This window comes from Chiloscyllium punctatum, chromosome 13, assembly GCF_047496795.1.
Source record: "Chiloscyllium punctatum isolate Juve2018m chromosome 13, sChiPun1.3, whole genome shotgun sequence".
Taxonomy (NCBI): Eukaryota; Metazoa; Chordata; class Chondrichthyes; order Orectolobiformes; family Hemiscylliidae; genus Chiloscyllium; species Chiloscyllium punctatum.
In genome coordinates, this window is record NC_092751.1 from 61,078,801 (window position 1) to 61,150,104 (window position 71,304).

A 71,304-nucleotide genomic window follows, 5' to 3' on the forward strand; every position below is an offset into this window, starting at 1 on the left:
CACACACGCATTCTCTCTCACAGACTCATTCTCTCACACACACATTCTCTCTCTCGCACACACACATTCTCTCTCACACACATGCATTCTCTCCCTCTCACACACACACGCATTCTCTCTCACACACTCATTCTCTCACACACACATTCTCCCTCTCACACACACACATTCTCTCTCTCTCACACACATGCATTCTCTCTCTCTGTGTCCCCCACTCTCTCTCTCCCCCCACTCTCTCTGTGTCCCTCTCTCTCTCTGTGCCCCTCTCTCTCTCTGTGAATCCCTCTCTCTCTCTGTGTCCCTCTCTCTCTCTCTGTGTTCCTCTCTCTCTCTGTCCCTCTCTCTGTATCCCTCACTCTCTCTTTCTCTGTCCGTCCCTCGGTCTCTCTGTCACACTCTCTCCCTGTGTCCCACTCTCTCTCCCTGTGTCCCTCTCTCTCTCCCTGTGTCCCACTCTCTCTCCCTGTGTCCCTCACTCTCTCTCTGTGTCCCTCTCTCTCCCTGTCCCTCTCTCTCTCTCCCTGTCCCTCTCTCTCTCTCCCTGTCCCTCTCTATCCCTGTACCTCTCTCTCTCTCTCTCTCACTGTCTCTCTCTCTCTCTCTCTCTGTGTGTCTCTCTCTCTCTCTGTCCCTGTCCCCCTCACTCTCTCCCTGTCCCTCTCTCTCTCTCTCTCTCTCACTGTCCCTCTCTCTCTCTCTCTGTGTCTCTCTCTCTCTCTGTCCCTGTCCCCCTCACTCTCTCCCTGTCCCTCTCTCTCTCTCTCTCTCACTCTCCCTCTCTCTCTCTGTCCGTCTCCCCCTCATTCTCCCTGTCCCTCTCTCTCTCTGTCTGTGTCTCTCTCGGAGCGAATGCATGAGTGAGAGAGAAAATGTGTGTGTGAGAGAGAGAGAGAATGCGTGTATGAGAGAGAGAATAAGTGTGTGAGAGAGAATGCGTGCGTGAGAGAGAGAATGAGTGTGAAAGAGAATGTGTCTGTGAGAGAGCGAATGTGTGTGAAAGAGAATGTGTCTGTGAGAGAGAATGCGCGCGTGAGAGAGAGAATGAGTATGGGAGAGAGAGAGAGCGAATGTGTGTGTGTGAGAGAATGAGTGTGCGAGAGAGAGAATGAGTGTGTGAGAGAGAGAATGAGTGTGTGAGAGAATGCTTGTGTGAGAGAGAATGAGTGTCTCTCTCTCTCAGATAGCGCAGAGTGAGGTACAGCCTGGAATCTAATTGCGGAGGTCAGAGTGGTTTAGATACAGAATAACAGATAGCCCAGAGTGAGTTACAGCCTGGAATCTAATTGAGGGGTTCAGAGTGGTATATATACATAATAACAGATAGCCCAGGGTTAGTTACACCCTGGAATCTAATTGAGGGGTTCAGGCCTGTTTATATACAGAATAACAGATAGCCCGGGGTGAGTTACAGCCTGGAATCTAATCAAGGGGTTCAGGGTAGTTTATATACAGAATAACAGATATCCTAGAGTGAGTTACAGCCTGGAATCGAATCGCGGGGTTCAGGGTGATTTATATACAGAATAACAGATAGCCCAGAGTGAGTTACAGCCTGGAATCGAATCGCGGGGTTCAGGGTGATTTATATACAGAATAACAGATAGCCCGGGGTGAGTTACAGCCTGGAATCTAATCACGGGGTTCAGCGTAGTTTTTATACAGAATAACAGATAGCCTGGAGTGAGTTACAGCCTGGAATCGAATCGCGGGTATCAGGGTGATTTATATACAGAATAACAGATAGCCCAGAGTGAGTTACAGCCTGGAATCTAATCACGGGGTTCAGGGTGATTTGTATACAGAATAACAGATAGCCTGGAGTGAGTTGCAGATTGCATTCAAATTGAGGGTATTGGGTGATTTATCGACAGAGCAACGGGATACGAGTGGAGTGAAAGCAGAGGAGAAATTACCCACCATGGACCAACTCAACAATGAGCTGAGCCAGACAGGATTCAACTGCTTTATGTGGAGGTTTCCATGTGTTCTGAAAGATGGGAGAGAAACAGGCAGAAACCCACACTTTCTCTGATGTTGCAGTCAAATATCTGAAAACAGGGAATCCCTCAGCAGAGACGCAGAGTTAAACTCAGTTTAAACTCTCTCCATCACACACACACCCCCACACATAGAAACTGAATATAATGTGGAGAAATGTCCAGGTGCAGCACAGATTTCCAAACTAACTCAGTGACAGACAAAAACCCCGTTCTCTGCCCAGTCCCCACTTCCAGACCCAGGGAGACTTTATCCCTGACCCAGGGCATGTTTCTGACTGGATATTGTTACATTGGAACATGAAGGTACTGAGTGTAACAGTTTGCTACATCCTATCATATCATCTATTTTGCTGTCAGTGTTTTGTGAATTGTATTGAAAACATTGGCAGGTGCAAGAGAATATTCTGGAAGGTGATTTGCAGTAAGAATAGAAAAAGCTGAATGTTTCTGTGTAAAACGATGAGATATTCTGAAGCAGTATTGTTCAGATGCTACAGCTGATCATGTACGTAAACATCAGTAAGTTAACATGATGGTAGTGCCAGCGGATAGGAGGACCAGTGATACATTGATCATTATTGAGATTAGATTGTGTTGGGAACATGAGCTTAACATGACAGGAAGTGGAATCAAATCAATGGGTTCAGAGTGGTTTATATACAGAATAACAGATAGCCCAGAGTGAGTTACAGCCTGGATTCGAATTGAGGGGTTCAGGCTTGTTTATTTACAGAATACCAGATAGCCCTGAGTGAGCAAAGGCCTGGAACCTAATCGAGGAGTTCAGAGTGATTTATATACAGAATAACAGATAGCCCGGTGTGAGTTACAGCCTGGAATCTAATCGAGGAGTTCAGAGTGATTTATATATAGAATAACAGATAGAGCAGCGTGAGCTCCAGCCTGGAATCTAATTGAGGGGTTCAGAGTGGTTTATATACAGAAAAACAGATATCCCGGAGTGAGTTAAAGCCTGGAATTTAATTGCGGGGATCTGGGTGGTTTATATACAGAAAACAGATACCCTGGAGTGAGTTAAGGCATGGAATCTAATTGAGGGGTTCAGGCCTGTTTATATACAGAATAACAGATAGCCCGGGGTGAGTTACAGCCTGGAAACTAATCAAGGGGTTCAGTGTGGTTTATTGACAGAATGTCGTGAGTCACAAAATCGCGGAGTCATACACTCCTAGGGATGTACAGCATGGAAATAGACCCTTTGGTCCAACCCGTCTATGCCGACCAGATATCCTAACCTACTCTAGTCTCTTTTTCAAGCACTTGGCACATCTCCCTCCAAAACCTTCCCATTCACATACCCATCGAGCCTAATTTTAAATGTTGCAATTGAACTACCCTCCACCACTTCCTCTGACAGTTCATTCCATTCATGGACCACCATCTGAGTGAACAAGTTGCCCCGTAGGTCTCTTCCATATCTTTGCCCTCTCACACTAAACCTCTGCCCTCTAGTTCTGGAATCCACTACAGCGAGGAAAAGAATTTGTCTATTTTTCCTATCCATGCCCGTCATGATTTTATAAACCTCGATAAAGTCACCCCTCAGCCTCTGATGCTCCAGGGAAAACAGCCTCAGCTTATTCAGCCTCTCCCCGTGGCTCAAATCCTCTGGTTTATGTTACAGAATAACAGATATCCCGGAGTGAGTTACAGTCTGGAATCTATTTGAGGGGTTCAGGGGGGTTTATATACAGAATAACAAATATCCCGAAGTGGGTTACAGCCTGGAATCAAATTGAGGGGTTCAGAGTGGATAATATACAGAATAACAGATATCCCGGAGTGGGTTACTCCCTGGAATCTAATTGAGAGGTTCAGAGTGGTTTATATACAGAATAACAGATAGCCCGGAGTGAGTTACAGCCTGGAATCTAATTGAGGGGTTCAGAGTGGTTTATATACAGAATAACAGATTGCCCGGAGTGAGTTACAGCCTGGAATCTAATTGAGTGGTTCAGAGTGGTTTATATACAGAATAACAGATAGCCCGGAGTGAGTTACTGTCTGGAATCTAATTGAGGGGTTCAGAGTGGTTTATATACAGAATAACAGATTGCCCGGAGTGAGTTACATCCTGGAATCTAATTGAGTGGTTCAGAGTGGTTTATATACAGAATAACAGATAGCCCGGAGTGAGTTACAGTCTGGAAACTAATTGAGGGGATCAGAGTGGTTTATGTACAGCATTACAGGTATCCCGGAGTGAGTTACAGCCTGGAAACTAATTAAGGGTTCAGAGTTTTTTATATACAGAATAACAGATCGCCCAGAGTGAGTTACAGCCTGGAATCTAATTGAGGGGTTCTAAATCGTTAATATACAGAATAAATGATAGCCCACAGTGAGTAAAAGCCTGGAATCTATTGAGGGGTTCAAAGTGGTTTCTATACAGAATAACAGATAGCCCACAGTGAGTAACTGCCTGGAATCTAATTGAGGGGTTTAGAGTGGTTTATAAACAGAATAACAGTTAGCCCAGGGTGAGTTACAGCCTGAAATCTAATTGAGGGTTTCAGAGTGGTTTATATACAGAATTACAGATAGCCCGGGGTGGGTTACAGCCTGGAATGTAATTGAGGGGTTCAGAGCGGTTTATGTACAGAATAACAGACATCCCAGAGTGAGTTACAGCCTGGAATCTAATTGAGGGGTTCAAAGTGTTTTATATAGAGATTGACATATAGCCCAGGGCGAGTTACAGCCTGGAATCTAATTGAGGGGTTCAGGGTGATTTATATAGAATAACAGATAGCCCAGAGTGAGTTACAGCCTGGAATCTAATTATGGGTTCTGAATCGTTAATATACAGAATAACAGATCGCCCAGAGTGTGTAACTGCCTGGAATCTAATTGAGGGGTTCAGAGTGGTTTATATACAGAATAACAGATAACCCAGGGTGAGTTACAGACTGGAATCTAATTGAGGGGTTCAGAGTGGTTTATATACAGAATAACAGATAGCCCAGTGTGTGTTACAGCCTGGAATCTAATTGAGGGGTTCTGGATCGTTAATATGCAGAATAACTGAAGCCCACAGTGAGTAACTGCCTGGAATCTATTGAGGGGTTCAGAGTGGTTTATATAGAGAATGACATGTGGCCCAGGGTGAGTTACTGCCTGGAATCTAATTGAGGGGTTCAGAGGGGATTATATACAGAATAACAGCTGGCCCAGAGTGAGTTACATCCTGGAATCTAATTGAGGCCTTCAGAGTGGTTTATATACAGAATTACAGATAGCCCAGAGTGAGTGACAGCGGGAATCAAATTGAGGGGTTCAGAGTGGTTTATATACAGAATAACAGATATCCCGGAATGTGTTACAGCCTGGAATCAAATTGAGGGGTTCAGAGTGGTTTATATACAGAATTCCAGATAGCCCGGAGTGAGTTACAGCCTGGAATCAAATTGAGGGGTTCAGTGCGGTTTATATACAGAATAACAGATATCCCGGAGTGAGTTCCAGCCTGGAATCTAATTGAGGGGTTCAGAGTGGTTTATACACAGAATAACAGATAGCCCGGAGTGGGTTACAGCCTGGAATCTAATTGAGGGCTTCAGAGTGGTTTATAAACAGAATAACAGATTCCCCGGAGTGAGTTACAGCCTGGAATCTAATTGAGGGGTTCAGAGTGTTTTATATACAGAATAACAGATCGCCCAGAGTGAGTTACAGCCTGGAATCTAATTGAGGGGTTCTCAATCGTTAATATACAGAATAACTGATAGCCCACAGTGAGAAACTGCCTGGAATCTATTGAGGGGTTCAGAGTGGTTTATATACAGAATAACAGATAGCCCACAGTGAGTTACTGCCTGGAATCTAATTGAGGGGTGTAAAGTGGTTTATATATAGAATAACAGATAGCCCAGGGTGAGTTACAGCCTGGAATCTAATTGAGGGTTTCAGAGCGGTTTATATACAGAATAAGAGATATCCCAGAGTGAGTTACGGCCTGGAATCTAATTGAGCGTTTCAGAGTGGTTTATATAGAGAATGACATATAGCCCAGGGTGAGTTACAGCCTGGAATCTAATTGAGGCGTTCAGAGTGGATTATATACAAAACAACAGATATCCCGGAGTGAGTTACAGCCTGGAATCTAATTGAAGGGTTCAGGGTGGTTTATATACAGAATAACAGATAGTCCAGAGTGCGTCACATCCTGGAATCTAATCAAGGGGTTCAGTGTGGTTTATGGACAGAATAAAACGATAGCCCGGAGTGATTTACAGCCTTGAATCTAGTCAATGGGTTCCCAATTTGAACCCACAGAAGGTCAGTGTGGGATTTGAGAAACCCTTCAATTTCGGATAACGCCTCTCTAGGCATTATTCTGATCCAATGCTCCAAATCTACAATTCAGTGGCTGAGCTCTTTCAGGTTTTGTATATTATGTTTCTCTCATATATTAGGAGCTTGGAAAGTCAGGCAGACCTTACTGGAATGTCACATTGTCTCTCCGCATTCACTGTAAAAAGGTTCTGGGATTTACATTTTAACCACCTTCAAAGAGCTGTCTCCATTTCCTATATCTGCTGGCATCAATGAATGGAAATGGCTTTTGACACATTGCCCCCTCTCCCTTGCTGAAAGTATTCCTGACACATATCAGTCAGGCAGACATTTTAGATTTATCCACAGCCACCATTTTATATCAGCAAAATGATGACATTGAGTTTATAAATAAGGAAAAGCAAGAGAGACTGGCAACATCAATACAGTTTAAAAATATATAAAACATTGGACATGCACACAGAATCACAGACACACAGAATCACACACACAGGGATACAGACACCTTCCAGAAGCTGTCTCTATTTCCTATCTTGCAAGAGAATTCATGTTATGATGATGCATTCATGCAGGACAGTAAACAGCTTTTGAGACTTTCCCCATTGTGACAGAAATTCAGCCCCAATCTGAAACTTGGAGATATGTAACAGGACAGAAATGAACCAGCAGCTTTCTGTGTTCCTGCTCCCAATGTAACATTTGACCATTTAGTTTATCTTGTCTTCGGTCTAACATCCAACAAGGATCACTACACATATCCAATAACAGATCCCCAGAAGTGATTTCCAGACTGGAATCTAATTGAGGTGTTTCGGGTTTACATACAGCATATGAGGTACCCAGGAGTGAGGGACAGACTGGAATCTAATCGAGGGGTACGGGGTGGTTTATATACGGAATAACAGAAAGGCCGGAAAGAGTTACAGCCTGCAATCTAATTGCTAATTTCAGGGTGAATTATGTACAAAATAACAGGTAACCCGGAGTGAGTTATATCCTGGAATCTAATTGAGGGGTTTAGGGTGGTTCATGTACAGAATAACAGGTAGCCCACAGTGCGTTACAACCTGGAATCTAATTGAGGGGTTCAGGGTTGTTTATATACAGAATAACAGGTAGGCCAGAATGAGTTACAGGTTGGATCTAATTGAGGCCTTCAGAGTGGTTAATATACAGAATAACAGATAGTCCAGAGCAAGTTACACCATTGGAATCTAATTGAGGGGTTCAGAGTGGTTTATATAGAGAATAACAGATATCCTGGAGTGAGTTACAGCCTGGAATCTAATTGAGGCATTCAGAGTGGTTTATATACAGAATAACAGATAGCCCGGAGTGAGTTACAGCCTGGAATCTAATTAAGGGGTTCAGAGTGGTTTATATACAGAATAACAGATATCCTGGAGTGAGTTACCGTCTGGATCTAATTGAGGCCTTCAGAGTGGTTTATATACAGAATAACAGATATCCCGGAGTGAGTTACAGCCTGGAATCTAATTGAGGTGTTCAGAGTGGTTTATTTACAGAATAACAGATAGTCCAGAGTGAGTTACAGCCTGGAATCTAATTGAGGGGTTCAGAGTGGTTTATATACAGAATAACAGATAGCCTGGACTGAGTTACAGCCTGGAATCTAATTGAGAGGTTCAGAGTGGTTTATATACAGAATAACAAATAGCCCGGAGTGAGTTACAGCCTGGAATCTAATTGAGGCCTTCAGAGTGGTTTATATACAGAATAACAGATAGCCCGGAGTGAGTTACAGCCTGGAATCTAATTGAGGGGTTCGGAGTGGTTTATATACAGAATAACAGATATCCTGGAGTGAGTTACAGTCTGGATCTAATTGAGGCCTTCAGAGTGGTTTATATAGACAATAACAGATAGCCCGGAGTGAGTTACAGCCTGGAATCTAATTGAGGGGTTCAGAGTGGTTTATATACAGAATAACAGATATCCTGGAGTGAGTTACAGCCTGGAATCTAATTGAGGCCTTCAGAGTGGTTTATATACAGAATAACAGATAGCCCGGAGTGAGTTACAGCCTGGAATCTAATTAAGGGTTTCAGAGTGGTTTATATACAGAATAACAGATATCCTGGAGTGAGTTTCAGTCTGGATCTAATTGAGGCCTTCAGAGTGGTTTATATACAGAATAACTGATATCCCGGAGTGAGTTACAGCCTGGAATCTAATTGAGGTGTTCAGAGTGGTTTATTTACAGAATAACAGATAGTCCAGAGTGAGTTACAGCCTGGAATCTAATTGAGGGGTTCAGAGTGGTTTATATACAGAATAACAGATAGCCTGGACTGAGTTACAGCCTGGAATCTAATTGAGAGGTTCAGAGTGGTTTATATACAGAATAACAAATAGCCCGGAGTGAGTTACAGCCTGGAATCTAATTGAGGCCTTCAGAGTGGTTTATATACAGAATAACAGATAGCCTGGACTGAGTTACAGCCTGGAATCTAATTGAGGGGTTCAGAGTGGTTTATATACAGAATAACAGATATCCTGGAGTGAGTTACAGTCTGGATCTAATTGAGGCCTTCAAAGTGGTTTATATACAGAATAACAGATAGCCCGGAGTGAGTTACAGCCTGGAATCTAATTGAGGGGTTCAGAGTGGTTTATATACAGAATAACAGATATCCCGGAGTGAGTTACAGTCTGGATCTAATTGAGGGGTTCAGAGTGGTTTATATACAGAATAACAGATAGCGCAGTGAGTTACAGCCTGAAATCTAATCAAGGGGTTCAGGCTGGTTTATGTTACAGAATAACAGATATCCCGGAGTCATTTAAAGTCTGGAATGTAATCGAGGGGTTTGGGGTGGTTCATATACAGAAAACTGATACCCTGGAGTGAGTTAAGGCATGGAATCTAATTGAGGGGTTCAGGCTTGTTTATATACAGAATAACAGATAGCCCTGAGTGAGCTAATTCCTTGAACCTAATTGAGGAGTTCACAGTGATTTTTATACAGAATAACAGATGCCACAGAATGAGATATAGCCTGGAATCCAATAGAGGGGTTCAGGGTGGTTTATATTCAGAATAACAGATGGCTCGGAGTTAGTTACAGCCTGGAATCGAATCGCGGGGTTCAGCGTGATTTATATACAGAATAACAAATAGCCCAGGGTGAGTTACAGCCTGGAATGTAATCACGGGGTTCAGGTGTCGTTTATATACAGAATAACAGATAGCCTGGAGTGAGTTACAGCTCGTAATCGAATCGATGTGTTCAGGTGGGTTCCATACAGAATAACAGATAGCCTGGAGTGAGTTACAGCCTGGAATCTAATCACGGGGTTCAGGTGGTTTATATGCAGAATAACAGACAGCCCGGAGTGAGTTACAGCTTGGAATTGAATTGAGGTGTTCAGGGTGGGTTATGTACAGAATAACAGATAGACTGGAGTGAGTTACAGCTTGGAATTGAATTGAGGTGTTCAGGTTGGGTTGCATATAGAATAACAGATATACTGGAGTGAGTTGCAGCTTGGAATCGAATCGAGGTGTTCAGGGTGGGTTATATACAGAATAACCGATAGCCTGGAGAGAGTTGCAGCTTGGAATCAAATCGAGGTGTTCAGGGTGGGTTCCATACACAATAACAGATAGACTGGAGTGAGTTGCAGATTGCATTCAAATTGAGGGTATTGGGTGATTTATCGACAGAGCAACAGGATACGAGAGGAGAGAAAGCAGAGGAGAAATTACCCACCATGGACGAACTCAACAATGAGCTGAGCCAGACAGGATTCAAATGCTTTATGTGGAGGTTTCCATGTGTTCTGAAAGATGGGAGAGAAACAGGCAGAAACCCACACTTTCTATGATGTTGCAGTCAAATATCTGAAAACAGGGAATGCCTCAGCAGAGACGCAGAGTTAAACTCAGTTTAAACTCTCTCCATCACACACACACACCCACACATAGAAACTGAATATAATGGGGAGAAATGTCCATGTGCAGCACAGATTTCCAAACTAACTCAGTGACAGACAAAAACCCCGTTCTCTGCCCAGTCCCCACTTCCAGACCCAGGGAGACGTTATCCCTGACCCAGGGCATGTTTCTGACTGGATATTATTACATTGTAACATGAAGGTACTGAGTGTAACAGTTTGCTACATCCTATCATATCATCTATTTTGCTGTCAGTGTTTTGTGAATTATATTGAAAACATTGGCAGGTGCAAGAGAATATTCTGGAAGGTGATTGGCAGTAAGAATAGAAAAAGCTGAATGTTTCTTTGTAAAATGATGAGAAATTCTGAAGCAGTATTGTTCAGATGCTACAGCTGATCATGTACGTAAACATCAGTAAGTTAACATGATGGTAGTGCCAGCAGATAGGAGGACCAGTGATACATTGATCATTATTGAGATTAGATTGTGTTGGGAACATGAGCTTAACATGACAGGAAGTGGAATCAAATCAATGGGTTCAGGGTGGTTAAAATACAGAATAACAGATAGCCCAGAGTGAGTTACAGCCTGGAATCAAATCGAGGTGTTCAGGGTGGGTTACATACAGAATAACAAATAACAAGTAGTGAGTCACAAAATCGCGGAGTCATACAGTCCTAGAGATGTACAGCATGGAAACAGACCCTTTGATCCAACCCGTCTATGCCGACCAGATATCCTAACCTACTCCAGTATCTTTTTCAAGCACTTGGCACATCTCCCTCCAAAACTTTCCCTTTCATAAACCCACCGAGCTGAATTTTAAATGTTGCAATTGTACTACCCTCCACCACTTCCTCTGACAGTTCATTCCATTCATGGACCACCCTCTGAGTGAACAAGTTGCCCCATCGGTCTCTTCCATATCTTTCCCCTCTCACACTAAACCTCTGCCCTCTAGTTCTGGACTCCCCGACACCGAGGAAAAGACTTTGTCTATTTTTCCTATCCATGCCCGTCATGATTTTATAAACTTCGATAAAGTCACCCATCAGCCTCTGATGCTCCAGGGAAAACAGCCTCAGCCTATTCAGACTCTCCCCGTAGCTCAAATACTCTGGTTTATGTTACAGAATAACAGATATCCCGGAGTGAGTTACAGCCTGGAATCTAATTGAGGGGTTCAGAGTGGTTTATATACAGAATAACAGATATCCTGGAGTGAGTTACAGTCTGGATCTAATTGAGGCCTTCAGAGTGGTTTATATAGACAATAACAGATAGCCCGGAGTGAGTTACAGCCTGGAATCTAATTGAGGGGTTCGGATTGGTTTCTATACAGAATAACAGATATCCTGGAGTGAGTTACAGTCTGGATCTAATTGAGGCCTTCAGAGTGGTTAATATACAGAATAACAGATAGCCCGGAGTAAGTTACAGCCTGGAATCTAATTGAGGGGTTCAGAGTGGTTTATATACAGAATAACAGATATCCCAGAGTGAGTTACAGTCTGGATCTAATTGAGGCCTTCAGAGTGGTTTATATACAGAATAACAGATAGCGCAGAGTGAGTTACAGCCTGGAACCTAATTGAGGGGTTCAGAGTGGTTTATATACAGAATAACAGATAGCCCGGAGTGAGTTACAGCCTGGAATCTAATTGAGGGGTTCAGAGTGGTTTATATCCAGAATAACAGATATCCCGGGGTGAGTTACAGCCTGAAATCTAATCAAGGGTTTCAGGCTGGTTTATGTTACAGAATAACAGATATCCCGGAGTCATTTAAAGCCTGGAATGTAATCGAGGGGTTTGGGGTGGTTTATATACAGAAAACTGATACCCTGGAGTGAGTTAAGGCATGGAATCTAATTGAGGGGTTCAGGCTAGTTTATATACAGAATAACAGATAGCCCTGAGTGAGCTAAAGCCTTGAACCTAATTGAGGAGTTCACAGTGATTTATATACAGAATAACAGATGCCACAGAATGAGATATAGCCCGGAATCCAATAGAGGGGTTCAGGGTGGTTTATATTCAGAATAACAGATGGCTCGGAGTTAGTTACAGCCTGGAATCGAATCGCGGGGTTCAGCGTGATTTATATACAGAATAACAAATAGCCCAGGGTGAGTTACAGCCTGGAATCTAATCACGGGGTTCAGGGTAGTTTATATACAGAATAATAGATAGCCTGGAGTGAGTTACAGCTTGTAATTGAATCGATGTGTTCCGGTGGGTTCCATACAGATTAACAGATAGCCTGGAGTGAGTTACAGCCTGGAGTTGAATCGAGGTGTTCAAGGTGGGTTATATACAAAATAACAGATAGCCCAGAGTGAGTAACAGCTTGGAATTGAATTGAGGTGTTCAGGGTGGGTTATGTACAGAATAACAGATAGACTGGAGTGAGTTACAGCTTGGAATCGAATCGAGGTGTTCAGGTTGGGTTGCATATAGAATAACAGATATACTGGAGTGAGTTGCAGCTTGGAATCGAATCGAGGTTTTCAGGGTGGGTTATGTACAGAATAATCGATAGCCTGGAGTGAGTTACAGCTTGGAATCAAATCGAGGTGTTCAGGGTGGGTTATGTACAGAATAATCGATAGCCTGGAGTGAGTTACAGCTTGGAATCGAATCGAGGTGTTCAGGGTGGGTTATATACAGAATAACAGATAGACTGGAGTGAGTTGCAGATTGCATTCAAATTGTGGGTATTGGGTGATTTATCGACAGAGCAACAGGGTACGAGAGGAGAGAAAGCAGAGGAGAAATTACCCACCATGGACCAACTCAACAATGAGCTGAGCCAGACAGGATTCAACTGCTTTATGTGGAGGTTTCCATGTGTTCTGAAAGATGGGAGAGAAACAGGCAGAAACCCACACTTTCTCTGATGTTGCAGTCAAATATCTGAAAGACAGGGAATCCCTAAGCAGAGACGCAGAGTTAACCTCAGTTTAAACTCTCTCCATCACACACACACACCCACACATAGAAACTGTATATAATGTGGAGAAATGTCCAGGTGCAGCACAGATTTCCAAACTAACTCAGTGACAGACAAAAAACCCGTTCTCTGCCCAGTCCCCACTTCCAGACCCAGGGAGGTTTTGTCCCAGACCCAGGGCATGTTTCTGACTGGATATTATTACATTGTAACATGAAGGTACTGAGTGTAACAGTTTGCTCCATCCTATCATGTCATCTATTTTGCTGTCAGTGTTTTGTGAATTATATTGAAAACATTGGCAGGTGCAAGAGAATATTCTGGTAGGTGATTTGCAGTAAGAATAGAAAAAGCTGAATGTTTCTGTGTAAAACGATGAGATATTCTGAAGCAGTATTGTTCAGATGCTACAGCTGATCATGTACGTAAACATCAGTAAGTTAACATGATGGTAGTGCCAGCAGATAGGAGGACCAGTGATACATTGATCATTATTGAGATTAGATTGTGTTGGGAACATGAGCTTAACATGACAGGAAGTGGAATCAAATCAATGGGTTCAGGGTGGTTAAAATACAGAATAACAGATAGCCCAGAGTGAGTTACAGCCTGGAATCAAATCGAGGTGTTCAGGGTGGGTTACATACACAATAACAAATAACAAGTAGTGAGTCACAAAATCGCGGAGTCATACAGTCCTGGAGATGTACAGCATGGAAACAGACCCTTTGGTCCAACCCGTCTATGCCGACCAGATATCCTAACCTACTCCAGTATCTTTTTCAAGCACTTGGCACATCTCCCTCCAAAACTTTCCCTTTCATAAACCATACCGAGCTGAATTTTAAATGTTGCAATTGTACTACCCTCCACCACTTCCTCTGACAGTTCATTCCATTCATGGACCACCCTCTGAGTGAACAAGTTGCCCCATCGGTCTCTTCCATATCTTTCCCCTCTCACACTAAACCTCTGCCCTCTAGTTCTGGACTCCCCGACACCGAGGAAAAGACTTTGTCTATTTTTCCTATCCATGCCCGTCATGATTTTATAAACTTCGATAAAGTCACCCATCAGCCTCTGATGCTCCAGGGAAAAAAGCCTCAGCCTATTCAGACTCTCCCCGTAGCTCAAATACTCTGGTTTATGTTACAGAATAACAGATATCCCGGAGTGAGTTACAGCCTGGAATCTAATTGAGGTGTTCAGAGTGGTTTATATACAGAATAACAGATATCCTGGAGTGAGTTTCAGTCTGGATCTAATTGAGGCCTTCAGAGTGGTTTATATAGACAATAACAGATAGCCCGGAGTGAGTTACAGCCTGGAATCTAATTGAGGGGTTCGGATTGGTTTCTATACAGAATAACAGATATCCTGGAGTGAGTTACAGTCTGGATCTAATTGAGGCCTTCAGAGTGGTTAATATACAGAATAACAGATAGCCCGGAGTGAGTTACAGCCTGGAATCTAATTGAGGGGTTCAGAGTGGTTTATATACAGAATAACAGATATCCCAGAGTGAGTTACAGTCTGGATCTAATTGAGGCCTTCAGAGTGGTTTATATACAGAATAACAGATAGCGCAGAGTGAGTTACAGCCTGGAACCTAATTGAGGGGTTCAGAGTGGTTTATATACAGAATAACAGATAGCCCGGAGTGAGTTACAGCCTGGAATCTAATTGAGGGGTTCAGAGTGGTTTATATCCAGAATAACAGATATCCCGGGGTGAGTTACAGCCTGAAATCTAATCAAGGGTTTCAGGCTGGTTTATGTTACAGAATAACAGATATCCCGGAGTCATTTAAAGCCTGGAATGTAATCGAGGGGTTTGGGGTGGTTTATATACAGAAAACTGATACCCTGGAGTGAGTTAAGGCATGGAATCTAATTGAGGGGTTCAGGCTAGTTTATATACAGAATAACAGATAGCCCTGAGTGAGCTAAAGCCTTGAACCTAATTGAGGAGTTCACAGTGATTTATATACAGAATAACAGATGCCACAGAATGAGATATAGCCTGGAATCCAATAGAGGGGTTCAGGGTGGTTTATATTCAGAATAACAGATGGCTCGGAGTTAGTTACAGCCTGGAATCGAATCGCGGGGTTCAGCGTGATTTATATACAGAATAACAAATAGCCCAGGGTGAGTTACAGCCTGGAATCTAATCACGGGGTTCAGGGTAGTTTATATACAGAATAACAGATAGCCTGGAGTGAGTTACAGCTTGTAATTGAATCGATGTGTTCCGGTGGGTTCCATACAGATTAACAGATAGCCTGGAGTGAGTTACAGCCTGGAGTTGAATCGAGGTGTTCAAGGTGGGTTATATACAAAATAACAGATAGCCCAGAGTGAGTAACAGCTTGGAATTGAATTGAGGTGTTCAGGGTGGGTTATGTACAGAATAACAGATAGACTGGAGTGAGTTACAGCTTGGAATCGAATCGAGGTGTTCAGGTTGGGTTGCATATAGAATAACAGATATACTGGAGTGAGTTGCAGCTTGGAATCGAATCGAGGTTTTCAGGGTGGGTTATGTACAGAATAATCGATAGCCTGGAGTGAGTTACAGCTTGGAATCAAATCGAGGTGTTCAGGGTGGGTTATGTACAGAATAATCGATAGCCTGGAGTGAGTTACAGCTTGGAATCGAATCGAGGTGTTCAGGGTGGGTTATATACAGAATAACAGATAGACTGGAGTGAGTTGCAGATTGCATTCAAATTGTGGGTATTGGGTGATTTATCGACAGAGCAACAGGGTACGAGAGGAGAGAAAGCAGAGGAGAAATTACCCACCATGGACCAACTCAACAATGAGCTGAACCAGACAGGATTCAACTGCTTTATGTGGAGGTTTCCATGTGTTCTGAAAGATGGGAGAGAAACAGGCAGAAACCCACACTTTCTCTGATGTTGCAGTCAAATATCTGAAAGACAGGGAATCCCTAAGCAGAGACGCAGAGTTAACCTCAGTTTAAACTCTCTCCATCACACACACACACCCACACATAGAAACTGTATATAATGTGGAGAAATGTCCAGGTGCAGCACAGATTTCCAAACTAACTCAGTGACAGACAAAAAACCCGTTCTCTGCCCAGTCCCCACTTCCAGACCCAGGGAGGTTTTGTCCCAGACCCAGGGCATGTTTCTGACTGGATATTATTACATTGTAACATGAAGGTACTGAGTGTAACAGTTTGCTCCATCCTATCATGTCATCTATTTTGCTGTCAGTGTTTTGTGAATTATATTGAAAACATTGGCAGGTGCAAGAGAATATTCTGGTAGGTGATTTGCAGTAAGAATAGAAAAAGCTGAATGTTTCTGTGTAAAACGATGAGATATTCTGAAGCAGTATTGTTCAGATGCTACAGCTGATCATGTACGTAAACATCAGTAAGTTAACATGATGGTAGTGCCAGCAGATAGGAGGACCAGTGATACATTGATCATTATTGAGATTAGATTGTGTTGGGAACATGAGCTTAACATGACAGGAAGTGGAATCAAATCAATGGGTTCAGGGTGGTTAAAATACAGAATAACAGATAGCCCAGAGTGAGTTACAGCCTGGAATCAAATCGAGGTGTTCAGGGTGGGTTACATACACAATAACAAATAACAAGTAGTGAGTCACAAAATCGCGGAGTCATACAGTCCTGGAGATGTACAGCATGGAAACAGACCCTTTGGTCCAACCCGTCTATGCCGACCAGATATCCTAACCTACTCCAGTATCTTTTTCAAGCACTTGGCACATCTCCCTCCAAAACCTTCCCATTCATAAACCCACCGAGCTGAATTTTAAATGTTGCAATTGTACTACCCTCCACCACTTCCTCTGACAGTTCATTCCATTCATGGACCACCCTCTGAGTGAACAAGTTGCCCCATCGGTCTCTTCCATATCTTTCCCCTCTCACACTAAACCTCTGCCCTCTAGTTCTGGACACCCCGACACCGAGGAAAAGACTTTGTCTATTTTTCCTATCCATGCCCGTCATGATTTTATAAACTTCGATAAAGTCACCCATCAGCCTCTGATGCTCCAGGGAAAACAGCCTCAGCCTATTCAGAATCTAGCCGTAGCTCAAATACTCTGGTTTATGTTACAGAATAACAGATATCCCGGAGTGAGTTACAGCCTGGAATCTAATTGAGGTGTTCAGAGTGGTTTATATACAGAATAACAGATATCCTGGAGTGAGTTACAGTCTGGATCTAATTGAGGCCTTCAGAGTGGTTTATATAGACAATAACAGATAGCCCGGAGTGAGTTACAGCCTGGAATCTAATTGAGGGGTTCGGATTGGTTTCTATACAGAATAACAGATATCCTGGAGTGAGTTACAGTCTGGATCTAATTGAGGCCTTCAGAGTGGTTAATATACAGAATAACAGATAACCCGGAGTGAGTTACAGCCTGGAATCTAATTGAGGGGTTCAGAGTGGTTTATATACAGAATAACAGATATCCCAGAGTGAGTTACAGTCTGGATCTAATTGAGGCCTTCAGAGTGGTTTATATACAGAATAACAGATAGCGCAGAGTGAGTTACAGCCTGGAACCTAATTGAGGGGTTCAGAGTGGTTTATATACAGAATAACAGATAGCCCGGAGTGAGTTACAGCCTGGAATCTAATTGAGGGGTTCAGAGTGGTTTATATCCAGAATAACAGATATCCCGGGGTGAGTTACAGCCTGAAATCTAATCAAGGGTTTCAGGCTGGTTTATGTTACAGAATAACAGATATCCCGGAGTCATTTAAAGCCTGGAATGTAATCGAGGGGTTTGGGGTGGTTTATATACAGAAAACTGATACCCTGGAGTGAGTTAAGGCATGGAATCTAATTGAGGGGTTCAGGCTAGTTTATATACAGAATAACAGATAGCCCTGAGTGAGCTAAAGCCTTGAACCTAATTGAGGAGTTCACAGTGATTTATATACAGAATAACAGATGCCACAGAATGAGATATAGCCTGGAATCCAATAGAGGGGTTCAGGGTGGTTTATATTCAGAATAACAGATGGCTCGGAGTTAGTTACAGCCTGGAATCGAATCGCGGGGTTCAGCGTGATTTATATACAGAATAACAAATAGCCCAGGGTGAGTTACAGCCTGGAATCTAATCACGGGGTTCAGGGTAGTTTATATACAGAATAACAGATAGCCTGGAGTGAGTTACAGCTTGTAATTGAATCGATGTTTTCCGGTGGGTTCCATACAGATTAACAGATAGCCTGGAGTGAGTTACAGCCTGGAGTTGAATCGAGGTGTTCAAGGTGGGTTATATACAAAATAACAGATAGCCCAGAGTGAGTAACAGCTTGGAATTGAATTGAGGTGTTCAGGGTGGGTTATGTACAGAATAACAGATAGACTGGAGTGAGTTACAGCTTGGAATCGAATCGAGGTGTTCAGGTTGGGTTGCATATAGAATAACAGATATACTGGAGTGAGTTGCAGCTTGGAATCGAATCGAGGTTTTCAGGGTGGGTTATGTACAGAATAATCGATAGCCTGGAGTGAGTTACAGCTTGGAATCAAATCGAGGTGTTCAGGGTGGGTTATGTACAGAATAATCGATAGCCTGGAGTGAGTTACAGCTTGGAATCAAATCGAGGTGTTCAGGGTGGGTTATGTACAGAATAATCGATAGCCTGGAGTGAGTTACAGCTTGGAATCAAATCGAGGTGTTCAGGGTGGGTTATGTACAGAATAATCGATAGCCTGGAGTGAGTTACAGCTTGGAATCGAATCGAGGTGTTCAGGGTGGGTTATATACAGAATAACAGATCGACTGGAGTGAGTTGCAGATTGCATTCAAATTGAGGGTATTGGGTGATTTATCGACAGAGCAACAGGGTACGAGAGGAGAGAAAGCAGAGGAGAAATTACCCACCATGGACCAACTCAACAATGAGCTGAGCCAGACAGGATTCAACTGCTTTATGTGGAGGTTTCCATGTGTTCTGAAAGATGGGAGAGAAACAGGCAGAAACCCACACTTTCTCTGATGTTGCAGTCAAATATCTGAAAGACAGGGAATCCCTAAGCAGAGACGCAGAGTTAACCTCAGTTTAAACTCTCTCCATCACACACACACACCCACACATAGAAACTGTATATAATGTGGAGAAATGTCCAGGTGCAGCACAGATTTCCAAACTAACTCAGTGACAGACAAAAAACCCGTTCTCTGCCCAGTCCCCACTTCCAGACCCAGGGAGGTTTTGTCCCAGACCCAGGGCATGTTTCTGACTGGATATTATTACATTGTAACATGAAGGTACTGAGTGTAACAGTTTGCTCCATCCTATCATGTCATCTATTTTGCTGTCAGTGTTTTGTGAATTATATTGAAAACATTGGCAGGTGCAAGAGAATATTCTGGTAGGTGATTTGCAGTAAGAATAGAAAAAGCTGAATGTTTCTGTGTAAAACGATGAGATATTCTGAAGCAGTATTGTTGAGATGCTACAGCTGATCATGTACGTAAACATCAGTAAGTTAACATGATGGTAGTGCCAGCAGATAGGAGGACCAGTGATACATTGATCATTATTGAGATTAGATTGTGTTGGGAACATGAGCTTAACATGACAGGAAGTGGAATCAAATCAATGGGTTCAGGGTGGTTAAAATACAGAATAACAGATAGCCCAGAGTGAGTTACAGCCTGGAATCAAATCGAGGTGTTCAGGGTGGGTTACATACAGAATAACAGATAACAAGTAGTAAGTCACAAAATCGCGGAGTCATACAGTCCTAGAGATGTACAGCATGGAAACAGACCCTTTGGTCCAACCCGTCTATGCCGACCAGATATCCTAACCTACTCCAGTATCTTTTTCAAGCACTTTCCCATTCATAAACCCACCGAGCTGAATTTTAAATATTGCAATTGTACTACCCTCCACCACTTCCTCTGATAGTTCATTCCATTCATGGACCACTCTCTGAGTGAACAAGTTGCCCCATCGGTCTCTTCCATATCTTTCCCCTCTCACACTAAACCTCTGCCCTCTAGTTCTGGACTCCCCGACACCGAGGAAAAGACTTTGTCTATTTTTCCTATCCATGCCCGTCATGATTTTATAAACTTCGATAAAGTCACCCCTCAGCCTCTGTTGCTCCAGGGAAAACAGCCTCAGCCTATTCAGACTCTCCCCGTAGCTCAAATCCTCTGGTTTATGTTACAGAATAACAGATATCCCGGAGTGAGTTACAGCCTGGAATCTAATTGAGGGGTTCAGAGTGGTTAAAATACAGAATAACAGATATCCTGGAGTGAGTTACAGTCTGGATATAATTGAGGCCTTCAGAGTTGTTTATATAGACAATAACAGATAGCCCGGAGTGAGTTACAGCTTGGAATCTAATTGAGGGGTTCAGAGTGGTTTATATACAGAATAACAGATATCCTGGAGTGAGTTACAGTCTGGATCTAATTGAGGCCTTCAGAGTGGTTAATATACAGAATAACAGATAGTCCAGAGCGAGTTACACCATTGGAATCTAATTGAGGGGTTCAGAGTGGTTTATATACAGAATAACAGATAGCCTGGACTGAGTTACAGCCTGGAATCTAATTGAGAGGTTCAGAGTGGTGTATATACAGAATAACAAATAGCCCGGAGTGAGTTACAGCCTGGAATCTAATTGAGGCCTTCAGAGTGGTTTATATACAGAATAACAGATATCCCGGGGTGAGTTACAGCCTGGAATCTAATTGAGAGGTTCAGAGTGGTTTATATACAGAATAACAGATAGCCCGGAGTGAGTTAAAGCCTGGAATTTAATCGAGGGGATCGGGGTGGTTTATGTACAGAAAACAGATACCCTGGAGTGAGTTAAGGCATGGAATCTAATTGAGGGGTTCAGGCCTGTTTATATACAGAATAACAGATATCCCGGAGTGAGTTACAGCCTGGAATCTAATTGACGGGTTCAGAGTGGTTTATATACAAAATACAAGAAAGCCCAGGTTGGGTTACAGCCTGGAATCTAATTGAGGGGTTCAGGGTGGTTTATATACAGAATAACAGATAGCCTGGACTGAGTTACAGCCTGGAATCTAATTGAGTGGTTCAGGCCTGTTTATATACAGAATAACAGATACCCCGGAGTGAGTTACAGCCTGGAATCTAATTGAGGGGTTCAGAGTAGTTTATATACAGAATAATAGATATCCCGGAGTGAGGTACAGCCTGGAATCTAAATGAGGGGTTCAGAGTGGTTTATATACAGAATAACAGATAGCCCGGAGTGAGTTACAGCCTGGAATCTAATTGAGGGGTTCAGAGTGGTTTATATACAGAATAACAGATAGCACGGAGTGAGTTACCACCTGGAATCTAATTGAGGGGTTCAGGTTTGTTTATATACGGAATAACAGGTAGCCCAGAGTGAGTTACAGCCTGGAATCTAATTGAGGGGTTCATGGTTTATTATATACAGAAAAACAGGTAGCCCGGGGTGAGTTAGAACATGGAACATAGAACATAGAAGGATACAGCGCAGTACAGGCCCTTCGGCCCTCGATGTTGCACCGATCAAAGCCCACCTAACCTACACTAACCCACTATCCTCCATATACCTATCCAGTGCCCGCTTAAATACCCATAAAGAGGGAGAGTCCACTACTGCTACTGGCAGGGCATTCCATGAACTTACGACTCGCTGAGTGAAGAACCTACCCCTAACATCAGTCCTATATCTACACCACCCCCGCCCGTAATTTAAAGCTATGCCCCCTTGTAATAGCTGACTCCATACGTGGAAAAAGGTTCTCACTGTCAACCCTATCTAACCCCCTAATCATCATGTACACCTGGAATCTAATTGAGAGGTTCAGGATGGTTTATATTCAGAAGAACAGATGGCCCGGGGTAAGTTACAGCCTGAAATCTAATTGAGGGGTTCAGAGTGGTTTATATACAGAATAACAGATAGCCCAGGTTGAGTTACAGCCTGGAATCTAATTGAGGGGTTCAGGGTGGTTTATATACAGAATAACAGATAGCCCGGAGTGAGTTCCAGCCTGGAACCTAATTGAGGGGTTCCGGGTGGTTTATATACAGAATAACAGTTCGCACGGAGTGAGTTAAAGCCTGGAATTTAATCGAGGGGATCGGGGTGGTTTATATACAGAAAACAGATACCCTGGAGTGAGTTAAGGTATGGAATCTAATTGAGGGGTTCATGCCTGATTATATACCGAATAACAGATAGCCCGGGGTCAGTTACAGCCTGGAATCTAATGAAGGGGTCTAGTGTGGTTTATGGACAGAATGTCGTGAGTCACAAAATCGCGGAGTCATTCACTCCTAGGGATGTACAGCATGGAAATAGACCCTTTGGTCCAACCCGTCTATGCCGACCAGATATCCTAACCTACTCTAGTCTCTTTTTCAAGCACTTGGCACATCTCCCTCCAAAACTTTCCCATTCACATACCCATCGAGCTGAATTTTAAATGTTGCAATTGTACTACCCTCCACCTCTTCATCTGACAGTTCATTCCATTCATGGACCACCCTCTGAGTGAACAAGTTGCCCCTTAGGTCTCTTCCATATCTTTCCACTCTCACACTAAACCTCTGCCCTCTAGTTCTGGACTCCCCGACACCGAGGAAAAGACTTTGTCTATTTTTTTATCCATGCCCCTCTTGATTTTGTAAACCTCGATAAAGTCACCCCTCAGCCTCTGATGCTCCAGGGAAAAGAGCCTCAGCTTATTCAGCCTCTCCCCGTAGCTCAAATACTCTGGTTTATGATACAGAATAACAGATATCCCGGAGTGAGTTCCAGCCTGGAATCTAATTGAGGGGTTCAGAGTGGTTTATATACAGAATAACAGATATCCTGGAGTGAGTTACAGTCTGGAATCTAATTGAGGCGTTCAGAGTGGTTTATATACAGAATAACAGATATCCCGGAGTGAGTTACATTCTGGAATCTAATTGCGGGGTTCAGAGTGGTTTATATACAGAATAACAGGTATCCCGGAGTGAGTTACATTCTGGAATCTATATGAGGGGTTCAGGGTGGTTTATATACAGAATAACAAATATCCCGAAGTGGGTTACAGCCTGGAATCTAATTGAGGGGTTCAGAGTGGTTTATATACAGAATAACAGATAGCCCAGAGTGAGTTACAGATTGGAATCTAATTGAGGTTTTCAGAGTGGTTTATATAAAGAATAACTGATATCCCAGAGAGAGTTACAGACTGGAATCTAATTGAGGGGTTCTGAATCGGTAATATACAGAATAACTGATAGCCCACAGTGAGTAACTGCCTGGAATCTATTGAGGGGTTCAGGGTGGTTTATATAAGAATAACAGATAGCCCGGAGTGAGTTACAGCCTGGAATTTAATTGAGGGGTTCATAGTGGTTTATATACAGAATAACAAACAGCCTGGAGTGAGTTACAGCCTGGAATCTAATTGAGGGTTTCAGAGTGTTTTTTCTTTACAAAATAACAGATACCCCGGAGTGAGTTACTGCCTGGAATCTCATTGAGGCGTACAGAGTAGTTTATATACAGAATAACAGATAGCCTGGAGTGAGTTAAAGCCTGGAATGTAATCGAGGGGTTCGGGGTGGTTTACATACAGAAAACAGATAGCCCAGGGTGAGTTACAGCCTGGAATCTAATCAAGGGGTTCGGGCTGGTTTATGTTACAGAATAACAGATATCCCGGAGTGAGTTAAAGCCTGGAATGTAATCGAGGGGTTCGGGGTGGTTTAGGTACAGAAAACAGGTAGCCCGGAGTGATTTACAGCCTTGAATCGAGTCAATGGGTTCCCAATTTGAACCCACAGAAGGTCAGTGTGGGATTTGCGAAACCCTTCAATTTCGGATAACGCCTCTCTAGGCATTATTCTGATCCAATGCTCCAAATCTAGAATTCAGTGGCTGAGCTCTTTCAGGTTTTGTATATTATGTTTCTCTCATATATTAGGAGCTTGGAAAGTCAGGCAGACCTTACTGGAATGTCACATTGTCTCTCCGCATTCACTGTAAAAAGGTTCTGGGATTTACATTTTAACCACCTTCAAAGAGCTGTCTCCATTTCCTATCTCTGCCGGCATCAATGAATGGAAATGGCTTTTGACACATTGCCCCCTCTCCCTTGCTGAAAGTATTCCTGACACAAATCAGTCAGGCAGACATTTTAGATTTGTCCACAGCCACCATTTTATATCAGCAAAACGATGACATTGAGTTTATAAATAAGGAAAAGCAAGAGAGACTGGCAACATCAATACAGTTTGAAAATATATAAAACATTGGACATGCACACAGAATCACAGACACACCGAATCACACACACAGGGATACAGACATCTTCCAGAAGCTGTCTCTATTTCCTATCTTGCAAGAGAATTCATGTCATGATGTTGCATTCATGCAGGACAGTAAACAGCTTTTGAGACTTTCCCCATTGTGACAGAAATTCAGCCCCAATCTGAAACTTGGAGATATGTAACAGGACAGAAATGAACCAGCAGCATTCTGTGTTCCTGCTCCCAATGTAACATTTGACCATTTAGTTTATCTTGTCTTCGGTCTAACATCCAACAAGGATCACGACACAGATCCAATAACAGATCCCCAGCAGTGATTTCCAGACTGGAATCTAATTGAGGGGTTTCGGGTTTACATACAGCATATGAGGTACCCAGGAGTGAGGGACAGACTGGAATCTAATCGAGGGGTTCGGGGTTGTTTATATACAGAATAACAGAAAGTCCGGAAAGAGTTACAGCCTGGATTCTAATTGCTGATTTCGGGGTGAATTATGTACAAAATAACAGGTAGCCCGGAGTGAGTTATATCCTGGAATCAAATTGAGGGGTTCAGGGTTGTTTATATACAGAATAACAGGTAGCCCAGAGTGAGTTACAGCCTGGAATCTAATTGAGGGGTTCATGGTTTATTGTATACAGAAAAAAAGGTAGCCCGGGGTGAGTTAGAACATAGAACATAGAAGGATACAGCGCAGTTCAGGCCCTTCGGCCCTCGATGTTGCGCCGATCAAAGCCCACCTAACCTACACTAACCCACTATCCTCCATATACCTATCCAATGCCCGCTTAAATACCCATAAAGAGGGAGAGTCCATTACTGCTACTGGCAGGGCATTCCATGAACTTACGACTCGCTGAGTGAAGAACCTACCCCTAACATCAGTCCTATATCTACCCCCCCTTAATTTAAAGCTATGCCCCCTTGTAATAGCTGACTCCATACGTGGAAAAAGGTTCTCACTGTCAACCCTATCTAACCCCCTAATCATCTTGTACACCTGGAAGCTAATTGAGGGGTTCAGGATGGTTTATATTCAGAAGAAAAGATAGCCCGGGGTAAGTTACAGCCTGGAATCTAATTGAGGGGTACAGAGTGGTTTATATACAGAATAACAGATAGCCGGGAGTGAGTTACAGCCTGGAATCTAATTGAGGGTTCAGGGTGGTTTATATACAGAATAACAGATAGCCCGGAGTGAGTTACAGCCTGGAATCTAATTGAGGGGTTCGGGGTGGTTTATATACAGAATAACAGATAGCCCGGAGTGAGTTACAGCCTGGAATCTAATTGAGGGGTTCAGGGTGGTTTATATGCAGAATAACAGATAGCCCAGGTTGAGTTACAGCCTGGAACATAATTGAGGGTTTCAGTGTGTTTTATATACAGAATAACAGATAGCCCGGTGTGAGTTACAGCCTGGAATCTAATCAAGGGGTTCAGGCTGGTTTATGTTACAGAATAACAGATATCCCGGAGTCAGTTAAAGCCTGGAATGTAATCGAGGGGTTTGGGGTGGTTTATATACAGAAAACAGATACCCTGGAGTGAGTTAAGGCATGGAATCTAATTGAGGGATTCAGGCTTGTTTATATACAGAATAACAGATAGCACGGAATGAGTTAAAGCCTGGAATGTAATCGAGGGGTTCGGGGTGGTTTATATACATAAAACAGATACCCTGGAGTGAGTTAATGCATGGAATCTAATTGAGGGGTTCAGGCTTGTTTATATACAGAATAACAGATAGCCCTGAGTGAGTTAATGCCTTGAGCCTAATTGAGGAGTTCACAGAGATTTCTATACAGAATAACAGATGCCACAGAATGAGATATAGCCTGGAATCTAATCGAGGGGTTCAGGGTGGGTTCTATCCAGAATAACAGATATACTGGAGTGAGTTGCAGCTTGGAATCGAATCGAGGTGTTCAGGGTGGGTTATGTGCAGAATAATCGATAGCCTGGAGTGAGTTACAGCTTGGAATCGAATCGAGGTGTTCAGGGTGGGTTATATACAGAATAACCGATAGACTGGAGTGAGTTGCAGATTGCATTAAAATTGAGGGTATTGGGTGATTTATCGACAGAGCAACAGGATACGAGAGGAGAGAAAGCAGAGGAGAAATTACCCACCATGGACCAACTCAACAATGAGCTGAGCCAGATAGGATTCAACTGCTTTATGTGGAGGTTTCCATGTGTTCTGAAAGATGGGAGAGAAACAGGCAGAAACCCACACTTTCTGTGATGTTGCAGTCAAATATCTCAAAGACAGGGAATCCCTAAGCAGAGACGCAGAGTTAAACTCAGTTTAAACTCTCTCCATCACACACACACCCCCACACATAGAAACTGAATATAATGTGGAGAAATGTCCATGTGCAGCACAGATTTCCAAACTAACTCAGTGACAGACAAAACCCCCGTTCTCTGCCCAGTCCCCACTTCCAGACCCAGGGAGGCTTTATCCCTGACCCAGGGCATGTTTCTGACTGGATATTATTACATTGTAACATGAAGGTACTGAGTGTAACAGTTTGCTACATCCTATCATGACATCTACTTTGCTGTCAGTGTTTTGTGAATTATATTGAAAACATTGGCAGGTGCAAGAGAATATTCTGGAAGGTGATTTGCAGTAAGAATAGAAAAAGCTGAATATTTCTGTATAAAATGATGAGAAATTCTGAAGCAGTATTGTTCAGATGTTACAGCTGATCATGTACGTAAACATCAGTAAGTTAACATGATGGTAGTGCCAGCAGATAGGAGGACCAGTGATACATTGATCATTATTGAGATTAGATTGTGTTGGGAACATGAGCTTAACATGACAGGAAGTGGAATCAAATCAATGGGTTCAGGATGGTTCATATACAGAATAACAGATAGACCAGCATGTGTTACAGCCTGGAATCTATTTGAGGGGTTCAGGGTGGTTTCTATACAGAATAACAGATATCCCGGAGTGAGTTACAGCCTGGAATCTAATTGAGGGGTTCAGGGTGGTTTATATACAGAATAAAAGATATCCCGAAGTGAGTTAAAGCTTGGAATGTAATGGAGGGGTTTGGGGTGGTTTATATACAGAAAACAGATGCCCTGGAGTGAGTTACAGCCTGGAATCTAATTGATGGGTTCAGGCTTGTTTATATACAGAATAACAGATATCCCGGAGTGAGCTAATGCCCGGAACCTAATCGAGGAGTTCAGAATCATTTATATACAAAATAACAGATGCCACAGAATGAGATACAGACAGGAATCCAATCGAGGGGTTCAGGGTGGGTTACATACAGAATAACAGATAGTCTGGAGTGAGTTACAGCCTGGATTCAAATCGAAGTGTTCAGGGTGGGCTATATACACAATAACAGATAGCCCAGAGTGAGTTACAGCCTGGAATCTAATCGCGTGGTTCAGGGGGTTAAAATACAGAATAACAGATAGCCTGGAGTGAGTTACAGATTGGAATCAAATCGAGGTGTTCAGGGTGGTTTATATACAGAATAACAGAAAGGCCGGAAAGAGTTACAGCCTGGAATCTAATTGCTGATTTCGGGGTGGATTATGTACAAAATAACATGTTACCCGGAGTGAGTTATATCCTGGAATCTAATTGAGGGATTCAGAGTGGTTTATATACAGAATAACAGGTAGCCCAGAGTGCGTTACAGCCTGGAATCTAATTGAGGGGTTCAGAGTGGTTTATTTTCAGAATAACAGATATCCCGGAGTGGGTTACAGCCTGGAATCTAATTGAGGGGTTCAGAGTGGTTTATATACAGAATAACAGATATCCCGGAGTGAGTTCCAGCCTGGAATCTAATCAGAAGAATAACCCATCCAGACCCATTTCCCCACATTTACCCCTGACTAATGCACCTCACCTACCCATCCCTGAATACCATGGGCAATTTTAACAAGGTTTGGATTGGATGGTTAATATACAGACTAACAGATGCCCAGGAGTGTGATACAGACTGGAATCTAATCAAGGGTTTCAGGGTGGTTTATATACAGACTTCCAGGTAGCCCGGAGTGAGTTATAGAGTTACAGATTCATTGAGATGTACAGCATGGAAACAGACCCTTCGGTCCAACTTGTCCATGCCGACCAGATGTCCCAACCCAATCTAGTCCCACCTGCCAGCACACGTCCCAAATCCCTCCAAACCCTTCCTATTCATATACCCATCCAATTGCCTCTTAAATCTTGCAATTGTACCAGCCTCCACCCCACTTCCTCTGGCAGCTCACTCCATAAACGTACCACCTTCTGCGTGAAAAAGTTGTCCCTTAGGTCTCTTTTTCATATCTTTCCCCTCTCAAACTAAACCTATGCCCTCTAGTTCTGGACTCCCTGACCCCAGGGAAAAGACTTTGTCTATTTATCCTATCCTATCCATGCCCCACATAATTTTGTAAACCTCTATAAGGTCAACCCTCAGTCTCTGACACTCCAGGGAAAACAGCCCCAGCCTATTCAGCCTCTCCCTGTGGCTCAAATCCTCTAACCCTGGCAACCTCCTTGTCAATCTTTTCTGAACCCTTTCAAGTTTCACAACATCTTTCCGATAGGAAGGAGACCAGAATTGCACGCAATATTCCAAGAGTGACCTAACCAATGTCCTGTACAGCCGCAACATGACCTCCTAACCCCTGTACTCGGTAGTCTGACCAATAAAGGAAATCATACCAAACACCTTCTTCACTATCCTATCTAACTGCGACTCCACTTTCAAGGAGCTATGAACCTGCACTCCAAGGTCTCTTTGTTCAGCAACACACCCTAGGACCTTACCATTAAATGTAGAAGTCCTGCTAAGATTTGCTTTCCCAAAATGCAGCACCTCGCATTTATCTGAATTTAACTCCATCTGCCACTTCTCAGCCCATTGGCCCATCTGGTCCAGATCCTGTTGGAAACTGAGGAAACCCTCTTTTCTGTCCACTACACCTGCAATTTTGGTGTCATCTGCAAACTTATTAACTGTACCTCTTATGCTCGCATCCGAATAATTTATGTAAATGTCAAAAAGTAGAGGGCCCAGCACCGATCCTTGTGGCATTCCACTGGTCACAGGCCTCCAGACTGAAAAACAACTCTCCACCACCACCCTCTGTCTTCTACCTTTGAGCCAGTTCTGTATCCAAATGGCTACTTTTCCCTGTATTCCATGAGATCTAACCTTGCTAATCAGTCTCCCATGGGGAACCTTGTTAAACGCCTTATTGAAGTCCATATGGATCGCATCCACTGCTCTGCCCTCATCAATCTTCTTTTTTACTTCTTCAAAAACCTCAATCAAGTTTGTGTGACATGATTTCCCACGCACAAAGCCATGTTCACTATCCCGCATCAGTCCTTGCCTTTCCAAATTCATGTACATCCTGTCCCTCAGGATTCCCTCCAACAACTTGCCCACCGCCGAGGTCAGGCTGACCGGTCTATAGTTCCCTGGCTTCTCTTTACCACCCTTTTTAAACAGTGGCACCACGTTTGCCAAACTCCAGTCTTTCGGCATCTCACCTGTGACTATCGATGATACAAATTTCTCAGCAAGAGGCCCAGCAATCACTTCTCTAGCTTCCCACAGAGTTCTCGGGTACACCTGATCAGGTCCTGGGGATTTATCCACCTTTAACCGTTTCAAGAAATCCAGCACTTCCTCCTCTGTTTCTCTGGACATTTTGCAAGATGTCACCATCGATTTCCCTACAGTCTATATCTTCCATATCCTTTTACACAGTAGATACTGATGCAAAATATTCATTTAATATCTCCCCCATTTTCTGTGGCTCCACACAAAGGCCGCCTTACTGATCTTAGAGGGGCCCTATTCTCTCCCTAGTTACCCTTTGTCCTTAATATATTTGTAAAAACACTTTGGATTCTCCTTAATTCTATTTTCCAAAGCTATCTCATGTCCGCGTTTTGCCCTCCTGATTTCCCTCTTAAGTATACTCCAACTTCCTTTATACTCTTCTAAGGATTCACTCGATCTATCCTGTCTATACCTGACATATGCTTCCTCTTTTTTCTGAACCAAACCCTCAATTTCTTTAGTCAGCCAGCATTCCCAATAACTACCAGCCTTCCCTTTCAATCCTGACAGGAAGTTACAGCCTGGAATCTAATCGTGGGGTTCAGGGTGGTTTATATAAAGAAAAACAGATAGCCCGGAGTGAGTTCCCCCACATTTACCCCTGACTAATGCAACTCACCTACACATCCCTGAATACCATGGGAAATTTTAACAGGGTTTGGATAGGATGGTTAATATACAGACTAACAGATGCCCAGGAGTGTGATACAGACTGGAATCTAATCAAAGGATTGAGGTGGCTAATGTGCAGAGCCCTTAAAATTGGAAGTCAGTTACAGATTGGAATTTTATCAAGGGGATTCGGGATGATTATGTGTAGACTAACAGATACCCAGGAGTGAGTTGCAGATTGCATTCAAATTGAGGGTATTGGGCGATTTATCGAAAGAGCAACGGGATACGAGAGGAGAGAAAGCAGAGGAGAAATTACCCACCATGGACCAACTCAACAATGAGCTGAGCCAGACAGGATTCAACTGCTTTATGTGGAGGTTTCCATGTGTTCTGAAAGATGGGAGAGAAACAGGCAGAAACCCACACTTTCTATGATGTTGCAGTCAAATATCTGAAAACAGGGAATCCCTAAGCAGAGACGCAGCGTTAAACTCAGTTTAAACTCTCTCCATCACACACACACACCCACACATAGAAACTGTATATAATGTGGAGAAATGTCCAGGTGCAGCACAGATTTCCAAACTAACTCAGTGACAGACAAAAACCCCGTTCTCTGCCCAGTCCCCACTTCCAGACCCAGGGAGGCTTTATCCCTGACCCAGGGCATGTTTCTGACTGGATATTATTACAATGAAACATGAAGGTACTGAGTGTAACAGTTTGCTACATCCTATCATATCATCTATTTTGCTGTCAGTGTTTTGTGAATTATATTGAAAACATTGGCAGGTGCAAGAGAATATTCTGGAAGGTGATTGGCAGTAAGAATAGAAAAAGCTGAATGTTTCTTTGTAAAATGATGAGAAATTCTGAAGAGTATTGTTCAGATGCTACAGCTTATCATGTACGTAAACATCAGTAAGTTAACACGATGGTAGTGCCAGCAGATTGGAGGACCAGTGATACATTGATCATTATTGAGATTAGATTGTGTTGGGAACATGAGCTTAACATGACAGGAAGTGGAATCAAATCAATGGGTTCAGGGTGGTTAATATACAGAATAACAGAGAGCCCAGAGTGAGTTACAGTCTGGATTCGAATCGAGGTGATCAGGGTGGGTTACATACAGAATAACAGATAGCCCGGAGTGAGTTACAGCCTGGAATATAATAGCAGAGTTCAGAGTGGTTTATATACAGAAAAACAGATAGCCTGGACTGAGTTACAGCCTGGAATCTAATCGAGGGTTTCTGCGTGGTTTATATACAGAATAACAGATAGCCTGGAGTGAGTTACAGATTGGAATCTAATCGAAGGGTTCCGGGTGGTGTACATACAGAATAAGAGGTATCATGTAGTGAGTCACAAAATCGCACAGTCATACACTCCTAGGGATGTACAGCATGGAAACAGACCCTTTGGTCCAACCCGTCTATGCCGACCAGATATCCTAACCTACTCTAGTCTCTTTTTCAAGCACTTGGCACATCTCCCTCCAAAACTTTCTCATTCATAAACCCATCGAGCTGAATTTTAAATGTTGCAATTGGTCTACCCTCCACCACTTCCTCTGACAGTTCATTCCATTCATGGACCACCCTCTGAGTGAACAAGCTGCCCCATCGGTCACTTACATATCTTTCCCCTCTCACACTAAACCTCTGCCCTCTAGTTCTGGACTCCCCGACACCGAGGAAAAGACTTTGTCTATTTTTCCTATCCATGCCCGTCTTTATTTTATAAACCTCGATAAAGTCATCCCTAAGCCTCTGATGTTCCAGGGAAAACAGCCTCAGCCTATTCAGACTCTCCCCGTAGCTCAAATACTCTGGTTTATCTTACAGAAAAACAGATATCCCGGAGTGAGTTACAGCCTGGAATCGAATTGAGGGGTTCAGAGTGGTTTATATACAGAATAACAGATATCCCGGAGTGAGTTACAGCCTGGAATCTAATTGAGATGTTCAGAGTGGTTTATATACAGAATAACAGATAGCCCGGTGTGAGATACAGCCTGGAATCTAATTGAGGGGTTCAGGGTGGATAATATACAGAATAACAGATATCCCGGAGTGAGTTGCAGCCTGGAATCTAATTGAGGGGTTCAGGGTGGTTGAGATACTCAATAATAGATATACCAGGGTGAGTTACAGCCTGGAATCTAATTGAGGGGTTCAGAGTGGTTTATATACAGAATAACAGATATCCCGGAGTGGGTTACACCCTGGAATCTAATTGAGTGGTTCAGAGTGTTTTATATACAGAATAACAGATATCCCGGGGTGAGTTAGAGCCTGAAATCTAATTGAGGGGTTCAGAGTGGTTTATATACAGAATAACAGATCGCCCGGTGTGAGATACAGCCTGGAATCTAATTGAGGGGTTCAGAGTGGTTTATATACAGAATAACAGATATCCCGGAGTGGGTTACACCCTGGAATCTAATTGAGGGGTTCAGAGTGGTTTATATACAGAATAACAGATATCCCGGGGTGAGTTACAGCCTGAAATCTAATTGAGGGGTTCAGAGTGGTTTATATACAGAATAACCGATATCCCGGATTGAGTTACAGCCTGGAATCTATTTGACAGGTTCAGGGTGGTTTATATACAGAATAACAGATAGCCCAGGGTGAGTTACAGCCTGGAATCTAATTGAGAGGTTCAGGCTGGTTTATATACAGAATAACAGATAGCCCAGAGTGAGTTACAGCCTGGAATCTAATTGAGGGGTTCAGAGTGGTTTATATACAGAATAACAGATCGCCTGGAGTGAGTTAAAGCCTGCAATGTAATCGAGGGGTTCCGGGTGGTTTATATATATAAAACAGAGCGCCCGGAGTGATTTACAGCCTTGAATCTAGTCAATGGGTTCCCAATTTGAACCCACAGAAGGTCAGTGTGGGATTTGAGAAACCCTTCAATTTGGAATAACGCCTCTCCAGGCATTATTCTGATCCAATGCTCCAAATCTACAATTCAGTAGCTGAGCTCTTTCAGGTTTTGTATATTATGTTTCTCTCATATATTAGGAGCTTGGAAAGTAAGGCAGACCTTACTGGAATGTCACATGGTCTCTCCTCATTCACTGTAAAAAGGTTCTGGGATTTACATTTTTACCACCTTCAAAGAAAATGAATGGGGATGTCAGTGAAATATACAAAAATCTGTTCCCTCCGTCCCGCCTTCTCGGTCCCAGCCCTCACTATGTATCCCCTCTTTCTGTCCCCTCACTCTCTCTGTCCCCCTTCTCTCCCCCCTCTGCCCCCACTCTCTCCATCCCCCACTCTCTGTCCCCCTCTCTCTGTCACCCACTCTCTCAACCCCTGCTCTCTGTCCCCCTCTCTCTGTCCCCCCTCTCTGTCCCCCTCTCTCTGTTGCCCTCTCTCTGTCCCCCTCTCTCTGTTGCCCTCTCTCTGTCCCACTCTCTCTGTCCCCCTCTGTCTGTGCCCCCTTTCTCTCTGTTCCCCTCTATCTGTCCCCCTCTTTGACCAACTCTCTCTGTCCCCCCTCTCTCTGTCGTTCTCTCTGTCCTCATCTCTCTCTCCCACTCTCTCTGACCCTCTTTCTCTCTATCCCTCTCTCTCTGTCCCTCTCTCTCTCTGTCCCCCTCTCTGCCCCAGGCTCTCTCTGACCCCCTCTCTCTTTGCCCCCCTCTCACTCCCTCCTCTGTCTGTCACCTCCCTCTCTGTCCCCCTGTCCCCCCTCTGTCCCCCACTCTCTCCATTCCCCACTCTCTGTCCCCCCTCTCTGTCGCCCACTCTCTCCAGCCCCCACTCTCTGTCGCCCTCTCTCTATCCCCCTGCTCTCTGTCCCCTTATCTCTGTCCCCCCCTCTCTGTCCCCCTCTCTCAGTACCCCCTCTCTCTGTCCCCCCTCTCTGTCCCCCTCTCTCAGTACCCCCTCTCTCTGTCCCTCTCTCTGTCCCCTTCTCTCTCCCGTTCTCTCTCTCCTCATCTCTCTGCCCCTCTCTCTGTCCCCCCTTTCTCTCTCTTCCTCTCTTTGTCCCCCTCTCTCTGTCTCCCTCTCTGTCCCCAAACTCTCTCTGCCCCCCTCTGTGTTCCCCTATCACTCCCTTCTTCTCTCTATCATCTCCCTCTCTGTCCCCCTGTCCCCTCCCGTCCCCCACTCTCTCCTTCCTCCACTCTCTGCCCCCCCTCTCTCTGTCCTCCACTCTCTGTCCCCGTCTCTCTCTGTTCCCCCTCTCTTTGTCCCCTTCTCTCTGTCCCCCTCTCTCTCTGTCTCCCTCTCTCTGTTCACCCTCTCTCTCTTCCGCCTCTCTATACCCCCCTCTCTCTCCCCATCTCTCCCCTACCTCGTCCCCCCACTCTCTGGTCCCCCTATCTCTCTGTCCCCTCCCTGTCTGTCTCCCCTCTCTCTGTCCCACCCTCTCTCTGTCCCCACTCTCTCTGTCCGTCCCCTCTGTCCGCCTCTCTCTTTCCTCCTCTTTATTTCCCCCGCACTCTCTGCCCCCCTCTTTCTGTCCCCACTCTCTGTACCCCCCGCTCTGTCACACTTCTTTCTGTCCCCACTCTCTCTGTCACCCTCACACTCTGTTCCTCCCTCCCCCTCTGTCCCCATCTCTCTGTGCCCCCTCTCTCTCTGTCCCCCTCTCTCTGTCCCCCCTCTGTACCCCCCCGCTCTGTCACCCTTCTCTCTGTCCCCACTCTCTCTGTCACCCTCTGACTCTATCCCTCCCTCTCCCTCTGTCCCCCTCTCTCTACCCCCTCTCTCTACCCCCTCTCTCTCCCCTATCACTCCACCCTCTCTCCCCCGACTGTCTTGTCCCCCACTCTCTTGTCCCCCTCTCTCTGTGTCCCCCTCTCTCTCTGACCCCCCTCTCTCTCTGACCATCCCCCTCTGTCCCCCTTCTCTCTGTCCCCCTCTCTCCCTCCCCTCTTTCTTTGCCCTTCCCTCTCCCTGTCCCCCTCTCTCTCTCCGTCCCCCCTCTCTCTCCTTCTCCCCTCTCTCTGGCACCCCCTCTCTCCGTCCCCCCTCTCTCTCTTTCTCCCCTCTCTCTGGCACCCCCTCTCTCTGTCCCCCTTCTCTCTCTGTCCTCCTCTCTCTGTCCCCACTCTCTCTCTGTCCTCCTCTCTCTGTCCCCACTCTCTCTCTGTCACCCCTCTCTCTTCCCCCTCTGCCCACCTCTCTCTGACCCCCTCTCCCTCTGTTCCCTCCTCTCTCTGTCTCCTTTTCTCTGACCCCCTGTCCCCCGCTCTCTGTCCCCCTCTCTCTGCCCCCCCTCTCTCTTTTCATCTCTCTCTGTCCCCACTCTCTCTCTCTGTCCCCCTCTCTCTCTGTCCCCCCTCTCTCTCGGTCCCCACCCCGGTCTGTCCCCCCTCTGTTCCCCTCTCTCTGTACACCTCTCTCTGCCACCTCTGCTGCCCTTACTCTGTGACCCACACTCTCTGTGTCCCCCCACCTCTCTCTGTCTCTCCCGCTCTCTGTCCCCCTGTCTCGGTCCCCTCTCTCTCTGCTCCTACTTCTCTCTGTTCCCCCTGCTCTCAGTCCGCCCCCTTTGTCCCCTTCTTTCTTTTCCCCTCTCTCTGTCCCCCCTCTCTCCGTGCCCCTCTCCCCCCTCTACTGCGGCCCCGTCTCTTACTGTCCCCACTCTCTCTGCCCCCTCTCTCTGTCCCCTTCTCCCTGTACCCCCCTCTGCTCCCCCTCTCTCTCTGTCCCCCTGTTCTCTCTGTCCCCCTCTCTCTGTCCCCCTCTCTCTCTGTCCCCCTCTCTCTGTCCCCCACCCCCTCTCTGTCCCCCTCTCTCAGTCTCCCTCTCTGTCTCCGTCCCCCCTCTCTCTCTTTCTCCCCTCTCTCTGGCAACCCCTCTCTCTATCCCGCTTCTCTCTCTGTCCTCCTCTCTCTGTCTCCCCCTCTAACTGTCCCCTCTCACTGCCCCCCCCTCTGTTCCCCCATTCTCGGTCCCAGACGTCTCTCTTTCTCTCCCGCTCTCTGTCTACCTTCTCTCTGTCCCCCCGCTCTCAGTCTGCCCCCTCTGTCCCCGTCTCTCTTTACCCCTCTCTCTGTCCCCCTGTCTCTCTCTCCCCTTCACTCTCTGTCCCCCTTCTCCCTGTCCCCACTCTCTCTGTTCCCCCCTCTCTCTACCCCCATCTCTGTCCCCCATCTCCGTCCCTCCCCTCTCTGTCCCCCTCTGTGTCCCCCCACTCTCTGACACCCCTCTCTGCACCACCACCGTCCCGCCTTCTCGGTCCAAGCCCTCTCTATGTACCCCCCTCTCTGTCCCCTAACTCTCTCTGTCCCCCCCCTCTCTCTGTCCCCCCCTCTCTCTGTCCCCCCTCTATCTGTCCCCACGCTCGATCTCTCCCCCTCTGTGTCCCCCTCACTCCGTCCTCTCTCTGTCACCTCCGTCATTGTCCCCCGTCCCCTCCTCTGTCCCCCACTCTTTCTATCCCCCACTCTCTATCCCCCTCTCTTTGTCCCCACTCTCTCCATCCCCCACTCTCTGTCTCCTCTCTCTGTTCCCCACTCCCTGTCTCCCTCTCTCTATCCCCCTGCTCTCTGGCCCCCCCTCTCTCCCGTTCTCTTTGGCCCCCCTCTCTCTGTCCCCCTCTCTCTGTCCTCCTCTCTCTCCCGTTCTCTCTGTCCCACTCTCTCTGTCCCCACTTTCTCTCTGCCCCCTCTCTCTGTCCCCCTCTCTCTCTGTCCCCCACTTTCTATCCCACCCTTTCTGTCCCCCTTTCTTTGTCCTCATCTCTCTGTCCCCCTCTCTCTGTCCCCCATTTCTCTGTATCCCTCTCTCGCTGTCCCCCTCTCTCTGTCCCCCTCTCTGTCCCCACGCTCTCTCTGTCCCCCGTCTCTCTGTGTCCCCCTCTCACTCCCTCCTCTCTCTGTCACCTCCCTCTCTGTCCCCCCTGTCCCCCCGTCCACCACTCTCTCCATTCCCCACTCTCTGTCCCCCTTCTCTGTCCCGCACTCTCTGACCCCTCTGTCATTATGTCCTCCCCTATTTCTCTCTCTCCCTCACCTTATCTCTCCCTTGCCTCTCTCTCTCTCTGTCTCTCCCTGCTCCTTCTCTCTCTGTCCACCTCTCTCACTCTCGATCCCCCTACCTCGGTCTCTCTTTCTCCCCACCTCCCTGTTTCTCTCTGACTAAATCTCTCTCCCTCCTGCCCCTCCCTCCCTCTGTGATGCAGTCTGTCTCCCTGACGCGTCCGTCTCCCTCTGATTCAGAGACTGGGGAGAGTAGTAGTGGTTGGTGCTGTGGCTGCATGTGGTTGGAGGGGTGGTTGTAAGATGATAGAGAGATGTGGGAAGTGGGAGGAAGGGGAAAATGGAGTAGAGACGGAATTGGGGAAGGGAGACAGATGGCAGGAGAGAGAGAGGGTGTAGGGGAGGGCGCAGAGGAAAGAATGGAGGCAGGTGGAGAGAGTGGGGGAGAGGAAATGGGGAGGCCAGGCTGCAGTGGTCAGACACAGGGAGTTAAACCCAGCTTCTGAGCTCAGGGCCCTATCCCCTCCCCTTCCCTGAGGAACAGGACTTGGGGCTGAGTCTGTCTCTCTCCAGCTCAGTTTCTCCAACACAAAGACACACAACAACATCGGTCACTCTGCTGCTCGGCACGCTTGAATCAACATTTTTATTGGTTACAAATCGAAGTGATGGATACAGTCAGTGGGATGGTGCCTTTTCTCACTGGCCCCTGCGTTGTGAGAAACATTGAAATGTTTCCTTGTAACCCCTCTGTGGGATGAGGATGGACAAACCAGCGCTACCCTCAGTCTGTTACCATAGCGACAGGCCGCTCCATCGCTGAAACACTGAACTGACATGAGAAAATCCCGGATGGATTGATTAATGAGGGAATTTGATGGATCGATGGATTTGGGTGAAGGGATATTTCAGCACATTCTTCAGCTGCTGCCTGAACTTAGTCTGGGTCATGGCATAAATCACGGTGTTTGTGCAGCAACTGAGGAGCTGCGGCATGAAGCCCAATTCCTTCACAAAGGGATGGAGATACACAGAGTAATACCCAATCCACACCATCCGGTTCCATATAGAAAACAGCATTAACATTGACCATAACAGGATGAAATTGGCCGAGATCACAAACAGTAAAATGATGGATTTTTTTCGGTTTCTCATTTCTGTGTCAGACTGAGCGTCCCCATTGGTGTGAGCGGCGGAGTCTCCTGCGGGCTCTGCTGGTCACTAAAATGTGTCTGACGGTGAGAACATTGAGCAGCAGAATCAGGAGAAATGGGACACACGGGGTTAGAATGTGGTGGAGGGACTCGATTGTGACCCAGACAATGGAGAATAGAACACCGTCTGTTACATCACAAAACCAGTGGCGGTTCACCAGCCAATACCGAGCCTTGAGAATAAAATACCAGGAAATGTTCTTTAAACAGCTCAGCACAGTCACTGCTCCCAGAACCACAGCCGCCGTTTTCTCACTGCAATATTTACTTTTCAGCTTCTGGCAACAAATGGCCACAAACCGATCAAAGGTGAAAGTGACGGTGAACCAGACAGAGCAGTCAGTGGCTGCATAAACCAGGACGGCGTGGATATTACACACGGGGACGGAGTCCCTCAGGAAATAAAACTCTTCCCGATAAACAATGGGAATGTGTCTCAGGATCAGGTCGAGGATAATGACCAGGAGATCCGCCGCTGCCATGGCCCCCAGGTAACGTCTGACACATGGAGACAATCCACAATCTTTATAAAGCAGGACGTAGATGGTCACGACGTTAACTGTGACGAAGGAAAACAAACCCATTATCCATCAGCCTGGAGGCAAAGGGACCCGTTTGATCAGGGACCCAGTGAGATTTTCAAATGTGTCCCTGAATTCAGGGATTTATTAAAATAATTGGAGCTGGAATAACAAATGGGAAGGTCGGAATTACTGACAAAAATGTGACATTAACCACAAGAAACCCTCCCTCCCCAAACACACAGAGACACATCCATAAGGACAGATGGTTTCTCGAACATTCCCACACACTCGATCACTCGAGAGCAGACACAGGTCACTCCTTCCCAGTTCCTAATACGGAGGGTGGAAACGTTGCTGTCCTGAAGGATTCTCTCCCAGGTTCCTGAAGACAAACTGGGTTTGGGAATTTCAGTATTTTGGTCTAAATTGTGGTTGATCCTGTGTCGTGAAGAAATGTAAATGCAGGGAAAACATATTCACCCCTTTTACTGCCTGAGAGGCCTTCGAAACAGTGTCTCCTTCTCCCTGGAACGGGATCTCTTCCCTCAGGATCTTATCGTTTTGTTCAATTCACTGACGTCCGGCCGTTCACAAACAATGTCAGGGACAGAACTTTCCGGGGAATGTCAGTTATGGAATGTCGGGGACAGAACGTTTCGGGGAATGGCAGTTATAGAATGTCAGAGACAGAACGTTCCGGGGAATGTCAGTTATAGAATGTCGGGGACAGAACGTTCCGGGGAATGTCAGTTATAGAATGTCAGGGACAGAACGTTCCGGAGAATGTCGGTTATAGAATGTCAGGGACAGAACGTTCCAGGAAATGTCAGGGACAGAACGTTCCGGGGGATGTCAGTTATAGAATGTCAGGGACAGAACGCTCCGGGGAATGTCAGTTATAGAATGTCAGGGACAGAACGTTCTGGGGGATGTCAGTTATAGAATGTCAGGGACAGAACGTTCCGGGGAATGTCAGTTATAGAATGTCAGGGACAGAACGTTCCAGGAAATGTCAGTTATAGAATGTTGGGGACAGAACGTTCCGGGAAATGTCAGGTATAGAACGTAGGGGACAGAACGTTCCAGGAAATGTCAGTTATAGAATGTTGGGGACTGAACGTTCCGGGGAATGTCAGTTATAGAATGTCGGGGACAGAACGTTTCGGGGAATGTCAGTTATAGAATGTCAGGGACAGAACTTTCCGGGGAATGTCAGTTATAGAATGCTGGGGACGGAATGTTCCGGGGAATGTCAGTTATAGAATGTTGGGGACAGAACGTTCCGGGGAATGTCAGTTATAGAATGTCCTGGACAGAACATTCCAGGGAATGGCAGTTATCGAATGTTGGGGACAGAACGTTCTGAGGAATTCCTTGACCTGTCCATGACCTTACCCCCCCTATCCACCCCACCAACATGATGTACTGAGCAAAGGCCACATATCCATCCAGCGTGGGGAGCTGCACTGACCACATCATTACATTATCTATAAACCACAGATTGTCTGACCAGCACAGCAGGATGTGCAGTGATCGCACGGGAATTAATCTGTAACCCAGGAGCAGTTACCCTCCCAGCATGTAGGACTGTGTACCCCACCCCAGTGCATTGATCTGTAACCCAGGAACAGTTAACCTCCCAGCATGTAGGACTGTGTACACCACCCCAGTACATTGATCTGTAACCCAGGAGCAGTTACCCTCCCAACATGTCGAACTGTGTACACCACCCCAGTGCATTCCTCAATAACACTGTGTTAGATCCCTGCCCAGTGTGGGGAAACATGCAGCCCCTGCTGGAAGTGACAGTATGTGCAGCTCCCACCCATTTACAGCTCCATGTCTCCATTCTGCCCTAACAAGGGTGTGCTGTGGGTATGAACCTCACAGCCAGAGAGAGATGGCGGGGGACTCAGTTTAAATATCACCACATGGGAGGGATTTGGGGTATAGACAGAGAAGGGGGAGACTGAGAGACAGTGTCATGTAAGGATGTGTTCCCAGGTTTCAGAATGCTGAAATGTAGACACTTCGATAGCATCCTGTAACATGAGCCAGTCTTCCCAGGAAAGATGGGAGAAAAGGATCTTGGTGTGAGGTCAGATGAAACAACAGCTGCTGTGTGGGTTTGAAATTACGTTTATGTAATTTTAATAAGTGTCTTTTTGAAACAGTACATTGGTGTAGAGTTGGAGTAGGGTCATAAGTAGTTAAAGAAAGGGGGTCTCAGATTCAGAGTTAAAAAATAAATTGATGCTTTTATTTAAACAGTGGAATTTGGGAGTCCTCTGTCACTCATATTTTAACAGTTTATAAGGCCAATTGAGCATTTCTTTATGTTTAGTTTATATTACCAGATGAGCTCAATGTTGTGTCCTAACAATTGCTGTGTGCTTCTGTTTGTCTCTGTGTGGGGCAGGTCTGGCACTCTCTGTGGTGCTTAAAGTGATACAATGCCACCCTCTGCTGGCCTCCACACGCCACTGCACAGGCATTGGCAGAGGGTGAAAGCCAACAGGGATTCATTCAGAGATGGGGAGGGAGAGGGTCTCTGTCGCCCCCCGTCTCTCTCGCCCCCAGTCACTCTCACCCCCGGTCACTCTCGTCACCCCGACTCTCTTGCCCCCGGACTCTCTCTCGCCCCCGGTCTCTCTTCACCCCCGATCTCTCTTTCTCGCCCCCGGTATATCTTGCTCCCTGTCTCTCTCGTCACCCCCTCCCTCTCGCCCCCGGGTCTTTTTCTTGCCCCCGGTCTCACTCTCGTCCCCTGTCTCTCTCACCCCCGGTCTGTCTTGTTGCTCCCTTCCTCTCTCGATCCCCGGTCTCCCTTGTTGCCCCCCAGCCTCTCTCGCCACCGGTTTCTCTCATTGTCCCCGGTCTCTCGTCACCTCTGGGTCTGTCTCCACCCCAATCTCTCTCGCTCCCCCCCCCCACCCCGGTCTCTTTCGTCCCTGGTCTCTCTTGTTGCCCCCAGTCTCTCGTCACCCCCAGTGTCTTGCCCCCAGTTTCTCGCCCACAGTCTCTCTTGTCCCCAGTCTGTCTTGTCGCTCACTGTCTCTCTCACACCCAGCCGGTCTCGCTCCCCGGCCTTTCTCGTTCACAGTCTCTCTCTCGCCCCCAGTCACTCTCACCCCCAGTCTCTCTCAACTCCACTTTCTCTTGCCCCCAGTCTCTCTCGTTGCCCCCGGTCTCTCTCGTCACCCCCGGTCTCTCTTGTCTCCCCCTGTCTCTCGCCCCCAGTCTCTCTCACCCCAGGTCTCTTTTGCGCCCCAGTCTCTCTTGCCCCACCTGTCTCTCTAACTCCCCACCCCTGTCTCTCTCTCTGTCTCGCCCCAGGTGTCTATCGTCACCCCCTCTATCTCTCACCCCCGGTCTCTTTCTCGCCCCCGGTCTCTCTCGCCCCTGATCACTCTCCCACCTGCCTTTCTCGCCCCTGGACTTTCTCGCCCACAGTCTCTCTCACTCCCGGTCTGTCTTGTTGCCCCCCCGTCCCTCTAGCCCCCCGGTCTCTCTCACAAACCCCTCTCTCTCACCCCCCCGGTCTCTCTTCATCCCCGGTCTCTCTCTCTCGCCTCCAGTCTCTCTCGCCCTCGGTCTCTCTCGCCCGGTCTCTATTGTCGCCCCCGGTCTCTATTGTCACCCCCGGTCACTTGTCACCCCCGGGACTCTCTCGTCCCCAGACTCTCACCCCCGATCACCATCTCGCCATGGTCACACTCACGGTCCCAGTCTGTCTCGTCGCCCCAGTCTCTCTTGTCAATCCCTCTCTCTCGCCCCCTCGGTTTCTCGTCACCGCTGGTCTCACGCCTGCCGTCTCTCTCGCCCCCGGTGTCTCATCACCCCCGTTCTCTTGCACCCCGGTTGCTCTCAGCGTCCCCTTGTCTCTCGTCTCCCCCGGTCTCTCGTCACCTCCGCTGTGTCGTCACACGCAGTGTCTCGCCGCCGGTCTCTCTCGCGTCTGGTTTCTCTTGCCCCTGGTCTCTCCCGTCGCCCCCGGTCTCTCTCGTCGCTCCCGGTCTGTCTCGTCGCCCCCCGTCTCTCTCTTCACCCCATGTCTCTCTCGCCCCCGGTCTCTCTCATCGCCCCCGGTCTGTCTCGTCGCCCCCCGTCTCTCTCTTCACCCCATGTCTCTCTCGCCCCCGGTCTCTCTCGTCGCTCCCGGTCTGTCTCGTCGCCCCCCGTCTCTCTCTTCACCCCATGTCTCTCTCGCCCCCGGTCTCTCTCATCGCCCCCGGTCTGTCTCGTCGCCCCCCGTCTCTCTCTTCACCCCATGTCTCTCTCGCCCCCGGTCTCTCTCGTCACCACCAGTCTTTCCCGTCGCCCCCGGTCTCTCTCGTCACCCCCGACCTCTCTCGCCCCACTGTGTCTCTCTTCACCACATGTCTCTCTCGCCCCTGGTCTCTCCCGTTTCCCCCGGTCTCTCATTGCCCCCGGTCTCTCTTCCCCCAATATCTCTCACCCCCCGGTCTCTCTCTCCCCCGGTCTCTCTCTCCCCCGGTCTCTCTTGCCCCCAGTCTCTCTCTCACCCCCGGTCTCACTCGCCCCATTATCACTCCTGGTTTCTCGTCGCCCCGGTCTCTCACCCACGGTCTCCCTGGCTCCCGGTCTCTCTCATCAGTCCCTCTCTCTCGCTTCCGGTATCTCTCTTGCCCTCGCACCCAGTCTCTCTCGTTCCCGGTCTCTCTTGGCGCCCGCGGTCTCTCGCCACCCCCGGTCTCTCTTTTGCCCCCTATCTCTATTGCCCCAGTCTCTCTTTCACCACGGTCTCTCTCTCTCACCCACGGTCTCTTTCGCCCCACGGTTCCTCTCGCCACCCTGGTCTCTCTTTGCCCCCGGTCTCTCACTCATCCCCAGTCTCTCTCACCCCCAGTCTCTCTTGTCGCCCCCGGTCTCTTGTCACTCCCGGTGTCTCACCCCTGGTCTCTCTCGCACCTGGCCTCTCTTGCTCCCAATTTGTCTCATCGCCACCAGTCTCTCTTGTCAACCCCTCTCTCTCTCACCCCCCGGTCTCTCTTGTCACCCCCGGTGTCTCGCCCCCAGTCTCTCTCGCCTCCAGTCTCCCTCACCCTCCTGGTCTCTCTCGTCACCCCCAGTCTCTCTCGTTCTCGGTCTCTCTCGTTGCCGGCGGACTCTTGTCACTCCCTCTCTCTCTCTCTCGCCCCCGGTCTCTCTCACCCCGGTTTCTCACGTCACCCCCGGTCTCTCTCTCGGCTCTAGTCTCTCTCGTCCCTCCTGTAGGTACCTCTCATTGCCCACGGTCTCTCATCACACCTGGTCTCTCTTATCTCTCCCGGTCTCTCTCGCCCCCAGTCTGTTTTATCGACCTCCCGGTCTCTCTCTTGCCCCTGGTGTGTCTTGTCAATACCGCACTCTCGCCCCCCGGTCTCTCTCTCACCCCCGGTCTCTCTCGCCCCCAGTCTCTCTCACCCCCAATCTCTCTCTCTCACCCCCGGTCTCTCTGTCTCACCCCCGGTGTGTCTCATCACCCCCGTCTCTCTCTCTCACCTCCTCTCTCTCTCTCTCTCACCCCCCAGTCTCTCTCATCACCCCCGTCTCTCTCTCACACCTCCTCTCTCTCTCTCTCTCACCCCCCGGTCTCTCTCTCTCACCCCCGGTCTCTCTCTCTCACCCCCGGTCTCTCTGTCTCACCCCCGGTGTCTCTCAACACCCCGGTCTCTCTCTCTCACCTCCTCTCTCTCTCTCTCTCACCCCCGATCTCTCTCATCACCCCCGTCTCTCTGTCTCACCCCCGGTGTCTCTCATCACCCCGGTCTCTCTCTCTCACCCCTGGTCTCTCTCTCACCCCCGGTCTCTCTGTCTCACCCCCGGTGTCTCTCATCACCCCGGTCTCTCTCTCTCACCTCCTCTCTCTCTCTCTCTCACCCCCGGTCTCTCTCTCACCCCCCGTCTCTCTCTCTCACCCCCGGTCTCCCTCTCACCCCCGGTCTCTCTCACCCCCGCTCTCTCTCTCTCACCCCCGGTCTCTCTGTCTCACCCCCGGTGTGTCTCATCACCCCCGTCTCTCTCTCTCACCTCCTCTCTCTCTCTCTCTCACCCCCCAGTCTCTCTCATCACCCCCGTCTCTCTCTCTCACCTCCTCTCTCTCTCTCTCTCACCCTCCGGTCTCTCTCTCTCACCCCCGGTCTCTCTCTCTCACCCCCGGTCTCTCTGTCTCACCCCCGGTGTCTCTCATCACCCCGGTCTCTCTCTCTCACCTCCTCTCTCTCTCTCTCTCACCCCCGGTCTCTCTCATCACCCCCGTCTCTCTGTCTCACCCCCGGTGTCTCTCATCACCCCGGTCTCTCTCTCTCACTCCTGGTCTCTCTCTCACCCCCCGGTCTCTCTCTCTCACCCCCGGTCTCTCTCTCTCACCCCCGGTCTCTCTGTCTCACCCCCGGTGTCTCTCATCACCCCGGTCTCTCTCTCTCACCTCCTCTCTCTCTCTCTCTCACCCCCGGTCTCTCTCTCACCCCCCGTCTCTCTCTCTCTCACCCCGGTCTCCCTCTCACCCCCGGTCTCTCTCACCCCCGGTCTCTCTCTCTCACCCCCGGTCTCTCTCTCATCACCCCCGGTCTCTCTCTCTCACCCCCGGTCTCTCTCTCTCTCATCCCCCGGTCTCTATCTCACCCCCGGTCTCTCTCTCTCACCCCCCGGTGTCTCTCTCTCACCCCCGGTCTCTCTCTCTCACCTCCTCTCTCTCTCTCTCTCTCACACCGGTCTCTCTCTCACCCCCGGTCTCTCTCTCATCACCCCCGGTCTCTCTCTCTCACCCCCGGTCTCTCTCTCTCTCATCCCCCGGTCTCTATCTCACCCCCGGTCTCTCTCTCTCACCCCCCGGTGTCTCTCTCTCTCACCCCCGGTCTCTCTCTCTCACTTCCTCTCTCTCTCTCTCTCTCACCCCCGGTCTCTCTCACCCCCGCTCTCTCTCTCTCACCCCCGGTCTCTCTGTCTCACCCCCGGTGTGTCTCAACACGCCCGTCTCTCTCTCTCACCTCCTCTCTCTCTCTCTCACACCCCCCAGTCTCTCTCATCACCCCCGTCTCTCTCTCTCACCTCCTCTCTCTCTCTCTCTCACCCTCCGGTCTCTCTCTCTCACCCCCGGTCTCTCTCTCTCACCCCCGGTCTCTCTGTCTCACCCCCGGTGTCTCTCATCACCCCGGTCTCTCTCTCTCACCTCCTCTCTCTCTCTCTCTCACCCCCGGTCTCTCTCATCACCCCCGTCTCTCTGTCTCACCCCCGGTGTCTCTCATCACCCCGGTCTCTCTCTCTCACCCCTGGTCTCTCTCTCACCCCCCGGTCTCTTTCTCTCACCCCCGGTCTCTCTCTCTCACCCCCGGTCTCTCTCATCACCCCCGTCTCTCTCTCTCACCTCCTCTCTCTCTCTCTCTCACCGCGGTCTCTCTCTCACCCCCCGGTGTCTGTCTCTCACCCCCGGTCTCTCTCTCTCACCTCCTCTCTCTCTCTCTCTCACCCCCGGTCTCTCTCTCTCTCACCCCCGTTCTCTCTCATCACCCCCGTCTCTCTCTCTCACCTCCTCTCTCTCTCTCTCTCACCGCGGTCTCTCTCTCACCCCCCGGTGTCTGTCTCTCACCCCCGGTCTCTCTCTCTCACCTCCTCTCTCTCTCTCTCTCACCGCGGTCTCTCTCTCACCCCCGGTCTCTCTCTCTCACCCCCGGTCTCTCTCTCTCACCCCCCGGTCTCTCTCTCACCCCCGGTCTCTCTCATCACCCCCGTCTCTCTCTCTCACCTCCTCTCTCTCTCTCTCTCTCACCCCGGTCTCTCTCTCATCCCCCGGTGTCTCTCTCTCACCCCCGGTCTCTCTCTCTCACCTCCTCTCTCTCTCTCTCTCACCCCGGTCTCTCTCTCTCACCCCCGGTCTCTCTCTCACCCCCGGTCTCTCTCTCTCACCCTCCGGTCTCTCTCTCTCACACCCCGGTCTCTCTCTCTCACCCCCCGGTCTCTCTCTCTCACCCCCCGGTCTCTCTCTCACCCCCGGTCTCTCGCTCACCCCCCGGTCTCTCTCTCACCACCGGTCTCTCTCTCTCACCCCCCGGTCTCTCTCGCTCCCCCGGTCTCTCTCTCTCACCCCGGTCTCTCTCATCCCCGGTCTCTCTCTCTCGCCCCCGGTCTCTCTCTCACCCCCCGGTCTCTCTCGCCCCCCGGTCTCTCTCTCGCACCTTGGTCTCTCTCTCTCACCCCCGGTCTCTCTCTCCCCTGGTCTCTCTCTCTCACCTCCTTTCTCTCTCTCTCTCACCCCCGGTTTCTCTCACCCCCGGTCTCTCTCTCACCCCCCGTCTCTCTCTCTCACCCCCGGTCTCTCTCTCTCACCCCCGGTCTCTCTATCATCACTCCCCGGTCTGTCTCTCTCACCCCCGGTCTCTCTCTCATCACCCCCCGGTCTCTCTCTCTCACCCCCGGTCTCTCTATCATCACCCTCCGGTCTCTCTCTCTCACCCCCGGTCTCTCTCTCTCTCACCCCCGGTCTCTCTATCATCACACCCCGGTCTCTCTCTCTCACCCCCGGTCTCTCTCTCTCACCCCCCGGTCTCTCTCTCTCACCCCCTCTCTCTCTCATCACACCCCGGTCTCTCTCTCTCACCCCCCGGTCTCTCTCTCTCACCCCCTCTCTCTCTCTCTCTCACCCCCCCGGTCTCTCACTCACACCCCGGTCTCTCTCTCTCGCCCCCGGTCTCTCTCTCTCACCCCCGGTCTCTCTCTCTCACCCCCGGTCTCTCTCTCTCAACTCCTCTCTCTCTCTCTCTCACCCCCGCTCTCTCTCTCTCTCACCCCCGGTCTCTCTCTCTCACCCCCGGTCTCTCTCTCTCTCACCCCCAGTCTCTCTCTCTCACCCCCGGTCTCTCTCACCCCCCGGTCTCTCTCTCTCTCACCCCCTCTCTCTCTCTCACTCACCCCCCGGTCTCTCTCTCACACCCCGGTCTCTCTCTCTCTCACCCCCCGGTGTCTCTCTCTCTCACCCCCCGGTCTCTCTCTCTCTCACCCCCGGTCTCTCTCTCTCTCACCCCCCGGTGTCTCTCTCTCTCACCCCTGGTCTCTCTCTCTCACCCACGGTCTCTCTCTCTCACCCCCCGGTCTCTCTCTCTCACCCCCCGGTCTCTCTCTCACACCCCCCGGTCTCTCTCTCTCACCCCCCGGTCTCTCTCTCTCACCCCTGATCTCTCTCTCTCACCCCCGGTGTCTCTCTAACCCCCCGGTCTCTCTCTCTCACCCCCGGTCTCTCTCTCTCACCCCTGATCTCTCTCTCTCACCCCTGGTCTCTCTCTCACCCCCCGGTCTCTCTCTCTCACCCCCCGGTCTCTCTCTCTCACCCCCCAGTCTCTCTCTCTCACACCCCGGTCTCTCTCTCTCACCCCCGGTCTCTCTCTCTCACCTCCTCTCTCTCTCTCTCTCACCCCCGCTCTCTCTCTCTCACCCCCGGTCTCTCTCTCTCACCCCCGGTCTCTCTCTCTCTCACCCCCGGTCTCTCTCTCTCACCCCCGGTCTCTCTCACCCCCCGGTCTCTCTCTCTCTCACCCCCTCTCTCTCTCTCACCCCCCGGTCTCTCTCTCACACCCCGGTCTCTCTCTCTCACCCACGGTCTCTCTCTCTCTCACCCCCGGTCTCTCTCTCTCACCCCCCGGTCTCTCTCTCTCACCCCCCGGTCTCTCTCTCACCCCCCGGTCTCTCTCATCACCCCCGGTCTCTCTCTCTCACCCCCGGTCTCTCTCTCTCACACCCCTGTCTCTCTCTCTCACCCCCGGTCTCTCTCTCTCACCCCCGGTCTCTCTCTCTCACCCCCGGTATCTCTCTCTCACCTCCGCTCTCTCTCTTCACCCCCGGTCTCTCTCTCTCACCCACGGTCTCTCTCACCCCCCGGTCTCTCTCTCTCACCCCCTGTCTCTCTCTCTCACCCCCGGTCTCTCTCTCTCACCCCCGGTATCTCTCTCTCACCTCCGCTCTCTCTCTCTCTCTCACCCCCGGTCTCTCTCTCTCACCCACGGTCTCTCTCACCCCCGGTCTCTCTCTCTCACCCCCTGTCTCTCTCTCTCACCCCCGGTCTCTCTCTCTCACCCCCCGGTCTCTCTCTCTCACCCCCCGGTCTCTCTCTCACCCCTGGTCTCTCTCTCTCACCCCCCGGTCTCTCTCTCTCACCCCCCGGTCTCTCTCTCTCACCCCCGGTCTCTCTCTCTCTCACCCTGATCTCTCTCTCTCACCCCCGGTCTCTCTCTCAACCCCGGTCTCTCTCTCTCACCCCCCGGTCTCTCTCTCTCACCCCCCGGTCTCTCTCTCTCACCCCGGTCTCTCTCTCTCACCCCCGGTCTTTCCCTCTCACCCCCGGTGTCTCTCATCACCCCCGGTCTCTCTCTCATCACCCCCGGTCTCTCTCTCTCACCCCCGGTGTCTCTCATCACCCCTGTCTCTCTCTCTCACCTCCTCTCTCTCTCTCTCTCACCCCCCGGTCTCTCTCACCCCCGGTCTCTCTCTCGCCCCCGGTCTCTCTCTCACCCCCCGGTCTCTCTCGCCACCCCCAGGCTCTCACTCTCACCCCCCGGTCCTCTCTCTCTCTCTCACCCCCCGGTCTCTCTCTCTCTCACCCCCGTCTCTCTCTCTCTCACCCCCGGTCTCTCTCACCCCCGGTCTCTCTCTCTCACACCCCGGTCTCTCTCTCACCCCCCGGTCTCTCTCTCTCACACCCCGGTCTCTCTCTCACCCCCGGTCTCTCTCTCTCTCCCCCCGGTCTCTCTCTCACCCCCGGTCTCTCTCTCACCCCGGTCTCTCTCTCACCCCGGTCTCTCTCTCGCCCCCCTGTCTCTCTCGCCCCCGGTCTCTCTCACCCCCCCCCCCCGATCTCTCTCTCTCGCCCCCCACTCTTTCTTGCTCTCACCCCCCCGGTCTCTCTCTCGCACCAGGTCTCTCTCTCGCCCCCCCGGTCTCTCTCGCCCCCCGCTCTCTCTCTCGCCCCCCGGTCTCTCTCATCACCCCCGGTGTCTCTCTCACACCACCGGTCTCTCTCTCTCACACCCCGGTCTCTCTCTCACCCCCTGGTCTCTCTCTCTCTCCCCCCGGTCTCTCTCTCACCCCCGGTCTCTCTCTCACCCCCCGGTCTCTCTCTCTCTCTCCCCCGGTCTCTCTCTCACCCCCGGTCTCTCTCTCACCCCCAGCCTCTCTCTCTCACCCCCCGGTCTCTCTCTCTCACCCCCCGGTCTCTCTCTCTCACCCCCCGGTCTCTCTCTCTCACCCCCGTACCTCTCTCTCACCTCCGCTCTCTCTCTCTCTCTCTCACCCCCGTCTCTCTCTCTCATCCCCGGTCTCTCTCACCCCCGGTCTCTCTCTCTCACCCCCGGTCTCTCTCTCTCACCCCCCGGTCTCTCTCTCTCATCCCCCGGTCTCTCTCTCTCTCACCGCCGGTCTCTCTCTCTCACCCCTGGTCTATCTCCCTCACCCCCGGTCTCTCTCTCACCCCCCGGTCTCTCGCTCTCACCCCCCGGTCTCTCTCTCTCACCCCCCGGTCTCTCTCTCTCACCCCCGGTCTCTCTCTCTCACCCCCGGTCTCTCTCTCTCACCCCCGGTCTCTCCCTCTCACCCCCGGTGTCTCTCATCACCCCCGGTCTCTCTCTCATCACCCCCGGTCTCTCTCTCTCACCCCCGGTGTCTCTCATCACCCCTGTCTCTCTCTCTCACCTCCTCTCTCTCTCTCTCTCACCCCCGGTCTCTCTCACCCCCGGTCTCTCTCTCTCGCCCCCGGTCTGTCTCTCTCACCCCCGGTCTCTCTCGCCACCCCCAGTCTCTCACTCTCATCCCCCGGTCTCTCTCTCACCCCCGGTCTCTCTCTCTCACCCCCCGGTCTCTCTCTCTCTCTCACCCCCCGGTCTCTCTCTCTCTCACCCCCGGTCTCTCACTCTCTCACCCCCGGTCTCTCTCTCTCACCCCCGGTCTCTCTCTCACCCCCCGGTCTCTCTCTCTCACGCCCCGGTCTCTCTCTCACCCCCGGTCTTTCTCTCTCACCCCCCGGTCTCTCTCTCACCCCCCGGTCTCTCTCTCGCCCCCCGGTCTCTCTCGCCCCCCGGTCTCTCTCTCGTCCCAGGTCTCTCTCTCACCCCGGTCTCTCTCTCTCACCCCCGGTCTCTCTCTCTCACCCCCGGTCTCTCTCTCTCGCCCCCCGGTCTCTCTCTCGCCCCCCGGTCTCTCTCGCCCCCCGGTCTCACTCTCGCCCCCCGGTCTCTCTTGCCCCCCGGTCTCTCTCTCGTCCCAGGTCTCTCTCTCACCCCGGTCTCTCTCTCACCCCCGGTCTCTCTCTCACCCCCGGTCTCTCTCTCTCACCCCCGGTCTCTCTCTCTCACTCACCGGTCTCTCTCTCACCCCCGGTCTCTCTCTCTCACCCCCCGGTCTCTCTCTCTCACCCCTGGTCTCTCTCGCCCCCCGGTCTCTCTCTCACCCCCGGTCTCTCTCTCACCCCCGGTCTCACTCTCTCACCCCCGGTCTCTCTCTCTCACCCCCCGGTCTCTCTCTCACCCCCGGTCTTTCTCTCTCACCCCCCGGTCTCTCTCTCTCTCACCCCCGGTCTCTCTCTCTCACCCCCGGTCTCTCTCTCATCACCCCCGTCTCTCTCTCACACCCCCGGTGTCTCTCATCACCCCCGTCTCTCTCTCTCACCACCTCTCTCTCTCTTTCTCACCCCCGGTCTATCTCTCTCACCCCCGGTCTCTCTCTCTCGCCCGGTCTCTCTCTCTCACCCCCGGTCTCTCTCTCTCACCCCCGGTCTCTCTCTCTCACCCCAGGTCTCTCTGTCTCAACCCCGGTGTCTCTCATCACACCCGTCTCTCTCTCTCACCTCCTCTCTCTCTCTCTCTCTCACCCCCGGTGTCTCTCATCACCCCCGTCTCTCTCTCTCACCCCCGGTCTCTCTCTCACCCCCGGTCTCTCTCTCACCCCCGGTCTCTCTCACCCCCGGTCTCTCTCTCGTCCCCGGTCTCTCTCTCTCACCCCCGGTCTCTCTCTCGCCCCCGGACTCTCTCTCACCCCCGGTCTCTCTCTCTCACCCCCGGTCTCCCTCTCTCACCCCCGGTCTCTCTGTCTCACCCCCGGTGTCTCTCCTCACCCCCGTCTCTCTCTCTCACCTCCTCTCTCTCTCTCTCTCACTCCCAGTCTCTCTCTCGCCCCCCCGGTCTCTCTCGCCCCCCCCGTCTCTCTCTCTCACCTCGTCTCTCTCTCTCTCACCCCCGGTCTCTCTCTCTCTCACCCCCGGTCTCTCTCTCTCACCCCCGGTCTCCCTCTCTCACCCCCGGTCTCTCTGTCTCACCCCCGGTGTCTCTCCTCACCCCCGTCTCTCTCTCTCACCTCCTCTCTCTCTCTCTCTCACTCCCAGTCTCTCTCTCGCCCCCCCGGTCTCTCTCGCCCCCCCCCGTCTCTCTCTCTCACCTCGTCTCTCTCTCTCTCACCCCCGGTCTCTCTCTCTCTCACCCCCGGTCTCTCTCTCTCACCCCCGGTCTCTCTCTCTCGCCCCCCGGTCTCTCTCTCGACCCCCGGTCTCTCTCGCCCCCGGTCTCTCTCACCCCCGGTCTCTAGCTCTCACCCCCAGTCTCTCTCTTTCTCACCCCCGGTCTCTCTCTCTCACCCCTGGTCTCTCTCGCCCCCCCTCTCTCTCTCTCACCTCGTCTCTCTCTCTCTCTCACCCCCCGGTCTCTCTCTCTCACCCCCGGTCTCTCTCTCACCTCCGGTCTCTCTCTCTCACCCCCGGTCTTTCTCTCTCACCCCCGGTCTCTCTCTCGCCCCCGGTCTCTCTCTCACCCCCGGTCTCTCTCACCCCCGGTCTTTCTCTCTCGCCCCCCGGTCTCTCTCTCTCGCGCCCCGGTCTCTCTCGACCCCCGGTCTTTCTCTCGCCCCCCGGTCTCTCTCTCGCCCCCCGGTCTCTCTCTCGCCCCACGGTCTCTCTCTCGCCCCCGGTCTCTCTCGACCCCCGGTCTCTCTCTCGCCCCCCGGTCTCTCTCTCGCCCCCCGGTCTCTCTCTCGCCCCCCGGTCTCTCTCTCGCCCCCCGGTCTCTCTTGCCCCCGGTCTCTCTCACCCCCCCACTGATCTCTCTCTCTCGCCCCCCACTCTTTCTTGCTCTCACCTCCCGGTCTCTCTCGCACCAGGTCTCTCTCTCGCCCCCCGGTCTCTCTCTCGCCCCACGGTCTCTCTCTCGCCCCCGGTCTCTCTCGACCCCCGGTCTCTCTCTCGCCCCCCGGTCTCTCTCTCACCCCCGGTCTCTCTCTCACACCCCGATCTCTCTCTCACCCCCCGGTCACTCTCTCGCCCCCCGGTCTCTCTCTCGCCCCCAGGTCTCTCTCTCGCCCCCCGGTCTCTCTCTCACCCCCGGTCTCTCTCTCACCCCCGGTCTCTCTCTCACACCCCGGTCTCTCTCTCGCCCCCCGGTCTCTCTCTCGCCCCCCGGTCTCTCTCTCACCCCCGGTCTCTCTCTCACCCCCGGTCTCTCTCTCACCCCCGGTCTCTCTCTCTCGCCCCCCGGTCTCTCTCTCACCCCGGTCTCTCTCTCTCACCCCCGGTCTCTCTCTCTCACCCCCCGGTCTCTCTCTCTCACCCCTGGTCTCTCTCGCCCCCCGGTCTCTCTCTCGCCCCCCTCTCTCTCACTCTCATCCCCGGTCTCTCTCGCTGCCCCCGGTCTCTCTCTCGCCCCCCGGTCTCTCTCTCGCCCCCGGTCTCTCTCTCGCCCCCCGGTCTCTCTCTCGCCCCCGGTCTCTCTCTAACCCCCGGTCTCTCTCTCGCCCCCCGATCTCTCTCTCTCTCTCACCCCCGGTCTCTCTCTCACCCCCGGTCTCTCTCTCACCCCCAGTCTCTCTCACCCCCGGTCTCTCTCTCATCACCCTCGTCTCTCTCTCTCTCCCCCGGTGTCTCTCATCACCCCCGTCTCTCTCTCTCTCACCTCCTCTCTCTCTCTTTCTCACCCCCGGTCTCTCTCTCACCCCCGGTCTCTCTCTCACCCCCGGTCTCTCTCTCACCCCCGGTCTCTCTCACCCCCGGTCTCTCTCTCATCACCCCCGTCTTTCTCTCTCTCCCCCGGTGTCTCTCATCACCCCCGTCTCTCTCTCTCTCACCTCCTCTCTCTCTCTCTCTCACCCCCCGGTCTCTCTCTCACACCCGGTCTCTCTCTCACCCCCGGTCTCTCTCTCTCACACCCGGTCTCTCTCTCGCCCCCGGTCTCTCTCTCGCCCCCCTCTCTCTCGCTCTCACCCCCGGTCTCTCTCGCTGCCCCAGGTCTCTCTCTCGCCCCCCGGTCTCTCTCTCGCCCCCGGTCTCTCTCTCGCCCCCCGGTCTCTCTCTCGCCCCCGGTCTCTCTCTAACCCCCGGTCTCTCTCTTGCCCCCCGATCTCTCTCTCTCTCTCACCCCCGGTCTCTCTCTCACCCCCGGTCTCTCTCTCACCCCCGGTCTCTCTCTCACCCCCGGTCTCTCTCACCCCCGGTCTCTCTCTCATCACCCCCGTCTCTCTCTCTCTCCCCCGGTGTCTCTCATCACCCCCGTCTCTCTCTCACCTCCTCTCTCTCTCTTTCTCACCCCCGGTCTCTCTCTCTCACCCCCGGTCTCTCTCTCTCGCCCGGTGTCTCTCTCTCACCCCCGGTCTCTCTGTCTCACACCCGGTCTCTCTCTCTCACCCCAGGTCTCTCTGTCTCACCCCCGGTGTCTCTCATCACCCCCGTCTCTCTCTCTCACCTACTCTCTCTCTCTCTCTCACCCCCTGGTGTCTCTCTCGCCCCCGGTCTCTCTCTCGCCCCCCCGGTCTCTCTCTCGCCCCCGGTCTCTCTCTCACCCCCGGTCTCTCTCTCGCCCCCCGGTCTCTCTCTCTCACCCCCGGTCTCTCTCTCACCCCCGGTCTCTCTCTCACCCCCGGTCTCTCTCTCGCCCCCCGGTCTCTCTCTCGACCCCCGGTCTCTCTCTCGCCCCCGGTGGCTCTCTCGCCCCCCGGTCTCTCTCTCGCCCCCGGTCTCTCTCTAACCCCCGGTCTCTCTCTCGCCCCCCGATCTCTCTCTCTCTCTCACCCCCGGTCTCTCTCTCACCCCCGGTCTCTCTCTCACCCCCGGTCTCTCTCACCCCGGTCTCTCTCTCATCACCCCCGTCTCTCTCTCTCTCCCCCGGTGTCTCTCATCACCCCCGTCTCTGTCTCTCTCACCTCCTCTCTCTCTCTTTCTCACCCCCGGTCTCTCTCTCACCCCCGGTCTCTCTCTCACCCCCGGTCTCTCTCTCACCCCCGGTCTCTCTCACCCCCGGTCTCTCTCTCATCACCCCCGTCTCTCTCTCTCTCCCCCGGTGTCTCTCATCACCCCCGTCTCTCTCTCTCTCACCTCCTCTCTCTCTCTCTCTCACCCCCCGGTCTCTCTCTCACACCCGGTCTCTCTCTCACCCCCGGTCTCTCTCTCTCACACCCGGTCTCTCTCTCGCCCCCGGTCTCTCTCTCGCCCCCCCTCTCTCTCGCTCTCACCCCCGGTCTCTCTCGCTGCCCCCGGTCTCTCTCTCGCCCCCCGGTCTCTCTCTCGCCCCCGGTCTCTCTCTCGCCCCCCGGTCTCTCTCTCGCCCCCGGTCTCTCTCTAACCCCTGGTCTCTCTCTCGCCCCCCGATCTCTCTCTCTCTCTCACCCCCGGTCTCTCTCTCACCCCCGGTCTCTCTCTCACCCCCGGTCTCTCTCTCACCCCCGGTCTCTCTCACCCCCGGTCTCTCTCTCATCACCCCCGTCTCTCTCTCTCTCCCCCGGTGTCTCTCATCACCCCGTCTCTCTCTCTCTCACCTCCTCTCTCTCTCTTTCTCACCCCCGGTCTCTCTCTCTCACCCCCGGTCTCTCTCTCTCGCCCGGTGTCTCTCTCTCACCCCCGGTCTCTCTGTCTCACACCCGGTCTCTCTCTCTCACCCCAGGTCTCTCTGTCTCACCCCCGGTGTCTCTCATCACCCCCGTCTCTCTCTCTCTCACCTCCTCTCTCTCTCTCTCTCACCCCCTGGTGTCTCTCTCGCCCCCGGTCTCTCTCTCGTCCCCCGGTCTCTCTCTCGCCCCCGGTCTCTCTCTCACCCCCGGTCTCTCTCGCCCCCCGGTCTCTCTCTCTCACATCCGGTCTCTCTCTCACCCCCGGTCTCTCTCTCACCCCCGGTCTCTCTCTCGCCCCGCGGTCTCTCTCTCGCCCCCCGGTCTCTCTCTCGCCCCCTGGTCTCTCTCGCCCCCGGTCTCTCTCACCCCTCCCCCCCCAATCTCTCTCTCTCGCCCCCCACTCTTTCTTGCTCTCACCTCCCGGTCTCTCTCTCACCCCCGGTCTCTCTCTCACACCCCGGTCTCTCTCTCACCCCCCGGTCTCTCTCTCGCTCCCCGGTCTCTCTCTCACCCCCGGTCTCTCTCTCACCCCCCGGTCTCTCTCTCTCACCCCTGGTCTCTCTCGCCCCCCGGTCTCTCTCTCCCCCCTCTCTCTCTCTCACACCCGGTCTCTCTCTCCCCCCCCGGTCTCTCTCTCTCACACCCGGTCTCTCTCTCGCCCCCGGTCTCTCTCTCGCACCCCTCTCTCTCACTCTCACCCCCGGTCTCTCTATCGCCCCCCATTCTCGCTCTCGCCCCCGGTCTCTCTCTCGCACCCCGGTCTCTCTCTCGCCCCCGGTCTCTCTCTCACCCCCGGTCTCTCTCTCGCCCCCCGGTCTCTCTCTCTCTCACCCCCGGTCTCCCTCTCACCCCCGGTGTCTCTCTCACCTCCGGTCTCTCTCTCACCCCCGGTCTCTCTCTCTCGCCCGGTCTCTCTCTCTCACCCCCGGTCTCTCTCTCTCACACCCGGTCTCTCTCTCTCACCCCAGGTCTCTCTGTCTCACCCCCGGTGTCTCTCATCACCCCCGTCTCTCTCTCTCACCTCCTCTCTCTCTCTCTCTCTCACCCCCTGGTGTCTCTCATCACCCCCGTCTCTCTCTCTCGCCCCCGGTCTCTCTCTCACCCCCGGTCTCTCTCTCACCCCCGGTCTCTATCTCTCACCCCCGGTCTCTCTCTCTCACCCCCGGTCTCTCTGTCTCACCCCCGGTGTCTCTCATCACCCCCGTCTCTCTCTCACCCTCCTCTCTCTCTCTCACATCGTCTCTCTCTCTCTCTCTCACCCCCGGTCTCTCTCATCCCCCCCGTCTCTCTGTATCACCCCTGGTGTCTCTCATCACCCCCGTCTCTCTCTCTCACCTCCTCTCTCTCTCTCTCTCTCACCCCCAGTCTCTCTCTCTCACCCCCGGTCTCTCTCTCTCACCCCTGGTCTCTCTCGCCCCCCGTCTCTCTCTCTCACCTCGTCTCTCTCTCTCTCACCCCCGGTCTCTATCTCTCACCCCCGGTCTCTCTCTCTCACCCCCGGTCTCTCTGTCTCACCCCCGATGTCTCTCATCACCCCCGTCTCTCTCTCTCCCTCCTCTCTCTCTCTCACCCCCAGTCTCTCTCTCGCCCCCCCGGTCTCTCTCTCTCACCCCTGGTCTCTCTCGCTCCCCCGTCTCTCTCTCTCTCTCTCACATCGTCTCTCTCTCTCTCTCTCACCCCCGGTCTCTCTCATCACCCCCGTCTCTCTGTCTCACCCCTGGTGTCTCTCATCACCCCCGTCTCTCTCTCTCACCTCCTCTCTCTCTCTCTCTCACCCCCAGTCTCTCTCTCTCACCCCCGGTCTCTCTCTCTCACCCCTGGTCTCTCTTGCCCCCCGTCTCTCTCTCTCTCACCTCGTCTCTCTCTCTCTCTCACCCCCGGTCTCTCTCTCTCACCCCCGGTCTCTCTCTCTCGCCCCCCGGTCTCTCTCTCTCACCCTGTCTCTCTCACCCCCCGGTCTCTCTCTCATCCCCGGTCTCTCTCTCACCCTCCGTCTCTCTCTCACCCCCGGTCTCTCTCTCGCCCCCGGTCTCTTTCTCACCCCCGGTCTCTCTCTCTCACCCCCGGTCTCTCTCTCTCACCCCGGTCTCTCTCGCCCCCCCGTCTCTCTCTCTCACCTCGTCTCTCTCTCTCTCTCTCACCTCCCGGTCTCTCTCTCTCACCCCCGGTCTCTCTCTCACCTCCGGTCTCTCTCTCTCACCCCCGGTCTCTCTCTCACCCCTGGTCTCTCTCTCGCCCCCGGTCTCTCTCACACCCCCGGTCTCTCTCACCCCCGGTCTCTCTCTCTCCCCCCCCGGTCTCTCTCTCTCGCCCCCCGGTCTCTCTCAACCCCCGGTCTCTCTCTCACCCCCCCGGTCTCTCTCTCGCCCCCCGGTCTCTCTCTCGCCTCACGGTCTCTCTCTCGCCCCCGGTCTCTCTCGACCCCCGGTCTCTCTCTCGCCCCCCGGTCTCTCACTCGCCCCCCGGTCTCTCTCTCTCGCCCCCCGGTCTCTCTCGCCCCCGGTCTCTCTCACCCCCCCCGATCTCTCTCTCTTGCCCCCCACTCTTTCTTGCTCTCACCTCCCGGTCTCTCTCGCCCCCCGGTCTCTCTCACCCCTCCCCCCCGATCTCTCTCTCGCGCCCCCCGGTCTCTCTCTCTCACCCCCCGGTCTCTCTCATCACCCCCGGTCTCTCTCTCTCACCCCCGGTCTCTCTCTCTCACCCCCCGGTCTCTCTCTCTCACCCCCGGTCTCTCTCTCTCACCCCCGGTCTCTCTCTCTCACCCCCGGTATCTCTCTCTCACCTCCGCTCTCTCTCTCTCTCTCTCACCCCCGGTCTCTCTCTCTCACCCCCGGTCTCTCTCTCTCACCCCCGGTCTCTCTCTCTCACCCCCAGTCTCTCTCACCGCCGGTCTCTCTCTCTCAACCCCCGGTCTCTCTCTCTCTCACCCCCCGGTCTCTCTCTCACCCCTGGTCTCTCTCTCTCACCCCCCGGTCTCTCTCTCTCACCCCCCGGTCTCTCTCTCTCACCCCCGGTCTATCTCTCTCACCCCTGATCTCTCTCTCTCACCCCCGGTCTCTCTCTCACCCCCCGGTCTCTCTCTCTCACCCCCCGGTCTCTCTCTCTCACCCTCCGGTCTCTCTCTCTCACCCCCGGTCTCTCTCTCACCTCCGGTCTCTCTCTCTCACCCCCGGTCTCTCTCTCTCACCCCTGGTCTCTCTCTCGCCCCCGGTCTCTCTCTCACCCCCGGTCTCTCACCCCCGGTCTCTCTCTCTCACCCCCGGTCTCTCTCTCTCGCCCCCCGGTCTCTCTCTCTCACCCTGTCTCTCTCACCCCCCGGTCTCTCTCTCACCCCCGGTCTCTCTCTCACCCTCCGTCTCTCTCTCACCCCCGGTCTCTCTCTCGCCCCCGGTCTCTTTCTCACCCCCGGTCTCTCTCTCTCACCCCCGGTCTCTCTCTCTCACCCCGGTCTCTCTCGCCCCCCCCGTCTCTCTCTCTCACCTCGTCTCTCTCTCTCTCTCTCACCTCCCGGTCTCTCTCTCTCACCCCCGGTCTCTCTCTCACCTCCGGTCTCTCTCTCTCAACCCCGGTCTCTCTCTCACCCCTGGTCTCTCTCTCGCCCCCGGTCTCTCTCACACCCCCGGTCTCTCTCACCCCCGGTCTCTCTCTCTCGCCCCCCGGTCTCTCTCTCTCGCCCCCCGGTCTCTCTCGACCCCCGGTCTCTCTCTCACCCCCCCGGTCTCTCTCTCGCCCCCCGGTCTCTCTCTCGCCTCACGGTCTCTCTCTCGCCCCCGGTCTCTCTCGACCCCCGGTCTCTCTCTCGCCCCCCGGTCTCTCACTCGCCCCCCGGTCTCTCTCTCGCCCCCCGGTCTCTCTCGCCCCCGGTCTCTCTCACCCCCCCCGATCTCTCTCTCTCGCCTCCCACTCTTTCTTGCTCTCACCTCCCGGTCTCTCTCGCCCCCCGGTCTCTCTCTCGCCCCCCGGTCTCTCTCACCCCTCCCCCCCGATCTCTCTCTCGCGCCCCCCGGTCTCTCTCTCTCACCCCCGGTCTCTCTCTCTCACCCCCCGGTCTCTCTCTCTCACCCCCGGTCTCTCTCTCTCACCCCCGGTCTCTCTCTCTCACCCCCGGTATCTCTCTCTCACCTCCGCTCTCTCTCTCTCTCTCACCCCCGGTCTCTCTCTCTCACCCCCGGTCTCTCTCTCTCACCCCCGGTCTCTCTCTCTCACCCCCAGTCTCTCTCACCGCCGGTCTCTCTCTCTCAACCCCCGGTCTCTCTCTCTCTCACCCCCCGGTCTCTCTCTCACCCCTGGTCTCTCTCTCTCACACCCCGGTCTCTCTCTCTCACCCCCCGGTCTCTCTCTCTCACCCCCGGTCTATCTCTCTCACCCCTGAACTCTGTCTCTCACCCCCGGTCTCTCTCTCACCCCCCCGGTCTCTCTCTCTCACCCCCCGGTCTCTCTCTCTCACCCCCGGTCTCTCTCTCTCACCCCCCGGTCTCTCTCTCTCACCCCCCGGTCTCTCTCTCTCACCCCCCGGTCTCTCTCTCACCCCAGGTCTCTCTCTCACCCCCCGGTCTCTCTCTCTCACCCCCCGGTCTCTCTCTCTCACCCCCGGTCTCTCTCTCTCACCCCCGGTCTTTCCCTCTCACCCCCGGTGTCTCTCATCACCCCCGGTCTCTCTCTCATCACCCCCCGGTCTCTCTCTCACACCCCCCGGTCTCTCTCTCTCACCCCCGGTCTCTCTCTCTCACCCCTGATCTCTCTCTCTCACCCCCGGTCTCTCTCTCACCCCCGGTCTCTCTCTCTCACCCCTGATCTCTCTCTCTCACCCCCGGTCTCTCTCTCACCCCCCGGTCTCTCTCTCTCACCCCCCGGTCTCTCTCTCTCACCCCCGGTCTCTCTCTCTCACCCCCGGTCTCACTCGCCCCCGGTCTCTCTCACCCCCCCCCGATCTCTCTCTCTCGCCCCCCACTCTTTCTTGCTCTCACCTCCCGGTCTCTCTCGCCCCCCGGTCTCTCTCTCGCCCCCCGGTCTCTCTCACCCCTCCCCCCCGATCTCTCTCTCGCGCCCCCCGGTCTCTCTCTCTCAACGCCCGGTCTCTCTCTCACCCCCCGGTCTCTCTCATCACCCCCGGTCTCTCTCTCTCACCCCCGGTCTCTCTCTCACCCCCCGGTCTCTCTCATCACCCCCGGTCTCTCTCTCTCACCCCGGGTCTCTCTCTCTCACCCCCGGTCTCTCTCTCTCACCCCCGGTATCTCTCTCTCACCTCCGCTCTCTCTCTCTCTCTCACCCCCGGTCTCTCTCTCTCACCCCCGGCCTCTCTCTCTCACCCCCGGTCTCTCTCTCTCACCCCCAGTCTCTCTCACCGCCGGTCTCTCTCTCTCACCGCCCGGTCTCTCTCTCTCACCCCCCGGTCTCTCTCTCTCACCCCCGGTCTCTCTCTCTCACCCCCAGTCTCTCTCACCGCCGGTCTCTCTCTCTCACCCCTGATCTCTCTCTCTCACCCCCGGTCTCTCTCTCACCCCTGGTCTCTCTCTCTCACCCCCCGGTCTCTCTCTCTCACCCCCCGGTCTCTCTCTCTCACCCCCGGTCTCTCTCTCTCACCCCTGATCTCTCTCTCTCACCCCCGGTCTCTCTCTCACCCCCCGGTCTCTCTCTCTCACCCCCCGGTCTCTCTCTCTCACCCCCGGTCTCCCTCTCTCACCCCCGGTCTTTCCCTCTCACCCCCGGTGTCTCTCGTCACCCCCGGTCTCTCTCTCATCACCCCCGGTCTCTCTCTCTCACCCCCGGTGTCTCGCATCACCCCTGTCTCTCTCTCTCACCTCCTCTCTCTCTCTCTCTCACCCCCGGTCTCTCTCACCCCCGGTCTCTCTCTCGCCCCCGGTCTCTCTCTCTCACCCCCGGTCTCTCTCGCCACCCCCAGTCTCTCACTCTCATCCCCCGGTCTCTCTCTCACCCCCGGTCTCTCTCTCTCACCCCCCGGTCTCTCTCTCTCTCTCACCCCCCGGTCTCTCTCTCTCTCACCCCCGGTCTCTCTCTCTCTCACCCCCGGTCTCTCTCACCCCCGGTCTCTCTCTCACCCCCCGGTCTCTCTCATCACCCCCGGTCTCTCTCTCACCCCCCGGTCTCTCTCATCTCCCCCGGTCTCTCTCTCACACCCCCGGTCTCTCTCGCCCCCCAGTCTCTCTCTCGCCCCCCGGTCTCTCTCGCCCCCCGGTCTCTCTCTCGCCCTCCGGTCTCTCTCGCCCCTCGGTCTCCCTCTCACCCCCCGGTCTCTCTCATCACCCCCGGTCTCTCTCTCACACCCCCGGTCTCTCTCTCTCACCCCCGGTCTCTCTCTCTCTCTCACCCCCGGTCTCTCTCTCTCTCTCACCCCCGGTCTCTCTCTCTCACCCCCGAAACCTCTCTCTCACCTCCGCTCTCTCTCTCTCTCTCACCCCCGGTCTCTCTCTCTCATCTCCGGTCTCTCTCACCCCCGGTCTCTCTCTCTCACCCCCGGTCTCTCTCTCTCACCCCCCGGTCTCTCTCTCTCATCCCCCGGTCTCTCTCTCTCTCACCCCCGGTCTCTCTCTCTCACCCCTGGTCTCTCTCTCTCACCCCCGGTCTCTCTCTCTCACCCCCGGTCTCTCTCTCTCACCCCCCGGTCTCTCTCTCTCACCCCCGGTCTCTCTCTTTCACCCCCGGTCTCTCTCTCTCACCCCCGGTATCTCTCTCTCACCTCCGCTCTCTCACCCCCGGTCTCTCCCTCTCACCCCCGGTCTCTCTCACCCCCGGTCTCTCTCTCTCACCCCCGGTCTCTCTCTCTCACCGCCGGTCTCTCTCTCACCCCCAGTCTCTCTCACCCCCGGTCTCTCACTCTCACCCCCGGTCTCTCTCACCCCCGGTCTCTCTCTCACCCCCCGGTCTCTCTCTCACCCCCCGGTCTCTCTCTCTCACCCCTGGTCTCTCTCTCTCACCCCTCGGTCTCTCTCTCTCACCCCCCGGTCTCTCTCTCTCACCCCCGGTCTCTCTCTCTCACCCCTGATCTCTCTCTCTCACCCCCGGTCTCTCTCTCACCCCCCGGTCTCTCTCTCTCACCCCCCGGTCTCTCTCTCTCACCCCCAGTCTCTCTCTCTCACCCCCGGTCTTTCCCTCTCACCCCCGGTGTCTCTCATCACCCCCGGTCTCTCTCTCCTCACCCCCGGTCTCTCTCTCTCACCCCCGGTGTCTCTCATCACCCCTGTCTCTCTCTCTCACCTCCTCTCCTCTCTCTCTCACCCCCGGTCTCTCTCACCCCCGGTCTCTCTCGCCACCCCCAGTCTCTCACTCTCATCCCCCGGTCTCTCTCTCACCCCCGGTCTCTCTCTCTCACCCCCCGGTCTCTCTCTCACCCCCGGTCTCTCTCTCTCACCCTCCGGTCTCTCTCTCTCACCCCCGGTCTCTCTCTCTCACCCCTGATCTCTCTCTCTCACCCCCGGTCTCTCTCTCACCCCCCGGTCTCTCTCTCTCACCCCCCGGTCTCTCTCTCTCACCCCCGGTCTCCCTCTCTCACCCCCGGTCTTTCCCTCTCACCCCCGGTGTCTCTCGTCACCCCCGGTCTCTCTCTCTCACCCCCGGTCTCTCTCTCACCCCCGGTCTCTTTCTCTCGCCCCCCGGTCTCTCTCGCCCCCGGTCTCTCTCACCCCCCCCCCGCTATCTCTCTCTCTCGACCCCCACTCTTTCTTGCTCTCACCCCCCGGTCTCTCTCTCGAACCAGGTCTCTCTCTCGCCCCCCCGGTCTCTCTCGCCCCCCGGTCTCTCTCTCGCCCCCCGGTCTCTCTCGCCCCTCGGTCTCTCTCTCACCCCCCCGTCTCTCTCATAACCCCCGGTCTCTCTTTCACACCCCCGGTCTCTCTCTCTCACCCCCCGGTCTCTCTCTCTCACCCCCGGTCTCTCTCTCTCACCCCCGGTCTCTCTCTCTCACCCCCGAAACCTCTCTCTCACCTCCGCTCTCTCTCTCTCTCTCACCCCCGGTCTCTCTCTCTCATCCCCGGTCTCTAACACCCCCGGTCTCTCTCTCTCACCCCCGGTCTCTCTCTCTCACCCCTGGTCTCTCTCTCTCACCCCCGGTCTCTCTCTCACCCCCCGGTCTCTCTCTCTCACCCCCCGGTCTCTCTCTCTCACCCCCCGGTCTCTCTCTCTCACCCCCGGTCTCTCTCTCTCACCCCCGGTCTCTCCCTCTCACCCCCGGTGTCTCTCATCACCCCCGGTCTCTCTCTCATCACCCCCGGTCTCTCTCTCTCACCCCCGGTGTCTCTCATCACCCCTGTCTCTCTCTCTCACCTCCTCTCTCTCTCTCTCTCACCCCCGGTCTCTCTCAACCCCGGTCTCTCTCTCGTCCCCGGTCTCTCTCTCTCACCCCCGGTCTCTCTTGCCACCCCCAGTCTCTCACACTCATCCCCCGGTCTCTCTCTCACCCCCGGTCTCTCTCTCTCACCCCCCGGTCTCTCTCTCTCTCTCACCCCCCGGTCTCTCTCTCTCTCACCCCCGGTCTCTCACTCTCTCACCCCCGGTCTCTCTCACCCCCGGTCTCTCTCTCTCACCCCCGGTCTCTCTCTCACCCCCCGGTCTCTCTCTCTCACGCCCCGGTCTCTCTCTCACCCCCGGTCTCTCTCTCACCCCCGGTCTCTCTCTCACCCCCGGTCTCTCTCTCGTCCCCCGGTCTCTCTCTCACCCCCGGTCTCTCTCTCGCCCCCCGGTCTCTCTCGCCCCCGGTCTCTCTCACCCCCCCCCGATCTCTCTCTCTCGCCCCCCACTCTTTCTTGCTCTCACCCCCCGGTCTCTCTCTCACCCCCCGGTCTCTCTCTCTCACCCCTGGTCTCTCTCGCCCCCCCGGTCTCTCTCTCGCCCCCCTCTCTCTCTCTCGCCCCCCGGTCTCTCTCTCGCCCCCCGGTCTCTCTCTCACCCCCGGTCTCTCTCTCTCACCCCCGGTCTCTCTCTCTCACCCCCCGGTCTCTCTCTCACCCCCGGTCTCTCTCTCTCACCCCCCGGTCTCTCTCTCTCTCACCCCCGGTCTCTCTCTCTCACCCCCGGTCTCTCTCTCATCACCCCCGTCTCTCTCTCTCACCCCCGGTGTCTCTCATCACCCCCGTCTCTCTCTCTCACCACCTCTCTCTCTCTTTCTCACCCCCGGTCTATCTCTCTCACCCCCGGTCTCTCTCTCTCACCCGGTCTCTCTCTCTCACCCCCGGTCTCTCTCTCTCACCCCCGGTCTCTCTCTCTCACCCCAGGTCTCTCTGTCTCACCCCCGGTGTCTCTCATCACACCCGTCTCTCTCTCTCACCTCCTCTCTCTCTCTCTCTCACCCCCGGTGTCTCTCATCACCCCCGTCTCTCTCTCTCACCCCCGGTCTCTCTCTCACCCCCGGTCTCTCTCTCACCCCCGGTCTCTCTCACCCCCGGTCTCTCTCTCGCCCCCGGTCTCTCTCTCTCACCCCCGGTCTCTCTCTCGCCCCCGGTCTCTCTCTCACCCCCGGTCTCTCTCTCTCACCCCCGGTCTCCCTCTCTCACCCCCGGTCTCTCTGTCTCACCCCCGGTGTCTCTCATCACCCCCGTCTCCCTCTCTCACCTCCTCCCTCTCTCTCTCTCACCCCCAGTCTCTCTCTCGCCCCCCCGGTCTCTCTCTCTCACCCCTGGTCTCTCTCGCCCCCCCGTCTCTCTCTCTCACCCCCGGTCTCTCTCTCTCTCACCCCCGGTCTCTCTCTCTCACCCCCGGTCTCTCTCTCTCGCCGCCCGGTCTCTCTCTCGCCCCCCCGGTCTCTCTCGCCCCCGGTCTCTCTCACCCCCGGTCTCTCTCTCTCACCCCCAGTCTCTCTCTCTCTCACCCCCAGTCTCTCTCTCTCTCACCCCTGGTCTCTCTCGCCCCCCCCGTCTCTCTCTCTCACCTCGTCTCTCTCTCTCTCTCACCCCCCGGTCTCTCTCTCTCACCCCCGGTCTCTCTCTCACCTCCGGTCTCTCTCTCTCTCACCCCCGGTCTCTCTCTCACCCCTGGTCTCTCTCTCGCCCCCGGTCTCTCTCTCACCCCCGGTCTCTCACCCCCGGTCTTTCTCTCTCCCCCCCCCTGTCTCCCTCTCTCGCGCCCCGGTCTCTATCGACCCCCGGTCTCTCTCTCGCCCCCCGGTCTCTCTCTCGCCCCCCGGTCTCTCTCTCGCCCCACGGTCTCTCTCTCGCCCCCGGTCTCTCTCGACCCACGGTCTCTCTCTCGCCCCCCGGTCTCTCTCTCGCCCCCCGGTCTCTCTCTCACCCCCGGTCTCTCTCTCTCTCACCCCCGGTCTCTCTCTCGCCCTCCGGTCTCTCTCTCGCCCCCCGGTCTCTCTCACCCCTCCCCCCCGATCTCTCTGTCTCGCCCCCCACTCTTTCTTGCTCTCACCTCCCGGTCTCTCTCTCACCCCCGGTCTCTCTCTCACACCCCGGTCTCTCTCTCACCCCCCGGTCTCTCTCTTGCCCCCCGGTCTCTCTCTCGCCCCCCGGTCTCTCTCTCGCCCCCCGGTCTCTCTCTCGCCCCCGGTCTCTCTCTCGCCCCCCTCTCTCTCACTCTCACCCCCGGTCTCTCTCTCGCCCCCCGGTCTCTCTCTCACACCCGGTCTCTCTCTCGCCCCCGGTCTCTCTCTCGCCCCCCCTCTCTCTCACTCTCACCCGCGGTCTCTCTCTCACCCCCGGTCTCTCTCTCACCCCCGGTCTCTCTCTCGCCCCCCGGTCTCTCTCTCGCCCCCCGGTCTCTTTCTCGCCCCCCGGTCTCTCTCGCCCCCGCTCTCTCTCACCCCTCCCCCCCAATCTCTCTCTCTCGCCCCCCACTCTTTCTTGCTCTCACCTCCCGGTCTCTCTCTCACACCCCGGTCTCTCTCTCACCCCCCGGTCTCTCTCTCGCCCCCCGGTCTCTCTCTCGCCCCCCGGTCTCTCTCTCGCCCCCCGGTCTCTCTCTCACCCCCGGTCTCTCTCTCACCCCCGGTCTCTCTCTCACCCCCGGTCTCTCTCTCACACCCCCCGGTCTCTCTCTCTCACCCCTGGTCTCTCTCGCCCCCCGGTCTCTCTCGCCCCCCTGTCTCTCTCTCTCACACCCGGTCTCTCTCTCGCCCCCGGTCTCTCTCTCGCCCCCCTCTCTCTCACTCTCACCCCCGGTCTCTCTCTCGCCCCCGGTCTCTCTCTCGCCCCCCGGTCTCTCTCTCTCTCACCCCCGGTCTCTCTCTCACCCCCGGTCTCTCTCTCACCCCCGGTCTCTCTCTCTCGCCCGGTCTCTCTCTCTCACCCCCGGTCTCTCTCTCTCACACCCGGTCTCTCTCTCTCACCCCAGGTCTCTCTGTCTCACCCCCGGTGTCTCTCATCACCCCCGTCTCTCTCTCTCACCTCCTCTCTCTCTCTCTCTCACCCCCTGGTGTCTCTCATCACCCCCGTCTCTCTCTCTCGCCCCCGGTCTCTCTCTCACCCCCGATCTCTCTTTCACCCCCGGTCTCTATCTCTCACCCCCGGTCTCTCTCTCTCACCCCCAGTCTCTCTGTCTCACCCCCGGTGTCTCTCATCACCCCCGTCTCTCTCTCTCCCTCCTCTCTCTCTCTCACCCCCAGTCTCTCTCTCGCCCCCCCGGTCTCTCTCTCTCACCCCTGGTCTCTCTCGCTCCCCCGTCTCTCTCTCTCTCACATCGTCTCTCTCTCTCTCTCTCACCCCCGGTCTCTCTCATCACCCCCGTCTCTCTGTCTCACCCCTGGTGTCTCTCATCACCCCCGTCTCTCTCTCTCACCTCCTCTCTCTCTCTCTCTCTCACCCCCAGTCTCTCTCTCTCACCCCCGGTCTCTCTCTCTCACCCCTGGTCTCTCTCGCCCCCCGTCTCTCTCTCTCACCTCGTCTCTCTGTCTCTCACCCCCGGTCTCTATCTCTCACCCCCGGTCTCTCTCTCTCACCCCCGGTCTCTCTGTCTCACCCCCGGTGTCTCTCATCACCCCCGTCTCTCTCTCTCCCTCCTCTCTCTCTCTCACCCCCAGTCTCTCTCTCGCCCCCCCGGTCTCTCTCTCTCAGCCCTGGTCTCTCTCGCTCCCCCGTCTCTCTCTCTCTCACATCGTCTCTCTCTCTCTCTCTCACCCCCGGTCTCTCTCATCACCCCCGTCTCTCTGTCTCACCCCTGGTGTCTCTCATCACCCCCGTCTATCTCTCTCACCTCCTCTCTCTCTCTCTCTCTCACCCCCAGTCTCTCTCTCTCACCCCCGGTCTCTCTCTCACACCCATGGTCTCTTTCGCCCCCCGTCTCTCTCTCTCTCACCTCGTCTCTCTCTCTCTCACCCCCGGTCTCTCTCTCTCACCCCCGGTCTCTCTCTCTCGCCCCCCGGTCTCTCTCTCTCACCCTGTCTCTCTCACCCCCCGGTCTCTCTCTCACCCCCGGACTCTCTCTCACCCTCCGTCTCTCTCTCTCACCCCCGGTCTCTCTCTCGCCCCCGGTCTCTCTCTCACCCCCGGTCTCTCTCTCTCACCCCCGGTCTCTCTCTCTCTCACCCCGGTCTCTCTCGCCCCCCCGTCTCTCTCTCTCACCTCGTCTCTCTCTCTCTCTCACCTCCCGGTCTCTCTCTCTCACCCCCGGTCTCTCTCTCACCTCCGGTCTCTCTCTCTCTTCCCCGGTCTCTCTCTCGCCCCCGGTCTCTCTCTCACCCCCCGGTCTCTCTCTCACCCCCGGTCTCTCTCTCTCACCCCCGGTCTCTCTCTCTCGCCCCCGGTCTCTCTCTCACCCCCCGGTCTCTCTCTCACCCCCGGTCTCTCTCTCTCACCCCCGGTCTCTCTCTCTCACCCCCGGTCTCTCTCTCTCACCCCCGGTCTCTCTCTCACCCCCCGGTCTCTCTCTCTCACGCCCCGGTCTCTCTCTCACCCCCGGTCTCTCTCTCACCCCCGGTCTCTCTCTCACCCCCGGTCTCTCTCTCGTCCCCCGGTCTCTCTCTCACCCCCGGTCTCTCTCTCGCCCCCCCGGTCTCTCTCGCCCCCGGTCTCTCTCACCCCCCCCCGATCTCTCTCTCTCGCCCCCCCACTCTTCTTGCTCTCACCCCCCGGTCTCTCTCTCACCCCCCCGGTCTCTCTCTCTCACCCCTGGTCTCTCTCGCCCCCCCGGTCTCTCTCTCGCCCCCCTCTCTCTCTCTCGCCCCCCGGTCTCTCTCTCGCCCCCCGGTCTCTCTCTCACCCCCGGTCTCTCTCTCTCACCCCCGGTCTCTCTCTCTCACCCCCCGGTCTCTCTCTCACCCCGGTCTCTCTCTCTCACCCCCCGGTCTCTCTCTCTCTCACCCCCGGTCTCTCTCTCTCACCCCCCGGTCTCTCTCTCATCACCCCCGTCTCTCTCTCTCACCCCCGGTGTCTCTCATCACCCCCGTCTCTCCTCTCTCACCACCTCTCTCTCTCTTTCTCACCCCCCGGTCTATCTCTCTCACCCCCGGTCTCTCTCTCTCACCCGGTCTCTCTCTCTCACCCCCGGTCTCTCTCTCTCACCCCCGGTCTCTCTCTCTCACCCCAGGTCCTCTCTGTCTCACCCCCGGTGTCTCTCATCACACCCGTCTCTCTCTCTCACCTCCTCTCTCTCTCTCTCTCACCCCCCGGTGTCTCTCATCACCCCCGTCTCTCTCTCTCACCCCGGTCTCTCTCTCACCCCGGTCTCTCTCTCACCCCCGGTCTCTCTCACCCCCGGTCTCTCTCTCGCCCCCGGTCTCTCTCTCTCACCCCCGGTCTCTCTCTCGCCCCCGGTCTCTCTCTCACCCCCGGTCTCTCTCTCTCACCCCCGGTCTCCCTCTCTCACCCCCGGTCTCTCTGTCTCACCCCCGGTGTCTCTCATCACCCCCGTCTCCCTCTCTCACCTCCTCCCTCTCTCTCTCTCACCCCCAGTCTCTCTCTCGCCCCCCCCGGTCTCTCTCTCTCACCCCTGGTCTCTCTCGCCCCCCCGTCTCTCTCTCTCACCCCCGGTCTCTCTCTCTCTCACCCCCGGTCTCTCTCTCTCACCCCCGTCTCTCTCTCTCGCCCCCCGGTCTCTCTCTCGCCCCCCGGTCTCTCTCGCCCCCGGTCTCTCTCACCCCCGGTCTCTCTCTCTCACCCCCAGTCTCTCTCTCTCTCACCCCCAGTCTCTCTCTCTCTCACCCCTGGTCTCTCTCGCCCCCCCCCGTCTCTCTCTCTCACCTCGTCTCTCTCTCTCTCTCACCCCCCGGTCTCTCTCTCTCACACCCGGTCTCTCTCTCACCTCCGGTCTCTCTCTCTCTCACCCCCGGTCTCTCTCTCACCCCTGGTCTCTCTCTCGCCCCCGGTCTCTCTCTCACCCCCGGTCTCTCACCCCCGGTCTTTCTCTCTCCCCCCCCCCCGGTCTCCCTCTCTCGCGCCCCGGTCTCTATCGACCCCCCGGTCTCTCTCGCCCCCCGGTCTCTCTCTCGCCCCCCGGTCTCTCTCTCGCCCCACGGTCTCTCTCTCGCCCCCGGTCTCTCTCGACCCACGGTCTCTCTCTCGCCCCCCGGTCTCTCTCTCGCCCCCCGGTCTCTCTCTCACCCCCGGTCTCTCTCTCTCTCACCCCCGGTCTCTCTCTCGCCCTCCGGTCTCTCTCTCGCCCCCCGGTCTCTCTCACCCCTCCCCCCCGATCTCTCTGTCTCGCCCCCCACTCTTTCTTGCTCTCACCTCCCGGTCTCTCTCTCACCCCCGGTCTCTCTCTCACACCCCGGTCTCTCTCTCACCCCCCGTTCTCTCTCTTGCCCCCCGGTCTCTCTCTCGCCCCCCGGTCTCTCTCTCGCCCCCCGGTCTCTCTCTCGCCCCCGGTCTCTCTCTCGCCCCCCTCTCTCTCACTCTCACCCCCGGTCTCTCTCTCGCCCCCCGGTCTCTCTCTCACACCCGGTCTCTCTCTCGCCCCCGGTCTCTCTCTCGCCCCCCTCTCTCTCACTCTCACCCGCGGTCTCTCTCTCACCCCCGGTCTCTCTCTCACCCCCGGTCTCTCTCTCGCCCCCCGGTCTCTCTCTCGCCCCCCGGTCTCTTTCTCGCCCCCCGGTCTCTCTCGCCCCCGCTCTCTCTCACCCCTCCCCCC